This window comes from Carya illinoinensis, chromosome 12 (genome assembly GCF_018687715.1).
Source record: "Carya illinoinensis cultivar Pawnee chromosome 12, C.illinoinensisPawnee_v1, whole genome shotgun sequence".
Taxonomy (NCBI): domain Eukaryota; kingdom Viridiplantae; phylum Streptophyta; class Magnoliopsida; order Fagales; family Juglandaceae; genus Carya; species Carya illinoinensis.
Window position 1 is genome coordinate 14,550,525 of NC_056763.1, and position 72,089 is coordinate 14,622,613.

General features: G+C 38.0%; 3 protein-coding genes and 1 non-coding gene across 4 annotated transcripts; 3 read left to right on the forward strand and 1 right to left on the reverse strand.

Moving 5' to 3' along the window:
• The first annotated feature begins 364 nt into the window (after positions 1-364).
• On the forward strand, positions 365-3,794 carry LOC122289273. Its single transcript, XM_043096256.1, has 2 exons — positions 365-485; positions 3,322-3,794. Exons 1-2 carry the CDS (start codon positions 365-367, stop codon positions 3,792-3,794), a joined length of 594 nt encoding a protein of 197 aa, XP_042952190.1.
• Positions 3,795-8,923: 5,129 nt separating this feature from the next.
• On the forward strand, positions 8,924-10,067 carry LOC122290027 ((+)-cis,trans-nepetalactol synthase NEPS1-like). The gene has a single exon (XM_043097539.1). It carries the CDS (start codon positions 9,049-9,051, stop codon positions 9,853-9,855), a length of 807 nt encoding a protein of 268 aa, XP_042953473.1. The 5' UTR covers positions 8,924-9,048; the 3' UTR covers positions 9,856-10,067.
• A 27,509-nt stretch (positions 10,068-37,576) lies between these two features.
• LOC122290603 lies at positions 37,577-37,683 on the reverse strand. Its single transcript, XR_006236465.1, has one exon. It is a non-coding gene; the product is annotated as a small nucleolar RNA R71 (small nucleolar RNA).
• A 6,125-nt stretch (positions 37,684-43,808) lies between these two features.
• On the forward strand, positions 43,809-44,951 carry LOC122290040 ((+)-cis,trans-nepetalactol synthase NEPS1-like). Its single transcript, XM_043097557.1, has one exon. The coding sequence runs from the start codon at positions 43,933-43,935 to the stop codon at positions 44,737-44,739; it is 807 nt and encodes a 268-aa protein (XP_042953491.1). The 5' UTR covers positions 43,809-43,932; the 3' UTR covers positions 44,740-44,951.
• Positions 44,952-72,089: the final 27,138 nt, after the last annotated feature.

Genomic DNA, 72,089 nt, shown 5'->3' on the forward strand with positions numbered 1-72,089 from the left:
TGTCATATACTGAACAGAAATAGTAATTGGCGTTATTCTTAAGGTTGAGTCTGAGAAATTATAGTTCAACTGTACATGTTTTTCTACTGGAACCTTGGTTGGCTTTATACAGTAATCTCATTTCATCATCACATCATTACATTCATCATTTCAAACATAATTTTCAGTATTTCTGCTGGAACCTTGGCTAGCTTTATAATTGTGTTGGTTATATATATGCCATACATGTTATTTTGGCTGGCTTTCTTGATGGTCTATCGTATTGCCACACTTTGTTTCTAGTCCCTTCCATATATATATATATGTATGTATGCAGTACATGTTTTTCTTTCTAATTTATCTTTTTAGCACAATTGATTGTGATATGGATGCTACACCAAGTGAAGACGATCATCTGCAAGGGGATGCTGTAAATGCCAGAGTTCCTAAACCAATAGGGACTTCCACCCCTAGAGCCACATCTATAGTAGCTACTTCATATGCAAGTAGTTGACCCTCTGTAGATATAGAAGATGAGGATATGTTCAATGAGGAGCGGAGGAAATGCCCATTGAGCATGGTATACCACCAGGGCATCCTAAAAAAGGGTTGATCGTGTAAACCTACAAGCAAGATGCTACCACTGTGTACAACTTTGTGGTTGTCATTCAAAAAAGTATGGCACCAGTGTATTAAAAGCACATCTTAATGGTTGCCAGCAGTATTAGATCACCACTAATGGTATGCATATTAAGAAGCTGTCAATCCCGTAATACAGTAAGAAGATGTAGCATGAATTGCTTGTAGAAATGATCATTTGTGATGAGATGCCTTTTACCACAATTGACAAAAAAGGCTTTCATAAATTTGTTCACACTCTCGAGTCACGATTTTTGATGCCTTCATAGTATAAAGTGATACGAGATTGTTCACAGAGGCATGCGAAGGAGAAGGCAGAAATGAAAGAGATGTTTATTACCATTGGTTAGAGATTGTCAGTTTTTACTGATACATGAATATCCATATAGAATGTCAACTACATGTGTATCACAGCCCACTTTGTAGACAATGAGTGGACACTGCACAAGCATATATTATTGGTTTTAAACAAATTGTTGATCACAAGGGTTCATCAATTAGGACTATGATGGACGATTGTATAAAGGATTGAAAAATTAGAAAAGTCATTTGTATAACAGTTGACAATGCCAGTGCCAATGACACTACAATTGAGTGGTTCAAGTATAATCTAACAGAAAAGAGGATATCATTCATGAGCACGAGTTTATTCATGTTCGATGTTGTGCAAATATCATCAACCTCATAGTTGCTTAGGAGTTTGAGGAGGTTGGTGATTCCATTACCAAAGTCCACAACTTGGTGAGATATGTGAGGGCTTTCAGTCAAAGGCTTGGCAAGTTTAAGGCGATAGTTGAATAACTTCATATCTCATGTTCTAATATGTTGTGCTTGGACATTCTAACTCGATGGAACTTGGATGTGGCACAAAAGTTCTGAAGAGCGGTCAAGCAGATGGAGGCTTTTTAAGGCCCATAAAGTTGTAAGTACCTAGCTCCACGCCACAAAACTTCACGATTGCTAGATCTCTTGCTCGATCTACCTGCAAGATGTTCTTTGGCCTCCATTCATTCTTCCAACACAATCATAGCATATTTGGTATGTGATTATATTATTCTCTAGCTGTAACTTCTTCTACATGTAATTCTTTTCAGAAACAATTTATTTGATCTCAGTAATTTTATCTAAATTCTTTTTCTATTCCTTTTGTGAAGACTATTAGAGTTCTATTTAGAGTGACCCTCTTGCCTATCAAGTTTTGATAAGATTTTATCTATTAAGAATATAAGATTTTATCTGTTAAGTAGTTTAAATTTAAATTTAAACTAGGGGATTAAGCGTTTCATTTTGAATAACTAGTAATAGATAAGCCCTATCCTATTCCTTGATGGGAGCAATAGTTCAAGTCTAACTCTGTTAGAAGGTTCCTAACCTAGCCTATAAATAGAGGGCATGTGTACACCATCAGTACGGCAATCAAAAGGCATAGGCCAGAATATTCTCTTCCTACTCAAATAGTTTTTTTTTTTTTTTGGTATCAGAGTCAGGTTCATTCCTATTGATTTAGATTTTGGACATATATGTATTTTCTCATTTCAGCATGAAAATCTAATATTATTGTGTTTTCTTTGTAAAATCAAATTTGGTTTGATATGAGAAATTTTATGGCATTTTGCTGTGGAACTGTGGATATGTACAATCTAAGGCAGTTCTGTCTAGGAGATTGGGACCTAAGTGGGACCATTGTGACCTTCCAATTTTTCTTGGAAACGTTGAAGTTCTGTCTAGGAAAGAAGAATCTTTTATGGAAATTTACTAAGTAGTACTATTCATTTCTATGGCAAAATTCATCAAGGCATTGATCAGCACTATTTATTAAAAAAAATAAAAAATCTGAACCTCAGCTATGGAATTACTTTTGGTTTGTTTTGGTCTTCTATCAATTTTAGCCTTATTGGGCCTTTAACGACTCATTAGGCCTTTCGGCTTTTTAAACTTTCTTCGCCTTATTAGGCCTTTGGCTTTTAAGAAAGATTTGTCCTTATTAGAAGGTACCCTATAAAGGCCAGCTTTTGGAATTGGCTATATGTTCAGTAAGTATTGATCCATACAAAACAATTTTGACCAGCCCAATTTAAAAGAATAAAATATTATTTTTTAATTAAATATTTTATTATTTTTTTTAAACAAAGGGTTTTATTCCTGGCTTGTTTTTGGGTTGTTTTTTCTTTGTATTAACTTTTGGTGGATCAATAGATATTGTTTTTCCTATGGTAAGATGCTAGAGGTTATGATTATTTGAAATATTTTGGGTGTAGCCAAAGCGTCCTTTTCTATTGAAAAATAATCATATAAGGCCGATTATCGAAGTATTTTGGGAGTAGCCAAAGCATCCTAATTTATAACGATAATCATATAAAGTTTTAACTTCATAAAGATATATTAGCATTTGTGTTGTGATTTAATCATTATTTTAGTAGCCCAGACTCAAATGTAGGTTATTATTGGTGGTAGATTGATGGTTTAATTATAGTAAGATAGATGGTTTTGTATTGGTGGTAGATTTTCCTATGCCCAAAGGTATGGAGAATTTATTCATTAACATTGAATTATTCTAGTCTTATTATTTGGATATTTAGTAAATTTTTATGTGATGCAACGATTATTTATAGTTGGTTAAAATTTACTATTGGCTAAATTGACATTGGTTGATTTAAATAAAGTTAAAATTCATAGCATTAAAGTATTTCTTAATTATTGCAGCTTTAACATTTCCCACTTCACCTTTTGATGATATTATTCGTATTCTGATGCTAAATGGTGATAATTTCTATGACTGGAAAGAAAATATTCTTCTAAAATTGGGGTGCTTAAAGCTTGATATGGTGCTCCGTGTGGACAAACCACTCGCCCTCACAGAATCAAGTATGCCAGCACAGATTTTAAAAAATGAACAGTGGGAGCAATCTAATCGTTTTTGTTTGTTGTTTATGAAATCTCACATCAACAAGAGCATTCAGGGTTCCATCCCTGAAACTGATAAGGTTAAAGCATTCCTGAAGGTTGTTGCGAAACAATTTGTTTGCTCTGATAAGGCTTTAGCTAGCACTCTAATTAAGAAACTATCAAGTAAGACTTTTGATAGTACTAAAGGTGTGCATGAGCACATTATGCAAATGAGGGACATGGCAGCTCAACTTAAGTCCCTAAAGTTGGAGATCTTCGAGTCATCTTGATACATTTCATTCTGAATTCTCTCCCTTTTGAATATAGTCCTTTCAAAATCTCTTACAATACACATAAGGATGAGTGGTCAGTTAATGAATTATTGACCATGTGTGTTCAAGAAGAGAAGAGATTAAAAAATGAGAGGCCTAAAAGTGTTCATATAGCCAATCATACTAATGGAAAGACCAAGAAAGGCAAGGATACCCAACTGCATAAGCACAAGGTGTCATTTTTCTAAATGACTAAGGTCTTGTTTCTCTTGCAGACAGAAAGGGCGTATGAAGAAAGATTGCCAAAAGTTTAAGAGATGGCTCGAAAATAAATATAATCTCCTATTTTCTAGTGTGTCATGAATCATTTTTTGTAGAAGCTCCCCGAAACACATGGTGGATTGATTCTGGTTCTACAATGCATATTGTTAATACCATACAGAGATTTCTCAAAACAAGGAAGCCGCAACCAAGTGAACAATATGTCTATTCAGGAAACAAGATGCGTTCACAAGTGGTGGCTGTTGGGATCTTTAGATAATTTTTAAAAACTATTCTTGTTTTAGACCTTGAAAATGTATTTTTTATTCCTAATTTTTCTAGAAATTTGGTTTTAGTTTCAAAAGTTGACTGAGGTTAACTTTGAGTTTAGATTTGTTAATTCTACTTTTAGCATTTTTAAGAATAATGTTTACCTTGGTGGTGGAATAAAAGTTAATGGTTTATTTAAATTTGAGTTAGATCCCAATTTTGAGAATAATTATTTATCCTTGGATATTGATGTTGGTATTAAATGGAGCATCATAAATGAGGACTCATCCATGTTGTGGCATAGGAGATTGAGACATATCTCCATAAAGAGAATTAAAAGGTTGGTGAATGATGGAGTCTTATAAACTCTTGATTTTAGTGACTTTAGGACTTGTGTGGACTATATGAAAGGAAAGCAGAGCAACAACACAACTAAAAGTTGCAACAAGACCACTTCGAGTATTTTAGAAATCATACACACTGATATCTGTGGACCTTTTCTTACTCCTTGCCTAAATGGTCAGAGATATTTTATCTCATTCATAGATAACCATACAAGGTATATGTATCTCTACCTTCTAAATGAAAAGGCAGAAGCACTAGATGCTTTCAAAATCTATAACGTTGAAGTAGAGAAACAAAAGGAAAATATAATCAAGATTGTAAGATCTGATAGGTAAGTTGAGTATTATCGTAGGTACACAGAAAGTGGACAAATGATAGGTCAATTTGCAAAATTCCTAGAAGAAAATGACATTATTGCACAATACACAATGCCCGGCACATCACAACAAAATGGTGTGTCTGAAAGGAGGAATTGCACGCTTATGGACGTGGTAAGAAGCATAATTAGTAATTCTGAACTGCCAATATTCTTACGGAGTGAAGCCCTGAAAACCATTGTGTATATCTTGAACAGAGTTCCATTAAAGGCTGCCTCTAAGACACCTTTTAAGTTATGGACTGGATGAAAACCAAGTTTTAGTCATTTACACGTATGGGATTGTCCTATTGAAGTGAGGATTTATAATCCTCACATAAAGAAGTTGGACCCAAGAACAATAAGTGATTTTTTCATTGGCTATCCAGTAAACTCCAAAGGTTTCAACTTTTATTGTCCTTCAAATAGTCCTAGAATAGTTAAGAGAAGAAAGGCCAAATTCCTTGAGGATGCTAAACCTAGTGGGAGTGTTTATCCTCGTAAGTTACAATTTGAGAAAGCACAAGAGCAGACTAAAACTCCTTCATATGAAGGACGCATGATTATGCTAAGAGAAGATCAAATTGATTACTCTGAACAACAATCATTTCAAGAACAGTCTACTCATGAAGAACAGGTTCAAGTAGAACCTCCTCCTAGTTTACAAACTACAGAGGAAGTAGTATTAAGGAGATTCTTAAGAGTAGGAAGACCAGCAATTTCTAATGACTATATGATTACCTTTAAGAATCTGACTTTGATGTTGGACCTAAGGAAGATCCAAGCTCGTTTTCAGAGGCCATGAGTGGAGATAATTCCACATCTTGGTATGATGCCATGAAAGATGAGATGGAATCCATGGCTAAAAATCAGTCTGGGATCTCGTTGACTTACCTAATAGAGCAGCAGCCATTGACTAAAATAGGTTTATAAAACCAAAATGGATACTTTTGGTAATGTTGAACAACGTTAAGCCAGACTTGTAGCTAAAGGATTTACTCTAAAAGAAGGCATTGACTACCATGAAACTTTCTCTCCAGTTTCTAAGAAGGATTCATTCAAAATAGTTTTGGCATTAGTAGCTCATTTTGATCTAGAGTTACATTAGATGGATGTTAACACAACATTCTTAAATGGGGATCGTGAAGAGGAGGTATATATGTTATAACCTAAGGGTTTTAAAGAAAACAGTCAGAGAGTTTGCAAATTAAAGAAATCCATATATAGACTTAAACAGGCCTCCCGCCAGTGGTATTTAAAGTTTCACAAGGTTATTAACTCATTTGGATTTATTGAGAACCTTGTTGATCAATGCATATACCTTAAGGTCAGTGGGAGTAAATTCATTTTCCTAGTCCTATATATAGATAATATTTTGCTTGCAAACAGTGATTTAGGCTTGCTTTATGACACAAAGTAGTTTCTTTCTCAAAACTTTGAAATGAAGTATTTAGGTGAAGCCTCTTATGTCATTGGCATAGAGAGACATAGAGACAAAGAACAAAGAATTCTGAGACTGTCTCGAAGGGCCTGCATTAAAAGAGTTTTGGAGAGATTCAACATGAAGAGCTGTAATGCTTCGGTGGCACCTATTGTCAAAAGGGATGAATTTAGTAAAATTGAATACCCTCATTTTGAACAACTAGTAATGGATAGACCTATCCTATTCCTTAATGGGAGAAATGGTTTAAGTTTGACTTTGTTAGAGGGTCCCTAACCTAGTGATGAGTGTGCGAAAGTGCACTCTATATACCCTATTATTGGACTAAAATGCTAAAATGTGATTAGAAATCATAGGAATTAATGTGTATTCTTAAATTGAATTTCTATTTACGTTGCGATAGTCCTAAGCAGTTTTTTTTATGTCTAATTTCAAAGTTTATAAAAGAGCAAGTAAAGCCCAGTAAAATTCAAAGGAGGACATTCATGGGGTTTGAGAGCAATTTGGAAGAAAAGAAAAAGAAAAAAATCACAAAATGAAACCACAAGAAGTCCAAGTCTGAAATTCGCTAGGAGACAGTCTGGACATACTTTAGTCTTTTGATAATATCTTTTTACTCATATATTGGATCGATGCAATTCTTGATGCACTGGAAAGCTATCTTAAAGGGCTATAACTTTGTCTCTAATAAGGATTTCCAAATTCGAACTCCTGAAGGCTGTACGTGGCTGTCAAGATAAGTCCTAAAATTTAGGCGATTTTTTTATGCGGAAATCAAGAGGACATTAGGGTTTCTTTCTTACCCTATATAAGCATATCATTAGCACGAAATGGAGGGAAGGAAGAGGCACAAGAGGCAGATCTAAAGAGAGGAGAAAATCACTTCCATGGCCACCGTTCGCTTCAGTTTTCTCTGGAGATTTTTGTTGTCCATTATATTTATGGGTAACTAAATTCTCAAGTAGGGTTAGGGATGAACTTGCACATTAGATGGTATTTCTAATTTATTGTTAATTCATGTATTTGATTTTCAATTGCTAAAACTCTTTTGTTTTATCATTCTCAATTCATCGTTGATGTTTTCTTCTCCGAATAATCATAAAATTTATTGTATTTATGGATTCAGTCATGTTTTTTCTATTGAATGGATTAGTTTTTTTGATTATGTTTGGATCAATTATTTATCTATATTGATTTAATTTTTTTGCTGCAATATCACTTCCTGAGTATATTGTCATCATTGGATTTTATCAATAGGGATAGTAATTCAAGTTTTTTAAAAGTGGTTAATGTTTTTTCAAAGGGTTACATTTGATTTAAGTCTGGTTTATAAATCTATACCTTCCGATTGGGAATTGCGAGAATTGAGTTCCTAATTGAGTTATCCAATGAATTAAGAATAATTAAAATACCAGATTTGTGCAAGGGATTCCCGACGCTCTACTGTTTATCAAATTTGAGTATTTTTTCTGTTAATCACTTTGCTTCATTTGAATTTACATTTAAAATTAATCTTTATTCTCTATTACTTATTTAATATTTTTTCTTTAGTTTCTTTATTCCTCTTGCTATTCTTTTAATTTGTCTCCCTGTGGAATCGACACCCCAAAGCTGTGCTACAACTACCGCGTTATTCTTTGGGCGTAATCACCTAGCCTATAAATATAGGGCTTGCGTACACCATCAATACGAGAATCAAAAGGAACAGGCCAGAAGATTCACTTCCTACTGAATTTTTTTTTTTTTTTATTTAAGTTGGGTTTTTTTGGCTCTTGCTCGTTCTTGAATCACCATGTTAGGAACTATGCAATTTATTATTTTCGCTGCTGTTTATTCTGAATTTTATTATTCTTAGAAAGACTTCTTTGGTATGAAGCAAACCTAAATACTGTTTTTCATTGCTATTAATATTTGTGTTGTCTAGTCTTATGAACCCACTATGAATTTAGTCTCCCTTTTGTTAAGAGCAAATCAGTGCTATATTTTGAATAACAGTGCCAACCACTCTGGATGTGATCTACTCATAAGTGCACTAGTTTTTGTCGAGTGATGAGTTTGTATGTAGTTAAGGCATTAAAAAATACAGATTCTCCTCTCGATCTGCTCTGGTTGTGCAAATACAGTACTGGTATAGATAAACCCATCTCGGTCATGTTCTCTTTCAATTATGCTGCTGGGAATTAGGTGAAACACGATTTGTACAGTTGTACTGTCGCAAATAACTGTTATATTATAGAGCTGTGCTTCATGTGGTTTGAAAGTTAGCTTTATCAATTCGCCAATTATTGTACGTAGAGTTGTACTGTAGAAAATAATTGTCATATTATAGACTTGTGTTTCACATGGTTTGGAAGTAATTACTATTAGCTTTATCAATACGCCAATTATTGTACGTATAGTTGTACTGTAGCAAATAATTGTCATATTTTAGAGTTGTGTTTCACCTGGTTTGTGCTATTATAAAAAGGATTCTGTGGTCAGAGTGCATTATTTGCTAATTAGAAGGTACACCCACTGAAAGTTCGCGAAATATTGGTCATCATCTTTTAGCAGAGACGCCTGCTGCTACATCAATCGTATAATCTTCTCGATATATTACAATGGCGGAATCCACGTTGTATAAGAAGAAATTAGAAGGCAAAGTGGCCATAGTCACAGGCGGTGCTAGTGGCATCGGGGAGGCGACCGCACATGTTTTTGCCAAGCATGGTGCACGCATGGTGGTGATTGCTGATGTCCAAAAAGAAGTAGGCCAGCAGGTGGCCAAATCCATTGGCTTGAACCATTCGGCATACATCCATTGTGATGTTACTGATGAAGAGCAGGTCAAAGCCATGGTAGAATGGACGGTCAAGAACTATGGGCAGCTTGACATCATGTTTAGTAACGCGGGGATTTTTAGTAGGTCGGATCAGACCGTACTTGACCTGGACTTATCGGCCCTTGACCATCTATTTGCGATCAATGTGCGCGGCACGGCCGCATGTGTAAAGCATTCAGCACGTGCTATGGTTGAAAGGGGTGTGAGGGGGACCATCGTGTGCACCGCAAGTATAGCAGCAAGCCGAGGTGCATTCCAAAAAACCGATTACTTTATGTCAAAGCACGCAGTGCTTGGGCTTGTTCGATCCGCAAGCAGGCAGCTAGGGGAGCATGGCGTTCGGGTGAACTGTGTATCACCCGCTGTAGTTGCAACTCCAATGTCATACAGTGCATTTGGAATGGATGCAGAGAAGTTGCATGAGGCATTTGAGCCGCATTCAAGCTTAAAAGGTGTTGCACTGAAAGCGGAACATGTGGCGGATGCTGTACTCTTTCTTGCGTCTGATGATTCTGGATTTGTCAATGGGCATGACCTATTGGTTGATGGGGGCTGGCTTGACACTAATACTACCGTCTGGAGATGAAAACAAATGCTTTAAAAATACTTGTACGAGAAAAATAATGCTAATTAAAAGGGTGTGTATCTAATATATATCAAACTTGGTTTTCTGCAATAAAAGCTTCTTGTGTTTGTTGAGCAAATAAAGTTACCATGTGATAAGTTGCAAACGAGAATATCATGTATCGATCGTCCAATAAAATATAATGTCTCATGGTTTGATTTCAGACTTGCAAATAGAATCTCACTACAACATATTTGAGTTTTTGTGTAGGTTTAGAATTTGTGAAGGTCACTAAACTTGTTATAACTTATGTACGTGTTTTACCGCCACTGACGTACAATCACCGGCCTGCAATCCAAAAAGGAGATGGCTAGGGAGTTCGTGGGAATGCCTCCGATGCCTAAGTCAATAATCACCGTGAATAAAATTTCAATTAACAGCGTTTATTTATCAACGCAACCAAACGCTGGTAGTGGGTGGTCGGTATTTACATGTTCCGGCATCATTACCGGCTTTTGCCCAAACGCTAGGACTTGAAAAACTCATTATCGAAGTTTTTGTACAAATTAACAGCGTTTATCTAAACGCTACCACTTTGCCTAAATTAACGGCATTTATCTAAATGCCACCACTAGTACGTTACCATCACATTACATAAAATAGCGACATTAAATCAAATTCCGTCACTAGTATGTTCCCGGCGCATTATATAAATTGCTGGCATTTATCTAGACGCCGCCATTAGTACATTGCATATTGTATAAATTAACGGCATTTATGTAAACCCCGTCACTAGTATACGTTGCCACTACATTGCATAAATTAATAGTATTTATCTAAATGCCACCACAAGTATGTTGCCGGTGCATTATATAAATTAATGGCATTTATTTAAATGCCACCACAATACATTGCCGATGTATTGCATAAATTAACGGCATTTATCCAAACGCTGGCACTAGTATGTTGCTGATGCATTATATAAATGCCACTTGCTATATTTTCTTGACGTTTCATAAGTGCCACCAAACAATAGTAATTGACATTTGCAAGCATATTCTGAATTTTAAATAAACCTTGAAATATTTAAGTTATCGGCATTTTTGAAACACAAACGAATTTAGATAGAAACACATAGCAGTTTACTTATGTCTACATTTACCAATAATATGATATCCCACAATAAAAAAAATATATAATACACAAGTTAATAATAAATATAATATAATGAGTTATTGATGTAATAGAGAAAAAAATTACAAATCAAATCACAAGAAAGTGATTTAACAACTACTATATATAATATTAGTACATGTGAAGAGAGACTATTTCTATTGATTTCTAGAATCCCTTGATTTTTCACTGGCAACTTCAATATCTTCAAATCGTAATCTTAAAAAGTGGCTGAACATTGATATAACCTACATACATAAAGTCAAATCATTAAATAGTTAACTCAATGGATTATTCCGGTAGTGAAAGAAGTTTCTTACCTTGAATTTTTCATCTCGAATAAATGACTTTTTTTTTTTTGAAACTGAGGTTGTCATTAGATTAAACCAAAGATTGAATACAAGAGGGGATAACATCCACAGTCATGATGCTATTACTAATGCTTAGAGTATCTTTACATAACATGTGAGCTAAGTTATTACAAGTTCTTCTAGTGTGCTTGGCAGACCAGTTGGTGAAGGAATTCAGAGTGATCTTGGTGTCTCTGATTAGAATTCCTATGTATGAGTCTGTTTTAGATGGGGACATCAGGCCATTAACCACTTGTAGAGAGTCTCCTTCTATTATCACTTCTTGCCACCCAAGTGTTTTGATGAACATGGAAGCTTGATATGCTGCAAAGGCTTCAGCTAGAAGAGGTTATGGGAAAAGACTATGATTCATTCTTAATGTAGCACGCACCTTCCCTTCCCAATCACGTATTACTGCCCCTACTCCCACCTTGTAGTTGAGTTTGTCAATTCCAGCATCCCAATTAAGCTTCATTTTTCCTTGTGGAGAGGCTTCCCATTGCGCCTTAGCATTTGAATGAGTGGAATCTGCCTGAGCTGGCTGTTGAGATTGGTGAAGTTCTGCAATGAGTAACTTGACAGCTTGGATGATAGAGTTGGGATTTGAGAACTAATTATTGAAGACCAAGTCATTCCATCTTTTCCAAATAAGCCATGCAATAAGAGCAAATTCTAGCATCTCTTCTTCTTCAAGGGACTCGAGTAGAGATTCCAATAGGGCTTTGAAAGACTGGAATAAGTTGGTTTTTTGTATCTTTTTCCCACATTGACTCCAAACATCTTGGGTAGTGGGGCATTCCCATAAAGCGTGCTCAATTGTTTCAGGTTGGAGCTTGCATATGGGGCAGACATCTTCCTTAGTGGCCTTCCTTTGGTAGAGTTTGGCTTTGGTAGGGATGGCATTTAAGCATGCTCTCCACAGGAAGGTCTTATTTGTAGGTGGAGTCTTAAGATGCCAAATCTTTGTCCAGGGCGACTATTCACTTGATTCTTTTAAGGATTGTCCCTTCCTTTGGTTCTCAATCTCTATTTTTAGGTGGTATGCTGACTTGACTGTAAAGGAACATGTGGTGGTGCATCTCCAGATCATCCTATCTGGTGTAGGGTAAGGGCTGAGAGGAATTCTTTTACGGATGTCAGCTTCTACCCTGTTGAAAATGGCTTATACTAATGGGAGATTCCATTGGTGGGAGGTCTTGTCGATGAGCATGGCAACCTTTGAGTCAGTTGGGAGGAACCTAATGGTGCTCTGAGGTTGGTAGGATGTCTTATGTGGAAACCATTTATCATTCCATATTTCCACTGACTGTCCATCTCCTACACGCCAGAATAATCCTTCCTTCAGTAAGGGTCTTGCTGAGGTGAAGCTTTGCCATAGAAATGAGGAGTTGTGTCCAGTTTTTGCAGAGAGAAAAGAGTTATGTGTGAAGTACTTCTCTTTTAGAACCTTGGCAGCGAGGGAATTGGGGGTAGTTATGACTCTCCAACCTTGTTTTGCTAGGAGGGCATAATTGAAGTTCTCAAAGTCCCTAAGGCCCAGCCCTCCTAAGGTCTTTGATTTTAACATTTGGCTCCATGGTACCCAGTGTATCTTGTGTTCTTGTGCTTTTTGTCCCCACCAGAAGGACCTTACTAGCTTGTTTAATTCCTTAAGAAGCTATTTGGGCAACTTGAAGATCCCCATGCTGTATGTTGGGATTGCTTGGATGACTGCCTCGATGAGTGTTTCCTTGCCTGCCTGAGAAAGCAACTTTGTTTTCCAGCTAACCAGTTTTGCTTGAACTCTATCCAGTATGCCCTTGAAAGACTGAGATCTGGATCTTCCTACAAGGGCTGGCAAGCCCAAGTATTTCTCATATGAGTCCTGCAATGCTTGTTACTATTTCTCGGGTGTGTTCTCTGGTGTTAAAGCTGAAGAAAATTGAGATCTTGTCCTTGTTCAGTCTCTGTCCTAATGCTTTTTCATAGGAGTCGAGTAGAGAGTAGAGTTGACTCCATTCAATGGAGTTTGCTTTACAAAATAGAAGGGAGTCATCTGCAAAGAAAAGATGGTTAATGTGTAGGTGATGTTTCCTGATGGGTAGACCTGTGATCAGCTTGTTGTGTTCAGCTTGGTTCAGGAGACGACTGAGAGCTTCAGTGCATAAAATGAAAAGGTAGGGGGAGAGGGGGTCCCCTTGCCTTATGCCTCGAAAGGGGTAGAAGAAAGGTTGTGACTCTCCATTGATGATGAGGGAGTAGGACATTGATGATACACATTTCATGATGAGTCCAATCCAAGTTGTAGAAAACCCCATCTTCTCCATGACAGCTTCCATGAAGACCCATTCTATCCTATCATAGGCCTTGCTCATGTCCAGTTTTAAAGTCATGAAGCCCTCCCTACCTTTCAATCTTGCTTTCATGGTGTGTAGAGATTCATAAGCCATAATGATGTTATCCGTGATGAGTCTTCTAGGCACAAAGGCAGTCTGAGTAGGGGAAATGATGCTTGGTAAAACTGTCAAAGTCTTTGCAATTATCTTGTAAAAGACATTGCATAGGCTAATTGGTCTAAAATCTATGACTGTAGATGGGTTCGGCTTCTTTGGGATGAGAGCTATGAAGGTTTCATTGATTTTTTTGTCCCAAACTCCTCCATTTAAGACCTCTAGAGTTGCCTTACAGACACTAGTGCTCACTGTCTCCCAGTATTTTTTGAAAAATAAGGTAGGGAACCCATCAGGCCCAGGGGATCCGAGAGGATTCATGCTAAAGATGGTTTCTTTGATTTCCATTTCAGTGAATTCAGTGGAGAGTTTTAAGTTCATGTCTTCTGTAACTAAGTGCTTCATGTGGGAAATGCAGTTCTCAATGCCTACAGGATGTGAGGTTGAGAAGTGGTTTGTGAAGAAGCTCTGAAGTACATTACATATTTCTTGAGGGTCCTGGGTAATAAGTCCTGATTCTGATTGGATCCTACTGATTGTGTTGGTTTTTTTCCTCTAGCTTGAACACTTGTGGAAGAAATTAGTATTTCGATCACCATCTTTTAACCATGTCTGTTTAGCTCTTTGCTTCCATTTTAGATTTTCTTCATCCATGATAACATTTATCTCTTGTTGAACCTTCTTGATTTCCTCATACAAATGTTTGTTGAACCTTCTTGATTTCCTCATACAAATGATAACATTTAAGCACAACCATGGGATGTTTGCTGCAGGTTTTAACCCCATAAGAAGGTCCCAGCTTCCTTGCCTTTTGGATGTGTTAGGATGGCCATAGAATCCTGTGACTTTTCATTTGAAAGAGTCGGATGGGTGATTTACCAGTGTTGAGATGTGCCAGTTGGTGTAATTAAGCACCTCTACCATTCCACTATCATTCCACAATAAAGCTATACCCCCACTTCTACCTCTATTGTCTACACTGAAGCAACTATCAAAACCCAGACTTATCTTAATTCTGTCCATTTTGCCTCGTGAGCATTTGGTTTCTGTGAGAAAAACCAAATGGGGCTGCTTTGTTTTCACCAAAAGGTGTAGTTCCTGGATTGTACAAGGGTTCCCAAGCCCTTTACAGTTCCAGCTTAGGCAGTTCATTTGGGAAGATGGGGCTGCATTGCAGCCTCCACCAATGTAGCTTGAGTTGAACTCATGTCTAGTTGGAGCTGAGTTTTCTGTTTCTTATGAGCCATGTTTGCACGGGTGTTAACCCTTCCATTAAAAGTCCTCTTTGTTTTGGTGACCAGAGAGGGATCATTGGTTGTGTTTGTAACTTTAGAGAGGGGGGATGAGATGGATCGAGCTTTCCTCTTCCATGATTTGCCTGTGACAGGCTAGCAGGAGGAGTTTTCTTTATTCTCAGGGGTATTCTTGGGAGTGTTGGCCCCTTTGTTTGACTTTTGTAGACCATTTAAAGGAGTAGTCTCAGAGTTAAACATTACTACATCATCAACAGGAGGGGCTATAGGGTGTAAGGGTATGGACTGATCACGAAGTGTGGGTGGATCCTTTGAAATTCTAACCTGAGCTAGAGTATGGGATTCATGTAAGGAGTATATCACGTGATCTCTAAGACCAGGAGGGTTACCTGTTGCTGACATCTTCAGGCCTTCCTTGGTATGGGTCGCACCTTCATGGTCCTAGTTGACTACCTTAATTCCTGCTGCCACTGTCAAGGTAGGTGCCTCAGCTGCTGACTTTGACATAGCCTCACCATGATGGGGCTGCAGTCTCCTTCCTCCTCTGTGCTTCTTCTCCAATATGAGCTACTATGCTCTTGGTCCATTGATCCACCGTACTTCTTAAGGAATGCTCCTTTAGCTGAAAACAGACTGGCTCGAAGCCATTGCCCATATTGCTCCTTTGCTTGATGCTCTGATGGCCTTTCTGTGCAACTCCCTTTTGCATGTAGTAGGCACCCACATTTGAAGTAGAACATGGGAAGCCTTTCATATTTGAAAGAGAGCCAATACTGTTTGCTGACAATCTTCAAGAAACGGCCTCTTGGAAGAGGCTTAGTGATGTTGATTTCAGACTTAATCCTTAAGAAACAACCCCATCCATAACCCTCTGTATCGACTTCCACTTCAAGGACTTTGCCTAGACTAGTCCCCACTATTATGATGACTTCTTTGTTCATACCAACGAAAGGGAGGTTATGAACTTGAACCTAGAAAGGTTCAGAGTGGAACTGTAGTTCAACAAGGGATAGAGTTCCCTCAAATTCTTTCATGCAGACGAGATGTCGGTCAAAAGACCATGGCCTTCCCAGCAGAACCTTTTGCTTGTCTGAGTATAGTTGGAACTCAATGAGGAACTGGTTTGCTCCCAGTTCTTTGAAGGTGATCTATCCCTCAGTGTTCCAAAGCTTGGACATAGTTGTTTTGAAAGATTCTCTATTTGCAATTCTGTCGTTGCAGATCATACCAAGGAGACAAAGTTCTCCCTTAATGTTTGAGGATAAAACTGCTTCTTCTGGAAGAATAATTTCTTCTTGTTCTTCTTATGTAAGCTTTAGAGATTCCCAACGTCTTGTAAGATCTTCTGCCATTGTCCCAAATTCTCTATAGACTCACGCCTTAGAGACTAAAACTAGCACTTCCCAAAACGGAAAGAGTTGAAGCAAACCTCAACCTATCGAGAGGAGAGGACTCAAATTAATGACTTAAGCTCTAGAAAAAAGAGAAAAACATAGGCATATCAAGTTAAAGAAATAAGAAATATGAAAAATATAACAGAAATATATTAGAGATTGATGAGTGCATGAAAGTGCACTCCAAATTCCCTATATTGGACTAAAATGCTAAAAGGTGAATAGAAATTATAGAAATTAATGTGTATTCTTGAATTAAGTTTCTAACTATTTTGGGATACTCCTAACCAGACTTTTATATTTAATTTTAGAGTCTCCAAAAGAGCAAGTCAAAGTCCAGTAAAATTCAAAAGAGGACTTTCATGTGAGTTTGAGAGCAATTTGGATCAAGAAAAAAAAGAAAAAAAATTATAAAAAGAAACTGCAAGAAGTCCAAATCTAAAATTCACTAGGAGAAAGCATGGGCATACTTTAGTATTTTGATCACAACCTTCTACTCATATATCATATTGATGTGATTCTTAATGCGTTCGAAAGCTATCATTAAGGGCTATGACTTTATGTATAATAAAGATTTTTAAATTCGGAATCCTGAAGCATGTACAAGGCTGCCAAGCTGAGTCCTAAAAGTTAAATGCTTTTTCAGTTGAGGATCAGAAAAACATTAGGGATTCTTTTCAATCCTATATAAGCCTAGCATTGACACGAAATTGAGGGGAGGAGATGTACAAGAGGCAGATCTAAATAGAAAAATATTTTATTTTTGTACTTTTTAAGTTCTCCCATGGAGAACTAAATCTTGGGTAAATCATAGGGCAGAAATTGATTGGTGAAAATACTTTTACCAATCTCTATTTGTTTTGGATATTATAAGTTTGAGACAATTATATTAAATCTTTCTATGGTTTAATTTGGTTGAGCTATAGGATTATGAATATATATTTGTGACTTAAACATGTTTTTTATGCCTTCGATGTGATCTTCTGCTGCACTATTGTTTGTGAGCATAGGATGGTCTTTATATATGATATTTCTTTTTATACATGAAAACTATGGTTTGTCAAGGGAGTATAGATTCTAGAATTAAATTTGATAAAGTACATGAACATAGCGTCATATCTTCTGATTAGGAATTTGGTACTATAATTCTTAATTCTGTATTTAATTAGTTTGGATTGAAAAAGTTAGAGTATTGGATCTGATTGATAGAAACCTGAAGCTTTACTTACCTTTTTATCCATGCCTTAATCTCATTTTAATTGCGTGCTTTAGGTAGAATTTTTATATTCTTGTCATAATGTCATTTAATCTTTTCCATCAAGTTTGCATCTTTGTAGCGTTTCTTTCGACTCTCTGTGGATCGACACCTTTAACTATACCATACCGACCGTGTAATAGTTTGGGCATAATCAAATTTTGGTGCCGTTATCGAGGAGAACGATGCAAGAATCTCTATGGTTTAATTTCAGCTGCCGCTCACTCTTATGGATGTAGACACACTATTGAACCACGTTAAATCTCTATATTGTTTTTGATTTCTCTCTTTCTTTGTTTTTCTGTACTATTCATCATAATTGTTGCATGTTTCACAACAAGTCTCCTATGCAGTCTCAGTTATTGCCAATCCGATATTAAATGAACAAGTAGATCACGTTTTTAAATTCGAACTCTATTTTTGAATAACCTCGACCGAGTCCAACTCTAACTCGTTGGCACCTCTCCTAAATCTCTCTATAAATATCTTCATTTCTATGTATTATTTCGAAAAAGTATAAACCTCAGTAAGTGCAATGGCCAAACCCAAGATACCCAGTCCAACACCGTGCGTGTTCAACGTTCACCACACCAATAGCTGTCTACCTCATTCCTATCACAACATCCATCACATTTTCTCTCTCATGTTTCTTTTCTCTCAAGCTATCGATTAATCTATTTCTCTCTCTAGCCAATGCCGAGCCCATGAAAGGAAATCAGTTGTGTCTCGAAAACATCGAATTAATGCTCTAAGGTAATTAATTTGATCATAAATTAGGATTCACATACATGAGCTAGTTATATATATATTATTTTTAAAGCCAATTCTTTAGAAGCTAATATTTATGTATCGCGCATGTCATGATATCTGCAAGTAGGGCTATGCAAACCCTCTGCCAACTCCAACTCCATTCGACCTCAGCTCCAATTCTGACTCTGATGAAGTTGGAGTATTCGGAATTCAGAGTTGGAATTGGAGTCCCTCCGAGAATGAATGTCGGAGTTGGAGTCGAAGTTCAGAGGCATGTAGAGCTCCGAACTCTAACTTTTTTTCAAAAAAAAAAAAATTAGATGTAAAATGACATTGTTTTGCATATGATTTCTTTGTTAAAAAAAGAAAAAAAAAAACTAAACAATGTTGTTCCATTTCATGTAGAATGACGCTTCACACGGGGGTCCAAAATGTAGGACCCCCTTCTTCCCCTCACTCTCTTTCCCTTCTTCTTTGTTCTCTCTCTATTGCCCTCTTCTTGTATGCCACCTAGTGCCATTTGTCATTGTCACGAGCCCAAGCCTATCGTAGAATACTTCCCTTAAGCGGAGTTGAGCTTTTGTGATGCTGTAAGTGTATTTTACCTAGCCTTAATTAATTTTCGCAATTGTTGACCAATTTTATGTTTTCGAATTTTAGGGTTGGGAATTTTGGGGATTTTTTTTGCCATGATTTCATTGTAAAGTTTGGAAGCATTAATATATTTGATGCTTTACATTAAACCACAAAATTTGCAATTCTAGTGGTATATATATTCATATAGCTTGAAAACTTGTTTTGAAAATTCCATGGAAGCATAGAAATGGCTCAACTTATTTTGATTCGCAATTGGTTTCCAAATTTCTTTACTATCTATTTTTTTACTATTTAATCTTCACTGGTTGCATATTGCCTTAGCCTGCTAATATTCCCTCTTAATTCTAAATCATCTCTCTCCGGTTATAGCTTTACCAAATTACCATTCATTATCACTGTACGTAGACTGATGAACTAGTGCCACATTGCCAACAAACAGATTCACTTTGGGACCTTCTAATTTCTGTAACATGCTTAATTAACTCCGTTGTAATATATATCAAATGGAAAGGTATATATGGCATATCTTTCTGATATGGTATATATTACCTTTTTTCTATTAAGTTTAGTTCATCAAATTCAAACACTAGGCTTTATTTATTTATTTTTTCTTTCTGAACTATAAGAACCAGCCACAGTAATATTTTCAAGAAAAACTTGTGGCTTTTTCTTCTCTTCAATGGTTCTATTGGGTGCAAGACAAAACACTTCTCTAAAGTTGTAAACAAATAGACGTGCCTAACATTGTAAAATGTAAATGCACATCCGACATATGTATGTCCATGCATGGGTGATGACTAGAATTTTAGTTGCTATGTAGATTGCCCTAACTATGTTAGACGTTAAATATTTTATCAACTATTTTTTCAAGCCTCCATGACTAGCAATGTAAAATATTATGCTGAGCTCGAGAGGTGAGAAAACTCATTTCACAAAAGAATCATCATGTGAAAATCATTGTTTATTTTATCTCAGAGCCGTGCTACTTCCACGAGACAGGTCCAGCTGACAACAGCAAAAATGTTTTTTTTTTATTTTTCTTCATTTATTTTTTTTATATTGTTTAACATTTTTTTAAAAAATAAATTCACAACATTACTAAAAAATACTTTTTTCATCACTAAGTCAAAAAAAGAAAAAGAAAAAAAAAAATTGTCGGAACCAACTCTCGGTGACAATAGTATTTCTCTTTATCTTAACGTAAATGAAACAATAAATCTATTGAATACGAACGCATATATACATTTTTCCTTCAGTAGAAGATCAGAAGCATTATTTATAACTAGTTGTTTGAGGACCGGTGGTTTTAAGGTTAGAGCTAGCTAGGCAAAAGAAGTAGCGATTAAGAAAGTGGCATGACAGATATAGTATACTTATAGCAAGGATAAGGTTAAAGGTCACTTGGTCAAAGACGGAACAATATTGAAAGGATAGTAATCCATGTGTGAAAGGGTTTTCATTCAATCAAAATACAGGAAAGAGAAAAGCGACAATAAACATTAAAAAAATGTGAAATACATGAAATATCTGAGAAAAAAGCATGAAAATTAAGAATGTCTCCATTTTCATGGGAGAGAGAGAAAGAGGAAGATCAGGTATTTACGCAAAGTAGGATACATTGAACTTGACTGAATGTAAATCTATTAAAAGATAAAAAAATGAAGAGATTTTTCTTCTTTACAATCTTTTTGTCCCATATGTATGATCTGGTTGGGCTGTCATATACTGAACAGAAATAATAATTGGCGTTATTCTTAAGGTTGAGTCAGAGAAATTATAGTTCAATAGTACATGTTTTTCTACTGGAACCTTGGCTGGCTTTATACAGTAATCTCATTACATCGACATTACATTCATCATTTCAAACATAATTTTCAGTATTTCTACTAGAACCTTGGCTAGCTTTATAACTGTGTTGGTTATATATATGCCGTACATGTTATTTTGGCTAGCTTTCTTGATGATATGTGGTATTGCCACACTTTGTTTCCAATCCTTTACATATATATATATATATATATGTATCACTACAACAAAAATAAGTTTTAGTGACAGATGAAACTGTCACAAGAAATGGAAAAAACGTCACGAAATATATTTGGTGACGGTTTCTGACCGTCACCACCACTGTCACGTAATGTGCGTCACGGATTACATTTGGTGACAGTTTACTGTACAAGCGTCACTAAAAATATTTTTAGTGACGGTTGGGCAAGTGCAGTTTGAAATAACGTCCGAACGTATCATTTTCTGTGACGGTTAGAATCTATCACAGAAAATTACGTTCGAACGTAAAATATTACGTTCGAACGTAAAAAAGACGAGCATCCAAACGAGAAAAGGTAACGTTTGTTGATTATAGTTCGGACGTATAATGTAAACATTCGAACGTTTGTACGTGCGAACATAACGTTCGAATCTCGAATCCAATGAAAATGAAATAATGTCCGAACGTTTGTATCATAACGTTCGGACGTTAATTCGAATGTTAAGAGAGTAGAGTTCGAACGTAAAGTGTACGTTCGGATGTTTGGAACGTTATACTTTTTTGACATTCGAACGTATTTTTAACTTGGGTTTAAACGTTCGAACGTTTTGTTACTATTTCGGGTTACGTTCGAACGTATTTTTGAACGTGTAATATTGTTGAACCGTATTTTATTTACATTCGAACGTACATATCAGAAATGCTAAACTCATCCACTTAATAAACAAACCAATTGTTTCATATTACAGTACATATTTCACAACCAACATTGTTTGAAACTGTTTTCAAATTAGATGTTAAAAATGTAATACACAAATAAAATTCATTTCTTTTTCTTTCCTCGCCCAGCACGATTCTGTTGCAATGACATAACACGCTTCATTTGCAGCATCATCTCCCGCTACACTTGCTCTTGGACCTTGTCTCAAATTCTTTCCTCCTGGTCTCTTTGTTGGTCCTGCAAACACGTCTCTAAATGAGACTGTCGCTCTAAGAGGGACTCCAACTCTTGCTGTCTCAAATTTCTTGAAATGGTCGTGACATCGTTCCTTGTGACGTCGGAATAGTGTAGCCATTAACTCATTCATAGTTCTCAAATCCTCGCTACAACCAAAGTCGAGGTCAAATTCATCCTAATTATAAATTAATTACGTTAAAAATATGATAAACTAATGTAGGTGAAAAAAATGATATAATAAGTAAACTCACCAGCACACGACTTCGAATGTGTTCCTTAATCTCATTCGGCACATCTCTCCAGGAGCGCACATAAAATGGAGCGTAAGCTCGAACTACTGTGCCAATATAGGAGGAAAGCGCTGCTGCACTATCATTCACTCCTCCAGTGGAATTATCAGGAATTGTGATTTTCAGTTTACCATGCCTTCGATTTTTCTCAAGTGAGATGCCGCGTGTATAGCCACGACCGCGACGAGCAGATGCATCAACTAATAGATGATAGTATAATTTTGAAGGTTATATATATTATTTATTGAAACAAACCTCTTGATTATATATAGTATTAATGTAAACATTCCTTACCGATAGAGGTCGACTGTGCATCGTTTTCTGTAATGTTAACTTCATCTTCGGGAATGGACTCCTCAGGTGGGGAGTCCTCAATGGGTTCAGGACTTGGACTCGATGGAGGAGACACATTTCTCCTTTGTCTTTTTGGCGGCATACTTGGAAATGATTATATATAACAAAAAAATATTATTAGAATAAATTTATATTTATAATAAAATTCTATAATGGCTGTATATGAATAAACTTTTTAGTACTTTTAGTCTTCATCTTCAGATGTATTTTCCATGTTTGTTTCAGAATCTCTCTGTATAACATCTTCGTCATCATCATCAAGCTCTTCTTCGTCATCCTTATCCACTTCCCCCTCGGATTCTTGTTCGTCTTCTTCTTCTGACTCTTCTTCTGTACTTTTCTCACTTTCTTCAATTGAATGATAATTTAATGAAGACGGGTCGAGATGGATGAGTGAGACGTCATCTCTACATAAGGGGAGCAACTCGAGTGCACCGAGGTCAACAAATAAGTTAATACCCCCTCCTCCATCTTCCTGGTAGGCCTCTACATTTGGAGTGTCATCTTCATCTCCACTATTATCGTAATCTGCACTCGTTCCTACTTCATATATATTTCGAGGGACAAATTTTTGTACAACTCGCCAAGTTTTCTCTCCACTATCTTCATCAGCACTTTTCATTGGATCAATCAAGTAATAGATTTGAGTAGCTTGACAAGCCAGTACGAATGGATCATCTTCGTACCATTTAGATGCAGTATTGACACTCGTAAAATGATTATCCCTATATATCGAATCCCGACCACCGCCTAGATCCCACCAATCACATTTAAAGACATATGTTATAGACCCACCCAGATATTTCAATCCATCTGGTACTCATGTTTCCAAACGGATTAAATCCATCTGTTGCCAACCCAAGTCGCATATTACGCGGTTCTTCAGCAAACCATGGGTGTTCCTTATCAAATTCCTTCCACACTTGGGAGTCAGCAGGATGTGATAAAATATCATTGTTCCTAACTCTAGCTGATGAGTGCCATATCATGTCTACAGCTGTTGCACATGACAAATATAATCGTTGTAATCTAGGTTTCAATGGAAAGTTGCGTACTACCTTTTGTGGCACATTTTGTTTGTCAGTTGTCCATCTTGATTCGTGGCATATGGGACATTGGTTCAACTGCTCATTCTCTTGCCAAAATAATATGCAGTCATTCTTACATGCATGTATTATGTTATAATCAAATCCAAGTCCTCGTTTCAATTTATTTGCTTCATAGAAGTTACGTGGTAAAGTATTATCTGATGGCAGTGCCTCCTTAAACAGCTCGAGTAATATATTCACAGCCTGAATTGATAATCAACACATTGATTTTATGTGAAGCAGCCTTACGATAAATGACAAATTATTGTGTCTTCTGCATCCTGGATATAGCTCACGTTGTGAATCATTCCACAATCGTGCAAAAGTGTTATGACCCCCATCATTTGAACTTGATGTGTCCGTTCCACCTTCATTCATAAACATTCCCGCACTGATGTCACCTAACATTTCCTTCATATCCTCATCATATTCATCTCCAACAACATCTAGTTGTACATCTTCATAGATCTCTTCTTCTTCATGTAGAACCTCGAATGAAGTTGGATATGGTTCGCTGTGTAAGACCCAATCAGTATAAACCTTGTTAATACCTTTCACAAACAGATGCTCTCTCACCAAGCCTATCTTATGAGAGCGCAAATTCATGCATTCTTTACATGGGCATCTAATACGCCCATCACTATCACATGTACCCAATGCAAACTCTAAGAACTTTTTAACACCTTCAGCATATACGTTGTAATTCTGACCCAATCGATCGCTAACTCACATCCAACTCTTATCTGTGACGCCCCCAAATCCCCTTGCACGGACACGGGAAAATCGAGACGTCCGGATGATGACATCACGGGTCACCACCCTAACGACGTGCCGAGTGTGTGTAAAAGCAACGAATGTGCACGAGAAACACGCAGCGGATAAGCAAAGTCAAATAACTAAGTACCAGAATTTTTTTCTTGTTTAATACAAAACTGTTTAAAACATATAGAATAGAATATTACAAACATAAATATAATTTTAAATCAAATACAAAACATAAACTTCAGCACCTCGGCGAAGCCGCATCCTCGGGCTCAGCCTTCTCCTCCTCTTCCTCGATCTCTGCACAAAAATCTACGGTACCAAAAATGGTGCCGCAGGTAAATAAAATCCAAATACCACCAGATAAAAACATATAAAACTCACACAATATGCATGAAATGATGCCAATGCACAAAACCCATAAAATCATATTTTTTCCACACATGCCAAAAATACCATTTGGCCCAAATACATAACCTTACCAAAGATCACGCCAAAAGTCACATTTGGTCCATATCAAACTCAAACCATTAACCCATTAATCTGTATGCACCATGACCTCCCCTAGGGGTCATCCGTACACCCTAGCTCCAGTGCCACACCGCAGGTAACGACCACGCATGTGACACCTAAATGAGCGATGCCCAGTTCTGCGCCCCGCGCATTCGTAGCCAAGCATCCTCTAGCCCTCGCCAGCAAAAGGCCACGGAGTCGGTGCGTAGAGCGATGCTCGGTTCCGCGCCCGGCGCATTTGTAGCCAAGCCTCCTCTAGCCCCTGCTCCCGTTGTCGCCCCGCGACAACCCAGGGGACGTCACTCAGTATATTATGCTCCCAAGTGACCAGAGGAGCTCCACCGAGATAATAACCCATCCCGACTTGGGCTCGTGAGACACATGCACCCGAAAATCCACTTACGCCAATAAAACATGATTTTCTCAATTTAAATAAAGCGCACGCGCATGCACCATGTAAATGCGATTTCAATGCACAAAACAATCAACCAACCATAAATCAATAAAATAAGCAACTCCGTCCTCCATCCATCCGACCCCCAATCTCCTCGGACTCAGTTTGGAATCAGCCAACCAAAAACAAATAATTATTGAATGAGCAAAATATATTTAAATCTAAAAGTAGGGTTTGGAAAATACTTACAGTGCTATATGGTATTTTTAGAAAGCTCGCGGCGTTGCAAACGACGGAAGGAAAGCAACGTAACAATGAAATTTCACTGGGGTCGTGGGTTGTAAAATACCCACTTTTGAACGGGGACAAACCAAGGCTCAGGATTGATAGGGAATAGCCTAAGGATGTTTATGAAGCTAGTGGAAGTGGAGTTTGGCCGTGGGTGGCGGTGGAAACGGCGGAGGAAGGGCCGGAATGCCCAAAACGGAAACTAGCTCATGGGAGCTGTTCCGGTGACTGTTAGAGGCCGGAAATGGGTGGGTTAGGATGGCAAGGAGTCGGTGATGAGGTGGTGAAGAGGTGGTGGCCAGAGGTGGAGCGACGGCGGTAGATCGGAGCAAAAACTGTGTAGCTTGATGGGTTTTTTCTGGATAAACGGTAGCTCTGTTGGTGGTGGAATTTTGTGGGGTGATTCACCAGAGGGAGGGGAAGATTTTGGTGGGGGTGGTGTGCCGCACGGTGGCCGGCGGCGGCGGGTCTGGGCAAATGAAGCTTTCAGCGTGAAGGAGAGGAAGGAGAGAGAGAGAGAGAGAGAGAGAGAGAGAGAGAGAGAGAGAGAGAGAGACGGACGGGGGAGGGGGGGTCGCGCGGGAGGGGAGGGAAAAGGAAGAAAAAAAAAGAAAAAGAAAAAAAAGAAAAAAGAAAAAAGAAAGAAAAGGGAAAAAAGAGAAAATGAAAAAGGGAAAAGAAAAAATGGAGGGAAGAAATGAGGTCCAATCCTCATTCCGGAAAACAAAACAGATCCGCCGAAAACGAGATTAAAAATTGTAAAACGACTAAATAAGTTAAACACCGCATCAAATAAATAAAAACCAATTTAAAATGCAATAATTTAAAATAAATAAATAAATATATTAATTAAATTAAAAACAACCCTGCAGTGAAAATACACGTAAAAGCGGGTCGTCACATCCTCCCCCCCTTAAAAACAAATTTCGTCCTCGAAATTTGCAAGATCAACCACCAACTTAAAACAAGCCACAAAAACTCACATAAACCATCTGTGACCAAGATTAAGAAACGTACCGTCTTTACTCAAACAAGTATGGGTATTGTTCCCTCATGTCCGCTACTCGCTCCCAAGAGAAGTCTTGAGCTAACGGATCTCCCCATGCCACCTTAACCAAAGGTATCGTCTTGGACCTCAACTGTTGCTCCTTCCAATCCATGATCTGCGACGGAACAACCTCATAAGTGAAATTTAGTTGCAACTAAATACTCTTTGGGTTGACAAAGCGTGGCTCTTGTTGTCCAAAGCTCTTCTTTAAGGACGATACGTGGAAGACATCATGAATATCCCCAAAATACTCTGGCAAAGCAACTCTATAGGCGACGGACCCTACCTTCTCTAGAATCTGAAAAGGGCCGACATACCTTGGATCCAGTTTCCTCTTCTTACCAAAATGCTTAACTCCTCTCACGGGAGAGACTTTGAGATAAACCCAATCACCTTTTTCAAAAGATAACTCTCTCCTCCTGGTATCAGCGTAGCTTTTCTGGTGACTCTGAGCTGTCGCCATTTTATCGTTGATGATCTGAACTTGGCTTTGCATCTCTTGAATTATTTCGGGTCCAATTATCCTACTCTCCCCGACTTCATCCCAACACAAGGGCGATCTGCACTTCCTCCCATAAAGAGCTTCATAGGAAGCCATCTGAATGGTCACATGGAAGCTGTTATTATATGCAAACTCTATGAGCGGCAAATGGTTTTCCCAACTCCTTTGAAATTCCATGACACATGCTCGCAACATGTCTTCAAGGGTCTAAATGGTGCGCTCTGATTGGCCGTCTGACTGTGGGTGGTAAGCAGTACTGAACTTCAACTTAGTACCCAAAGCTACCTGCAAACTCTTCCAGAACTGCGACGTGAGCCTTGGGTCTCGATCCGACACTATACTCTTTGGTATGCCGTGCAGCCGCACTATCTCTTTCACGTACAAGCGTGTCAACTTACCCAAGGAATCGGTGTTATTAACAGGTAAGAAATGAGCAGTCTACCCAAACAGATCTAACTTTTTTTGATTTCATTCCAAAATCTAACTTTTTGGGATGATTTTCATTTCGTCCCAAAATCTCTTTTTTGTTGTAGTAGATTTTCATGGGCGATGAATAGAATTTTAGTTGGACGATGAATAGAATTTTAGTTGGTATGTAGATTGTCCTAACTACGTTAGACGTTTAATATTTTATCAATTATTTTTTTCAAGCCTCCATGACTAGCAATGTATAAATTATGCTGAGCTGAGAGGTGGGAAAACTCATTTCACAAAAGAATCATGTGAAAATCATTGTTTATTTTATCTTAGAGACGTGCTACATCCACGAGACAGGTCCAGCTGACAACAGCAAAAATGTTTTTCTATTCTTCTTCATTCATTTTTTTTTACATTGTTAAATATTTTTTTTAAAATTTTTTTTACAATATTACTAAAAAAACACTTCCTTAATCATTAAGTCAAAAAAAGAAAAAGGAAAAAAAATTGTTGGGACCCAACCGGGACCCAACTCTCAGTGACAATAGTATTTCTCTTTTATCTTAACCTAAATGAAACAATAAATCTATTGAATACAAATGCATACATTTTTCCTTCAGTAGAAGATCAGAAGCATATTTATAGCTAGTTGTTTGAGGATCGGTGGTTTTAAGGTTAGAGCTAGCTAGGCAAAGGTAGTAGTGATTAAGAAAATGCTGACAAATATAGTATAATTATAGCAAGGATATAGTTAAAGGTCACTTGGTCAAAGACAGAACAATATTGGAAGGATAGTAATCCATGTGTGAAAGGGTTTTCATTCAATCAAAATAAAGGAAAGAGAAAAGTGACAATAAACATTAAAAAAATGTGAAATACATGAAAAATCTGAGAAAGAAGCATGAAAATTAAGAATGTCTCCATTTCCATGGGAGAGGGAGAAAGAGGAAGATCAGATATTTACGCAAAGTAGGATACACTGAATGTAAGTCTATAAAAAGAAAAAAAAAAATGAAGAGTTATAGTTCCATATGTATGATCTGGTTGGGCTGTCATATACTGAACATAAATAGTAATTGGCGTTATTCTTAAGGTTGAGTCAGAGAAATTATAGTTCAACAGTACATGTTTTTCTACTGGAACCTTGGCTGGCTTTATACAGTAATCTCATTTCATCATCACATCATTACATTCATCATTTCAAACATAATTTTCAGTATTTCTACTGGAACCTTGGCTAGCTTTATAATTGTGTTGGTTATATATATGCCGCACATGTTATTTTGGCTGGCTTTCTTGGTGGTCTATCGTATTGCCACACTTTGTTTCTAGTCCCTTCCATATATATATATATATGTATGTATGCAGTACATGTTTTTCTTTCTAATTTATCTTTTTAGCACAATTGATTGTGATATGGATGCTACACCAAGTGAAGACGATCATCTGCAAAGGGATGCGGTAAATGCCAGAGTTCCTAAACCAATAGGGACTTCCACCCCTAGAGCCACATCTATAGCAGCTACTTCATATGCAAGTAGTTGACCCTCTGTAGATATAGAAGATGAGGATATGTTTAATGAGGAGAGGAAGAAATGCCCATTGAGCACGGTATACCACCAGGGCATCCTAAAAAAGGGTTGATCGTGTAAACCTGCAAGCAAGATCCTACCACTGTGTACAACTTTGTGGTTGTCATTCAAAAAAGTATGGCACCAGTGTATTAAAAGCACATCTTAATGGTTGCCAGCAGTATTAGATCACCACTGATGGTATGCATATTAAGAAGCTGTCAATCCCCTTGACAAAAAAGGCTTGTCATTTTTTACTGATGGTATGCATATTAATACAGTAAGAAGATGTAGCATGAATTGCTTGTCGAAATGATCATTTGTGATGAGATGCCTTTTACCACAATTGACAAAAAAGGCTTTCATAAATTTGTTCACACTCTCGAGTCACGATTTTTGATGCCTTCATAGTATAAAGTGATACGAGATTGTTCGCAGAGGCATGCGAAAGAGAAGGTAGAAATGAAAGAGATGTTTATTACCATTGGTTAGAGATTGTCATTTTTTACTGATACATGAATATTCATATAGAATGTCAACTACATGTGTATCACAGCCCACTTTGTAGACAATGAGTGGACACTGCACAAGCATATATTATTGGTTTTAAACAAATTGTTGATCACAAGGGTTCATCAATTAGGACTACGATGGACGATTGTATAAAGGATTGAAAAATTAGAAAAGTCATTTGTATAACAGTTGACAATGCCAGTGCCAATGACACTACAATTGAGTGGTTCAAGCAGAATCTAACAGAAAAGAGGATATCATTCATGAGCACGAGTTTATTCATGTTCGATGTTGTGCAAATATCATCAACCTCATAGTTGCTTAGGAGTTTGAGGAGGTTGGTGATTCCATTACCAAAGTCCACAACTTGGTGAGATATGTGAGGGCTTTCAGTCAAAGGCTTGGCAAGTTTAAGGCGATAGTCGAATAACTTCATATCTCATGTTCTAATATGTTGCGCTTGGACATTCTAACTCGATGGAACTTGGATGTGGCACAAAAGTACTGAAGAGCGGTCAAGCGGATGGAGGCTTTTTAAGGCCCATAAAGTTGTAAGTACCTAGCTCCACGCCACAAAACTTCACGATTGCTAGATCTCTTGCTCGATCTACCTGCAAGATGTTCTTCGGCCTCCATTAATTCTTCCAACACAATCATAGCATATTTGGTATGTGATTATATTATTCTCTAGCTGTAACTTCTTCTACATGTAATTCTTTTCAGAAACAATTTATTTGATCTCAGTAATTTGATCTAAATTCTTTTTCTATTCCTTTTGTGAAGACTATTAGAGTTCTATTTAGAGTGACCCTCTTGCCTATCAAGTTTTGATAAGATTTTATCTGTTAAGTAGTTTAAATTTAAATTTAAACTAGGGGATTAAGCGTTTCATTTTGAATAACTAGTAATAGATAAGCCCTATCCTATTCCTTGATGCGAGCAATAGTTCAAGTCTAACTCTGTTAGAAGGTTCCTAACCTAGCCTATAAATAGAGGGCATGTGTACACCATCAGTACGGCAATCAAAAGGCATAGGCCAGAATATTCTCTTCCTACTCAAATAGTTTTTTTTTTTTTTTTTCTCTTCAAGTGGGTTTTCTTTAGGCTCTTGCTCATTCTTGAATCACCATGGCAGCAGGTATGCAATTTATTATTTTCGCTGCTGTCTATTTTGTATTTTATTATTCTTACATGTGGTATCAGAGTTAGGTTCATTCCTATTGATTTAGATTTTGGACATATATGTATTTTCTCATTTCAGCATGAAAATCTAATATTATTGTGTTTTCTTTGTAAAATCAAATTTGGTTTGATATGAGAAATTTTATGGCATTTTGCTGTGGAACTGTGGATATGTACAATCTAAGGCAGTTCTGTCTAGGAGATTGGGACTTAAGTGGGACCATTGTGACCTTCCAATTTTTTTTGGAAACGTTGAAGTTCTGTCTAGGAAAGAAGAATCTTTTCTGGAAATTTACTAAGTAGTACTATTCATTTCTATGGCAAAATTCATCAAGGCATTGATCAGCACTGTTTATTAAAAAAAATAAAAAATCTGAACCTCAACTATGGATTTACTTTTGGTTTGTTTTGGTCTTCTATAAATTTTAGCCTTATTGGGCCTTTAACGACTCATTAGGCCTTTCGGCTTTTTAAACTTTCTTGGCCTTATTAGGCCTTTGGCTTTTAAGAAAGATTTGTCCTTATTAAAAGGTACCCTATAAAGGCCAGCTTTTGGAATTGGCTATATGTTCAATAAGTATTGATCCATACAAAACAATTTTGACCAGCCCAATTTAAAAGAATAAAATATTATTTTTTAATTAAATATTTTATTATTTTTTTTCAACAAAGGGTTTTATTCCTGGCTTGTTTTTGGGTTGTTTTTTCTTTGTATTAACTTTTGGTGGATCAATAGATATTGTTTTTCCTATGGTAAGATGCTAGAGGTTATGATTATTTGAAATATTTTGGGTGTAGCCAAAGCGTCCTTTTCTATTGAAAAATAATCATATAAGGCCGATTATCGAAGTATTTTGGGAGTAGCCAAAGCATCCTAATTTATAACGATAATCATATAAAGTTTTAACTTCATAAAGATATATTAGCATTTATGTTGTGATTTAATCATTATTTTAGTAGCCTGGACTCAAATGTAGGTTATTATTGGTGGTAGATTGATGGTTTAATTATAGTAAGATAGATGGTTTTGTATTGGTGGTAGATTTTCCTATGCCCAAAGGTATGGAGAATTTATTCATTAACATTGAATTATTCTAGTCTTATTATTTAGATATTTAGTAAATTTTTATGTGATGCAACGACTATTTATAGTTGGTTAAAATTTACTATTGGTTAAATTGACATTGGTTGATTTAAATAAAGTTAAAATTCATAGCATTAAAGTATTTCTTAATTATTAGCTTTAACATTTCCCACTTCACCTTTTGATGATATTATTCGTATTCTGATACTAAATGGTGATAATTTCTATGACTGGAAAGAAAATATTCTTCTAAAATTGGGGTGCTTAGAGCTTGATATGGTGCTCCGTGTGGACAAACCACTCGCCCTCACAGAATCAAGTATGCCAGCACAGATTTTAAAAAATGAATAGTGGGAGCAATCTAATTGTTTTTGTTTGTTGTTTATGAAATCTCACATCAACAAGAGCATTCAGGGTTCTATCCCTGAAACTGATAAGGTTAAAGCATTCCTGAAGGTTGTTGCGAAACAATTTGTTTGCTCTAATACGGCTTTAGCTAGCACTCTAATTAAGAAACTATCAAGTAAGACTTTTGATAGTACTAAAGGTGTGCGTGAGCACATTATGCAAATGAGGGACATGGCAGCTCAACTTAAGTCCCTAAAGTTGGAGATCTTTGAGCCATTCTTGATACATTTCATTCTGAATTCTCTCCCTTCTGAATATAGTCCTTTCAAAATCTCTTACAATATACATAAGGATGAGTGGTCAGTTAATGAATTATTGACCATGTGTGTTCAAGAAGAGAAGAGATTAAAAAATGAGAGGCCTAAAAGTGTTCATATAGCCAATCATACTAATGGAAAGACCAAGAAAGGCAAGGATGCCCAACTGCATAAGCACAAGGTGTCATTTAAGAAAAATGACTAAGGTCTTGTTTCTCTTGCAGACAGAAAGGGCGTATGAAGAAAGATTGCCAAAAGTTTAAGAGATGGCTCGAAAAGAAATATAATCTCCTATTTCTAGTGTGTCATGAATCATTTTTTGTAGAAGCTCCCCGAAACACATGGTGGATTGATTCTGGTTCTACAATGCATATTGTTAATACCATACAGAGATTTCTCAAAACAAGGAAGCCGCAACCAAGTGAACAATATGTCTATTCAGGAAACAAGATGCGTTCACAAGTGGTGGCTCTTGGGATCTTTACATAATTTTTAAAAACTATTCTTGTTTTAGACCTTGAAAATGTATTTTTTATTCCTAATTTTTCTAGAAATTTAGTTTTAGTTTCAAAGTTGACTGAGGTTAACTTTGAGTTTAGATTTGTTAATTCTACTTTTAGCATTTTTAAGAATAATGTTTACCTTGGTGGTGGAATAAAAGTTAATGGTTTATTTAAATTTGAGTTAGATCCCAATTTTGAGAATAATTATTTATCCTTGGATATTGATGTTGGTATTAAATGGAGCATCATAAATGAGGACTCATCCATGTTGTGGCATAGGAGATTGGGACATATCTCCATAGAGAGAATTAAAAGGTTGGTGAATGATGGAGTCTTATAAACTCTTGATTTTAGTGACTTTAGGACTTGTGTGGACTATATAAAAGGAAAGCAGAGCAACAAGACAACTAAAAGTTGCAACAAGACCACTTTGAATATTTTAGAAATCATACACACTGATATCTGTGGACCTTTTCTTACTCCTTGCCTAAATGGTCAGAGATATTTTATCTCATTCATAGATAACCATACAAGGTATATGTATCTCTACCTTCTAAATGAAAAGGCAGAAGCACTAGATGCTTTCAAAATCTATAACGTTGAAGTAGAGAAACAAAAGGAAAATATAATCAAGATTGTAAGATCTGATAGGGAAGTTGAGTATTATGGTAGGTACACAGAAAGTGGACAAATGATAGGTCAATTTACAAAATTCCTCGAAGAAAATGACATTATTGCACAATACACAATGCCCGGCACATCACAACAAAATGGTGTATCTGAAAGGAGGAATTGCACGCTTATGGACGTGGTAAGAAGCATAATTAGTAATTCTGAACTGCCATTATTCTTACGGAGTGAAGCCCTGAAAACCACTGTGTATATCTTGAACAGAGTTCCATTGAAGGCTGCCTCTAAGACACCTTTTAAGTTATGGACTGGATGAAAACCAAGTTTGAGTAATTTACACGTATGGGATTGTCCTATTGAAGTGAGGATTTATAATCCTCACATAAAGAAGTTGGACCCAAGAACAATAAGTGATTTTTTCATTGGCTATCCAGTAAACTCCAAAGGTTTCAAGTTTTATTGTCCTTCAAATAGTCCTAGAATAGTTAAGAGAAGAAAGGCCAAATTCCTTGAGGATGCTAAACCTAGTGGGAGTGTTTATCCTCGTAAGTTACAATTTGAGAAAGCACAAGAGCAGACTAAAACTCCTTCATATGAAGGACGTATGATTATGCTAAGAGAAGATCAAATTGATTACTCTGAACAACAATCATTTCAAGAACAGTCTACTCATGAAGAACAGGTTCAAGCAGAACCTCCTCCTAGTTTACTAACTACAGAGGAAGTAGTATTAAGGAGATTCTTAAGAGTAGGAAGACCAGCAATTTCTAATGACTATATGATTACCTTCAAGAATCCGACTTTGATGTTGGACCTAAGGAAGATCCAAGCTCGTTTTCAGAGGCCATGAGTGGAGATAATTCCACATCTTGGTATGATGCCATGAAAGATGAGATGGAATCCATGGCTAAAAATCAGTCTGGGATCTCGTTGACTTACCTAATAAAGCAGCAGCCATTGACTGAAATAGGTTTATAAAACCAAAATGGATACTTTTGGTAATGTTGAATAACGTTAAGCCAGACTTGTAGCTTAAGGATTTACTCTAAAAGAAGGCATTGACTACCATGAAACTTTCTCTCCAGTTTCTAAGAAGGATTCATTCAAAATAGTTTTGGCATTAGTAGCTCATTTTGATCTAGAGTTACATTAGATGGATGTTAACACAACATTCTTAAATGGGGATCGTGAAGAGGAGGTATATATGTTATAACCTAAGGGTTTTAAAGAAAACAGCCAGAGAGTTTGCAAATTAAAGAAATCCATATATAGACTTAAACAGGCCTCCCGCCAGTGGTATTTAAAGTTTCACAAGGTTATTAACTCATTTGGATTTATTAAGAACCTTGTTGATCAATGCATATACCTTAAGGTCAGTGGGAGTAAATTCATTTTCTTAGTCCTATATATAGATAATATTTTGCTTGCAAACAGTGATTTAGGCTTGCTTTACGACACAAAGTAGTTTCTTTCTCAAAACTTTGAAATGAAGTATTTAGGTGAAGCCTCTTATGTCATTGGCATAGAGAGACATAGAGACAAAGAACAAAGAATTCTGAGACTGTCTCGAAGGGCCTGCATTAAAAGAGTTTTGGAGAGATTCAACATGAAGAGCTGTAAGGCTTCGGTGGCACCTATTGTCAAAAGGGATGAATTTAGTAAAATTGAATACCCTCATTTTGAACAACTAGTAATGGATATACCTATCCTATTCCTTAATGGGAGAAATAGTTTAAGTCTGACTTTGCTAGAGGGTCCCTAGCCTAGTGATGAGTGTGCGAAAGTGCACTCTATATACCCTATTATTGGACTAAAATGCTAAAATGTGATTAGAAATCATAGGAATTAATGTGTATTCTTAAATTGAATTTCTATTTACGTTGGGATACTCCTAAGCAGTTTTTTTTATGTCTAATTTCAGAGTTTATAAAAGAGCAAGTCAAGCCCAGTCAAATTCAAAGGAGGACATTCATGGGGTTTGAGAGCAATTTGGAAGAAAAGAAAAAGAAAAAAATCACAAAATGAAACCACAAGAAGTCCAAGTCCGAAATTCGCTAGAGACAGTCTGGACATACTTTAATCTTTTCACTGTATCTTTTTACTCATATATCGGATTGATGTGATTATTGATGCATTGGAAAGCTATCTTAAAGGGCTATAACTTTGTCTCTAATAAGGATTTCCAAATTCGAAATCCTGAAGGCTGTACGTGGCTGCCAAGATAAGTCCTAAAATTTAGGCGATTTTTTTATGCAGAAATCAAGAGGACATTAGGGTTTCTTTCTTACCCTATATAAGCATATCATTAGCACGAAATGGAGGGAAGGAAGAGGCACAAGAGGCAGATCTGAAGAGAGGAGAAAATCACTTCTATGGCCACCGTTCGCTTCAGTTTTCTCTGGAGATTTTTGTTGTCCATTATATTTATGGATAACTAAATTCTCAAGTAGGGCTAGAGATGAACTTGCACATTAGATGGTATTTCTAATTTATTGTTAATTCATGTATTTGATTTTCAATTGTTAAAACTCTTTTGTTTTATCATTCTCAATTCATCGTTGATGTTTTCTTCTCCGAATAATCATAGAATTTATTGTGTTTATGGATTCAGTCATGCTTTTTCTATTGAATGGATTAGTTCTTTGATTATGTTTGGATCAATTATTTATCTATATTGATTTAGTTTTTTTGCTGCAATATCGCTTCCTGAGTATATTGTCGTCATTGGATTTTATCAATAGGGGTAGTAATTCAAGTTTTTTAAAAGTGGTGAGTGTTTTTTCAAAGGGTTACATTTGATTTAAGTCTGGTTTATAAATCTATACCTTCCGATTGGGAATTGCGGGAATTGAGTTCCTAATTGAGTTATCCAATGAATTAAGAATAATTAAAATATCAGATTTGTGCAAGGGATTCCCGACGCTCTACTGTTTGTCAAATTTGAGTACTTTTTCTGTTAATCACTTTGCTTCACTTGAATTTATATTTAAAATTAATCTTTGTTCTCTATTACTTATTTAATATTTTTTCTTTAGTTTCTTTGTTCCTCTTGTTATTCTTTTAATTTGTCTCCCTGTGGAATCGACACCCCAAAGCTGTGCTACAACTACCGTGTTATTCTTTGGGTGTAATCAAATTTTGGCGCCGTTGCCGGGGAGACGGTAGAAGAATTGTGAAATAGTTTTTCTTTTCAACAGTTTGTAAAGGTGGTAACTTCGTTCCCTCTTTTAGCTTGCTGCATCTTTTTTTTATTTTCTTTTTCTTTTTATAGTTTCTTTTAGTGTTGGGTTTTTCTCTACCTTGCATGCATAGGTATAGAGATGCCTTGGGTCGGTTTGCTTGTAGACCTGTGTTAAAGTCAGAGTTTAATTTTTCTGATCATTTGTTTGATAATTCTTCTAATTCTGAGAAAATGAGTGAACACGAAGATCAACCCACTAGGACCCTTCAGGATTACCTCCACCCTACACGCACAGCCACACCATCATGCATCATGTTTCTAGCTAATATTCGCCAATTGGATTTTAAAACAGGGATGATACAGTTACTCCCTACTTTTCATGGCTTGGAAAATGAAAATCCATATGTGCACATTAGGGAGTTTGAGGAAGTAGTTGCGACTTTTCATAGTCAAAATGCAACTGATGACATTGTGAGACTTAAGTTCTTTCCTTTCTCTTTGAAGGATAGAGCTAAGAGTTGGCTATATTCATTGAGATCACGATCTATTGGGTCATGGAATGAGATGACTTAGGTCTTCTTTAATGAATACTTTCCCCAACATAAGACCAATGTTTTAAAAGGCAAATCTCCACCTTTGTACAAAAGGACAGTGAGACTTTGTATCAGTCTTGGGAGAGATTTAAGGAGCTATTGAGTATGTGTCCTCACCATGGGTATGAGAATTGGCGCTTAGTGAGCTATTTTTATGAGGGACTTACACCTAGAGAGCGTCAATTTGTGGAGATGATGTGTAATGATGAGTTCTTGAAGAAAGATCCTAATGAGGCCATAGAATACCTCAATGAGCTTGCTGAAAAAGCTCACACTTGGACTGGACCTAGTGCTACTGAGCGCACAAATAGATCACGACCTACAGGAAACCTAAATGGTGGTGGAATTTACCATCTCAGGGAAGAAGATAACCTAAAGGCTAAGGTTGAGATACTCACTAGGGAGCTAGAGGTGTTGAAGAATAAAGACCTAAAGCCAACACACGTGGCTAATCATGCAGAGTCTTTTGGACGATGTTTTGTGTGTGGTGGGATAGATCACCTTACCCAAGAGTGTCCCACATTTGCTGAGATGAGAGAGATGTATGAGGAACAATGTAATGCCTTAGGTATGTACATGAAGCCTGTTGCACCTTTCTCTGATACCTACAATCTTGGGTGGCTTAATCACCCCAATTTTAGCTGGAAGTCTGAAAACCAGCCACCTGCACAACCCCCTAGATCATATCCTGCACCATATCATGCACCTTCATCTTCTAGGAGTCCTTTAGAAGACACTTTGCATGCTTTTATTAAGGCACAGAGTAAAACTAATCAAAAGTTTGAATCCTTGATTATGCAGGTTGTTGAAGAAAACAAAGAGATAAAGAGTCATATATCCAAGATAATGAGCTCCTTGAGTGTGAATGAGCGTGGCAAGTTTCCTTCTCAAGCTCAATCTGCACCCCAAGGTCAACATATGGCACAAAAAAATTTAAAAGAAATCAATGCCATTATGACAAGAAGTGGTAAGTCCTTACACATTCCAACAACTAATAAGCAAGAGGATGTTGAAGAGGAACAAAGCAATGATAGCACCGAGTTCCCCAAGGATGCCGAGGTAATTAAGAGTCCAGTTAAGGTACCATTTCCACAAGCTTTAAAATCTGGTATGAGAACTTTGGATCCTAGTAATGAAATCTTGGAGAACCTCAAGCAGGTAAAGATTAACCTTCCTCTTTTGCATGTTATTAAACAAGTTCCCACTTATGCAAAAGTTCTTAAAGATTTATGTACAGTTAAGAGGAAGCACCATGTTAAGAAGACAGCATTTCTGACAGAGCAAGTTAATGCTCTAATTGAGCAGGGAATTCCTCCTAAGTACAAGGATCCTGGTTGTCCAACCATTGCATGTAATATTGGAAATCATGAGTTTGGGCAAGCCTTGCTAGATCTAGGAGCTAGTGTTAATTTGATGCCTTATTCCATTTATTTGCAGCTTGGTTTGGGTGAAATTAAGCCTACTTCTGTCGTACTTCAGTTGGCTGATCGTTCAGTTAAGAAACCGAGAGGGATAGTTGAGGATGTTTTGATCCAAATTGATAAGTTTTATTATCCTGTTGATTTCTTAATTTTGGACACTCAATCAGTTGTTGAGTCTAACTCTAAAGTTCCTCTCATATTAGGTAGACCTTTCCTTGCTACGGTTAATGCACTTATAAATTGCAGGAATGGGTTGATGAAGTTATCTTTTGTAAACATGACCATGGAGGTCAACATTTTCCATATTGAGAAGCAGCCAACAAATGACGAGTGCCACCAAACGTATATGATTGATGCACTCATAGACAAGGGAGTTCACACAACTCATGATTTTGATCCCCTTGAATATTCCCTTGTGAATTCTGAGTTTAATACATCTGTTAGTGATTCATCTGATGTTATTGATATTTGTGCTATTTTTTATGAAACTTAGGATTATGGCACACAGGTTTGGCAACAGAAATTTGAGGAGTTGCCTAAGAAATGTGGAAAACAGATTCTTGTAAGTATGAAAGCACCAAGAGTTAAATTGAAATCTTTGCCTAAGTCTAAAGTCTATAAGGTTAAAATGAAAACGTTTCATGATAAAAATATTCTTAGGAAGAGGTTTAAACCTAATGACCGAATATACTTATATGATTTTGGATCTCACAAGCACAAAGGAAAACTTCGGTTTAGGTGGACTGACCCATTTTTAGTGAAAAATGTTTTTGTAAATGGGGTGGTAGAAATAGAGGATCCTAAGAATGGTCGGATCTTTAAAGTAAATGGTCAACGCCTTAAAATATTAATTGATAGGCAAGTTCCGGAAGTGGAAGACATTCCACTTATGGATCCAGTCTTTCAACCTTGATCACACTACCAAGGTATGTGTTTCTTTATTTATTTTGTTTTGCTTTGTTTTGTTTTTGTTTCTTCCTATTTTGTTTCTTTTCCTTTTTGTTTGCTGTTGTTTTCTTTGTTTTTGATTGCAGGATAGTTTCATTTTATCATTTCAGATTACCATCTTTGGTGTTTAGGGAGCTACCCACGTCACTCATCAGGTGTATTCTACCATTTTCAGTTACTCCCCATTCAATTTTGATTCTTAAACATTGAGGACAATGTTTCATTTAAGTTGGGGGGTGGTGGTGCAAATTCAGTATTTAAAATGCTTGTTGGAACACTGTGGCATATTTTCATGTGTCAATTTTTTTTAATTTGCATCACACGTGCATTATTTTCACATGTGTACTCATTCTCATTCATAGTCATCTTCGTGAATTCACCAAACCCACCAAATCATTTTTTACTGAAACATTCACAGAATTCTTAATGCACTTATCCAAGTTTTGTGGTAAGATGGTGGTTTGACACATGTAGCTAGAGAACTCTTTTGCTTAAGTATTCATGTGAGTTTGGAGAGGATTGAGAGCATACAAATGCAGTAAATTGTGATAAGCGTTCATTGATCTGTTGAATTGGGCACTTCTTTTGAGAATATCATTACATGGTTTGCGGTACAATGGTGGATATACTTGGGATATGACGAAGGTCAACTTAGGATTAACGTTTGAGCCTTTCAAGCTATCATTTCCATCATAGACCCCTAGTAGCCAACTTTGAGCCAATAAAACACTTGTAGCTTTTTCTTTTCATATGCCTATATCATCCATGCCTCTCCACATTGGAGTATAACCTATACACAGATTTTTTTACCCTTTTTACTTCCAAGTGTATACCAGGTGTGGAATTTGTATTTTCTTTCTTTAATTTTATCATTTTCAATTAAAAAAAAAGAGAAGAATAAGACGACGAAAAAAAAGAGAAGAGTACAAGTTGCAAAGTGTTCAATTGAGTGAGCTCCAAAAAAAAAAAAAAAGAAGTTGGTATAGATGGAAAGAATACAAAAGTGGCATGTGTTTGTCCATCAAATTGTTGAAAAAAAAAAGGAAGAAGAAGGAAAAGCATTATTATTTGATGATCTGAAAAGTTGAAGAGTATATTAAATGAGAAGTGTGGTCTATTGAGATATTTAATAAAATTTCATTTGTATGTACTTGGAAGTTTTTGAATCCCTTTCATCCTTTTTTTTCATATAACCCCAAAACCAAGCCACATTACAACCTTTTGTGTTGACCATTCTGATCCTAAATAAGCTGTTGGAAAGATTGATGGAAGTCTCATTTGTTAGTGTTCCTATCATAAGATCAATGTTTGCTTGTTGCTTGTACATAATTGCCTAATTTTCCATGAGAGTGTATATACACCCATTGTCAACTCCATAGAGAGAGCCCTTACATGAAACACTATTATACCCGTGAGTTATGGAGTTGAACCTTTTGCTTAAGATGTTCTTGATGTTGCATGTGTCAAAGTTAGTGGTACGATGGTTATGGCTTGGAGAACACACACACACTCTGTGGATTGCTATAGGTGGATTGATCTTGATGGGTTATTGGATTCCTTAGATTGTTTTGATATGTGAATCTGGAAAGTGTGACTTAATGGCCTTTATGTGTCATTTTCTTTGGTCTCTTTCGTTGTTTTGACATGAAAATTGCTAGGGACTAGCAAGGAGTAAGTTGGGGGGTGTGATGAGTGTGCGAAAGTGCACTCTATATACCCTATTATTGGACTAAAATGCTAAAATGTGAATAGAAATCATAGGAATTAATGTGTATTCTTAAATTGAATTTCTATTTACGTTGGGATACTCCTAAGCAGCTTTTTTTATGTCTAATTTCAGAGTTTATAAAAGAGCAAGTCAAGCCCAGTCAAATTCAAAGGAGGAAATTCATGGAGTTTGAGATCAATTTGGAAGAAAAGAAAAAGAAAAAAAATCATAAAATGAAACCACAAGAAGTCCAAGTCTGAAATTCGCTAGGAGACAGTCTGGACATACTTTAGTCTTTTGACTATATCCTTTTACTCATATATTGGATTGATGCGATTCTTGATGCATTGGAAGCTATCTTAAAGGGCTATAACTTTGTCTCTAATAAGGATTTCCAAATTCGAACTCCTGAAGGCTGTACGTGGCTGCCAAGATAAGTCCTAAAATTTAGGCGATTTTTTTATGCGGAAATCAAGAGGACATTAGGGTTTCTTTCTTACCCTATATAAGGATATCATTAGCACGAAATGGAGGGTAGGAAGAGGCACAAGGGGCAGATCTGAAGAGAGGAGAAAATCACTTCCATGGCCACCGTTCGCTTCAGTTTTCTCTGGAGATTTTTGTTGTCCATTATATTTATGGGTAACTAAATTCTCAAGTAAGGTTAGGGATGAACTTGCACATTAGATGGTATTTCTAATTTATTGTTAATTCATGTATTTGATTTTCAATTGCTAAAACTCTTTTGTTTTATCATTCTCAATTCATCGTTGATGTTTTCTTCTCCGAATAATCATAGAATTTATTGTGTTTATGGATTCAGTCATGCTTTTTCTATTGAATGGATTAGTTCTTTGATTATGTTTGGATCAATTATTTATCTATATTGATTTAGTTTTTTTGCTGCAATATCGCTTCTTGAGTATATTGTCGTCATTGGATTTTATCAATAGGGGTAGTAATTCAAGTTTTTTAAAAGTGGTGAATGTTTTTTCAAAGGGTTACATTTGATTTAAGTCTGGTTTATAAATCTATACCTTCCTATTGAGAATTGCGGGAATTGAGTTCCTAATTGAGTTATCCAATGAATTAAGAATAATTAAAATACCAGATTTGTGCAAGGGACTCCCGACGCTCTACTGTTTGTCAAATTTGAGTATTTTTTCTGTTAATTACTTTGCTTCACTTGAATTTACATTTAAAATTAATCTTTGTTCTCTATTACTTATTTAATATTTTTTCTTTAGTTTCTTTGTTCCTCTTGTTATTCTTTTAATTTGTCTCCCTGTGGAATCGACACCCCAAAGCTGTGCTACAACTACCGCGTTATACTTTGGGCGTAATCACGTAGCCTATAAATATAGGACTTGCGTACACCATCAATACGAGAATCAAAAGGAACAGGCCAGGAGATTCTCTTCGTACTGAAATTTTTTTTTGCTTTAAGTTGGTTTTTTTTTTGGCTCTTGCTCGTTCTTGAATCACCATATTAGGAACTATGCAATTTATTATTTTCGCTACTGTTTATTCTGAATTTTATTATTCTTAGAAAGACTTCTTTGGTATGAAGCAAACCTAAATACTGTTTTTCATTGCTATTAATATTTGTGTTGTCTAGTCTTATGAACCCACTATGAATTTAGTCTCCCTTTTGTTAAGAGCAAATCAGTGCTATATTTTGAATAACAGTGCCAACCACTCTGGATGTGATCTACTCATAAGTGCACTAGTTTTTGTCGAGTGATGAGTTTGTATGTAGTTAAGGCATTAAAAAATACAGATTCTCCTCTCGATCTGCTCTGGTTGTGCAAATACAGTACTGGTATAGATAAACCCATCTGGGTCATGTTCTCTTTCAATTATGCTGCTGGGAATTAGGTGCAACACGATTTGTACAGTTGTACTGTCGCAAATAACTGTTATATTATAGAGCTGTGCTTCATGTGGTTTGAAAGTTAGCTTTATCAATACGCCAATTATTGTACGTAGAGTTGTACTGTAGAAAATAATTGTCATATTATAGACTTGTGTTTCACATGGTTTGGAAGTAATTACTATTAGCTTTATCAATACGCCAATTATTGTACGTATAGTTGTACTGTAGCAATTAATAATTGTCATGTTTTAGAGTTGTGTTTCACCTGGTTTGTGCTATTATAAAAAGGATTCTGTGGTCAGAGTGCATTATTTGCTAATTAGAAGGTACACCCACTGAAAGTTCGCGAAATATTGGTCATCATCTTTTAGCAGAGACGCCTGCTGCTACATCAATCGTATAATCTTCTCGATATATTACAATGGCGGAATCCACGTTGTATAAGAAGAAATTAGAAGGCAAAGTGGCCATAGTCACAGGCGGTGCTAGTGGCATCGGGGAGGCGACCGCACAAGTTTTTGCCAAGCATGGTGCACGTATGGTGGTGATTGCTGATGTCCAAAAAGAAGTAGGCCAGCAGGTGGCCAAATCCATTGGCTTGAACCATTCGGCATACATCCATTGTGATGTTACTGATGAAGAGCAGGTCAAAGCCATGGTAGAATGGACGGTCAAGAACTATGGGCAGCTTGACATCATGTTTAGTAATGCGGGGATTTTTAGTAGGTCGGATCAGACCGTACTTGACCTGGACTTATCGGCCCTTGACCATCTATTTGCGATCAATGTGCGCGGCACGGCCGCATGTGTAAAGCATTCAGCACGTGCTATGGTTGAAAGGGGTGTGAGGGGGACCATCGTGTGCACCGCAAGTATAGCAGCAAGCCGAGGTGCATTCCAAAAAACCGATTACTTTATGTCAAAGCACGCAGTGCTTGGGCTTGTTCGATCCGCAAGCAGGCAGCTAGGGGAGCATGGCGTTCGGGTGAACTGTGTATCACCCGCTGTAGTTGCAACTCCAATGTCATACAGTGCATTTGGAATGGATGCAGAGAAGTTGCATGAGGCATTTGAGCCGCATTCAAGCTTAAAAGGTGTTGCACTGAAAGCGGAACATGTGGCGGATGCTGTACTCTTTCTTGCGTCTGATGATTCTGGATTTGTCAATGGGCATGACCTATTGGTTGATGGGGGCTGGCTTGACACTAATACTACCGTCTGGAGATGAAAACAAATGCTTTAAAAATACTTGTACGAGAAAAATAATGCTAATTAAAAGGGTGTGTATCTAATATATATCGAACTTGGTTTTCTGCAATAAAAGCTTCTTGTGTTTGTTGAGCAAATAAAGTTACCATGTGATAAGTTGCAAACGAGAATGTCATGTATCGATCGTCCAATAAAATATAATGTCTCATGGTTTGATTTCAGACTTGCAAATAGAATCTCACTACAACATATTTGAGTTTTTGTGTAGGTTTAGAATTTGTGAAGGTCACTAAACTTGTTATAACTTATGTACGTGTTTTACCGCCACTGACGTACAATCACCGGCCTGCAATCCAAAAAGGAGATGGCTAGGGAGTTCGTGGAATGCCTCCGAAGCCTAAGTCAATAATCACCGTGAATAAAATTTCAATTAACAGCATTTATTTATCGACGAAACCAAACGCCGGTAGTGGGTGGTCGGTATTTACGTGTTCCGCATCATTACCGGCTTTTGCCCAAACGCTAGGACTTGAAAAACTCATTATCGAAGTCTTTGTACAAATTAACAGCGTTCATCTAAATGCTGCCACTTTGCCTAAATTAACGGCATTTATCTAAATGCCACCACTAGTACGTTACCATCACATTACATAAAATAGCGACATTAAATCAAATTCCGTCACTAGTATGTTCCCGGTGCATTATATAAATTGCTGGCATTTATCTAGACGCCGCCATTAGTACATTGCATATTGTATAAATTAACGGCATTTATGTAAACCCCGTCACTAGTATACGTTGCCACTACATTGCATAAATTAATAGTGTTTATCTAAATGCCACCACAAGTATGTTGCCGGTGCATTATATAAATTAATGGCATTTATTTAAATGCCACCGCAATACATTGTCGATGCATTGCATAAATTAACGGCATTTATCCAAACGCTGGCACTAGTATGTTGCTGATGCATTATATAAATGCCACTAGCTATATTTTCTTGACGTTTCATAAGTGCCACCAAACAATAGTAATTGACATTTGCAAGCGTATTCTGAATTTTAAATAAACCTTGAAGTATTTAAGTTATCGGCATTTTTGAAACACAAACGAATTTAGATAGAAACACATAGCAGTTTACTTATGTCTACATTTACCAATAATATGATATCCCACAATAAAAAATATATATAATACACAAGTTAATAATAAATATAATATAATGAGTCATTGATGTAATAGAGAAAAAAATTACAAATCAAATCACAAGAAAGTGAATTAACAACTACTATATATAATATTAGTACATGTGAAGAGAGACTATTTCTATTGATTTCTAGAATCCCTTGATTTTTCACTGGCAACTTCAATATCTTCAAATCGTAATCTTAAAAAGTGGCTGAACATTGATATAACCTACATACATAAAGTCAAATCATTAAATAGTTAACTCAATGGATTATTCCGGTAGTGAAAGAAGTTTCTTACCTTGAATTTTTCATCTTGAATAAATGACTTTTTTTTTTTTTTTTGAAACTGAGGTTGTCATTAGATTAAACCAGAGATTGAATACAAGAGGGGATAGCATCCACAGTCATGATGCTATTACTAATGCTTAGAGTATCTTTACATAACATGTGAGCTAAGTTATTACAAGTTCTTCTAGTGTGCCTGGCAGACCAGTTGGTGAAGGAATTCAGAGTGATCTTGGTGTCTCTGATTAGAATTCCTATGTATGAGTCTGTTTTAGATGGGGACATCAGGCCATTAACCACTTGTAGAGAGTCTCCTTCTATTATCACTTCTTGCCACCCCGAGTGTTTTGATGAACATGGAAGCTTGATATGCTGCAAAGGCTTTAGCTAGAAGAGGTTATGGGAAAAGACTATGATTCATTCTTAATGTAGCATGCACCTTCCCTTCCCAATCACGTATTACTGCCCCTACTCTCACCTTGCAGTTGAGTTTGTCAATTCCAGCATCCCAATTAAGCTTCATTTTTCCTTGTGGAGAGGCTTCCCATTGCGCCTTAGCATTTGAATGAGTGGAATCTGCCTGAGCTGGCTGTTGAGATTGGTGAAGTTCTGCAATGAGTAACTTGACAGCTTGGATGATAGAGTTGGGATTTGAGAACTGATTATTGAAGACCAAGTCATTCCTTCTTTTCCAAATAAGCCATGCAATAAGAGCAAATTCTAGCATCTCTTCTTCTTCAAAGGACTCGAGTAGAGATTCCAATAGGGCTTTGAAAGACTGGAAAAAGTTGGTTTTTTGTATCTTTTTCCCACATTGACTCCAAACATCTTGCGTAGTGGGGCATTCCCATAAAGCGTGCTCAATTGTTTCAGGTTGGAGCTTGCATATGGGGCAGACATCTTCTTTAGTGGCCTTCCTTTGGTAGAGTTTGGCTTTGGTAGGGATGGCATTTAAGCATGCTCTCCACAGGAAGGTCTTATTTGTAGGTGGAGTCTTAAGATGCCAAATCTTTGTCCAGGGCAGCTATTCACTTGATTCTTTTGAGGATTGTCCCTTCCTTTGGTTCTCAATCTCTATTTTTAGGTGGTATGCTGACTTGACTGTAAAGGGAACATGTGGTGGTGCATCTCCAGATCATCCTATCTGGTGTAGGGTAAGGGCTGAGAGGAATTCTTTTAAGGATGCCAGCTTCTACCCTGTTGAAAATGGCTTATACTAATGGGAGATTCCATTGGTGGGAGGTCTTGTCGATGAGCATGGCAACCTTTGAGTCAGTTGGGAGGAACCTAATGGTGCTCTGAGGTTGGTAGGATGTCTTATGTGGAAACCATTTATCATTCCATATTTCCACTGACTGTCCATCTCCCACACGCCAGAATAATCCTTCCTTCAGTAAGGGTCTTGCTGAGGTGAAGCTTTGCCATAAAAATGAGGAGTTGTTTCCAGTTTTTGCAGAGAGAAAGGAGTTATGTTTGAAGTACTTCTCTTTTAGAACCTTGGCAGCGAGGGAATTGGGGGGTAGTTATGACTCTCCAACCTTGTTTTGCTAGGAGGGCATAATTGAAGTTCTCAATGTCCCTAAGGCCCAGCCCTCCTAAGGTCTTTGATTTTGACATTTGGCTCCATGGTACCCAGAGTATCTTGTGTTCTTGTGCTTTTTGTCCCCACCAGAAGGACCTTACTAGCTTGTTTAGTTCCTTAAGAAGCTATTTGGGCAACTTGAAGATCCCCATGCTGTATGTTGGATTGCTTGGATGACTGCCTTGATGAGTGTTTCCTTGCCTGCCTAAGAAAGCAACTTTGTTTTCCAGCTACTCAGTTTTGCTTGAACTCTATCCAGTATGCCCTTGAAAGACTGAGATCTGGATCTTCCTACAAGGGCTGGCAAGCCCAAGTATTTCTCATATGAGTCCTGCAATGCTTGTTACTATTTCTCGGGTGTGTTCTCTAATGTTAAAGCTGAAGAAAATTGAGATCTTGTCCTTGTTCAGTCTCTGTCCTGATGCTTTTTCATAGGAGTCCAGTAGAAGAGTAGAGTTTACTCCATTCAATGGAGTTTGCTTTACAAAATAGAAGGGAGTCATCTGCAAAGAAAAGATGGTTAATGTGTAGGTGATGTTTCCTGATGGGTAGACCTGTGATCAGCTTGTTGTGTTCAGCTTGGTTCAGGAGACGACTGAGAGCTTCAGTGCATAAAATGAAAAGGTAGGGGGAGAGGGGGTCCCCTTGCCTTATGCCTCGAAAGGGGCAGAAGAAAGGTTGTCTCTCCATTGATGATGAGGGAGTAGGACACTGATGATACACATTTCATGATGAGTCCAATCCAAGTTGTAGAAAACCCCATCTTCTCCATGACAGCTTCCATGAAGACCCATTATATCCTATCATAGGCCTTGCTCATGTCCAGTTTTAAAGTCATGAAGCCCTCTCTACCTTTCAATCTTGCTTTCATGGTGTGTAGAGATTCATAAGCCATAATGATGTTATCCATGATGAGTCTTCTAGGCACAAAGGCAGTCTGAGTAGGGGAAATGATGCTTGGTAAAACTGTCAAAGTCTTTGCAATTATCTTGTAAAAGACATTGCATAGGCTAATTGGTCTAAAATCTATGACTGTAGATGGGTTCAGCTCCTTTGGGATGAGAGCTATGAAGGTTTCATTGATTTTTTTGTCCCAAACTCCTCCATTTAAGACCTCTAGAGTTGCCTTACAGACACTAGTGCTCACTGTCTCCCAGTATTTTTTGAAAAATAAGGCAGGGAACCCATCAGACCCAGGGGATCCAAGAGGATCATGCTAAAGATGGTCTCTTTGATTTCCATTTCAGTGAATTCAGTGGAGAGTTTTAAGTTCATGTCTTCTATAACTGAGTGCTTCATGTGGGAAATACAGTTCTCAATGCCTACAGGATGTGAGGTTGAGAAGTGGTTTGTGAAGAAGCTCTGAAGTACATTACATATTTCTTGAGGGTCCTGGGTAATAAGTCCTGATTCTGATTGGATCCTACTGATTGTGTTGGTTTTTTTCCTCTGGCTTGAACACTTGTGGAAGAAATTAGTATTTCGATCACCATCTTTTAACCATGCCTGTTTAGCTCTTTGCTTCCATTTTAGATTTTCTTCATCCATGATAACATTTATCTCTTGTTGAACCTTCTTGATTTCCTCATACAAATTGCTCTGGTTTGACTCTTGCAGGTGTTTTAGGAGTTCTGATTTCTCTATTAACCTTTTCCCTTGGTCTCTTTTTCTGGTTTTACTGCATGACTTTAGTCTATCCTTGCAGAGGTTGAGTCCTTGTAAGGTCCTGTGTAATCTGTTTGGATGGTTTGTAGGGGAGTCCCATGCTTTTTTGATGAGGCTAGTGTATGTCATCATGTATTGTCCAGGCTGCTTCAAATCTAAAAATTCTCTTCTTTTCCTCTGTGTGATTGGCCTTTGGTCTGGACAAGGATAGGCTTGTGGTCTGATTGGGTGCAATCTAGGTGGTTCACTGAGTTATTGGCAAAATGATTGATCCAGAGGGTATTCCCACATGTCCTATCAAGTCTTTCCTTAGTGAATGAATTGCCCTCTCTATTATTAGACCATGTGAATCTGTCTCCACTGAAGCCCAGGTCATACAGGTTGTAATGGGAGAGTGCATTTCTGAATTGCACCATTTGTCTATAAGGTCTGAAAGAGGCACCGAATTTCTTTCTTTGGTGTGTGATTTCATTGAAGTCACCTAAGCACAACCATGGGATGTTTGCTGCAGGTTTTAACCCCATAAGAAGGTCCCAGCTTCCTTGCCTTTTGGCTGTGTTAGGATGGCCATAGAATCCTGTGACTTTTCATTTGAAAGAGTCGGAATGGGTGATTTACTAGTGTTGAGATGTGCCAGTTGGTGTAATTAAGCACCTCTACCATTCCATTATCATTCCACAATAAAGCTATACCCCCACTTCTACCTCTATTGTCTACACTAAGCAACTATCAAAACCAGACTTATCTTAATTCTGTCCATTTTGCCTCGTGAGCATTTGGTTTCTGTGAGAAAAACCAAATGGGGCTGCTTTGTTTTCACCAAAAAGGTGTAGTTCCTGGATTGTACAAGGGTTCCCAAGCCCTTTACAGTTCCAGCTCAGGCAGTTCATTTGGGAAGATAGGGCTGCAATACAATGTAGTTTGAGTTGAACTCATGTCTAGTTGGAGCTGAGTTTTCTGTTTCTTATGAGCCATGTTTGCACGGGTGTTAACCCTTCCATTAAAAGTCCTCTTTGTTTTGGTGACCAGAGAGGGATCATTGGTTGTGTTTGTAACTTCAGAGAGGGGGGATGAGATGGATCGAGCTTTCCTCTTCCATGATTTGCCTATGATAGGCTGGCGGGAGGAGTTTTCTTTATTCTCAGGGGTATTCTTGGGAGTGTTGGCCCCTTTGTTTGACTTTTGTAGACCATTTAAAGGAGTAGTCTCAAAGTTAAACATTACTACATCATCAACAGGAGGGGCTATAGGGTGTAAGGGTATGGACTGATCATGAAGTGTGGGTGGATCCTTTGAAATTCTAACCTGAGCTAGAGTATGGGATTCATGTAAGGAGTATATCACGTGATCTCTAAGACCAGGAGGGTTACCTGTTGCTGACATCTTCAGGCCTTCCTTGGTATGGGTCGCACCTTCATGGTCCTGGTTGACTACCTTAATTCCTGCTGCCACTGTCAAGGTAGTTGCCTCAGCTGCTGACTTTGACATAGCCTCACCATGATGGGGCTACAGTCTCCTTCCTCCTCTGTGCTTCTTCTCCAATATGAGCTACTATGCTCTTGGTCCATTGATCCACCGTATTTCGTAAGGAATGCTCCTTTAGCTAAAAACAGACTGGCTCGAAGTCATTGCCCATATTGCTCCTTTGCTTGATGCTTTGATGGCCTTTCTGTGCAACTCCCTTTTGCATGTAGTAGGCACCCACATTTGAAGCAGAACATGGGAAGCCTTTCATATTTGAAAGAGAGCCAATACTGTTTGCTGACAATCTTCAAGAAACGGCCTCTTGGAAGAGGCTTAGTGATGTTGATTTCAGACTTAATCCTTAAGAAACAACCCCATCCATAACCCTCTGTATCGACTTCCACTTCAAGGACTTTGCCTAAACTAGTCCCCACTATTATGCTGACTTCTTTGTTCATACCAACGAAAGGGAGGTTATGAACTTGAACCCAGAAAGGTTCAGAGTGGAACTGTAGTTCAACAAGGGATAGAGTTCCCTCAAATTCTTTCATGTAGACGAGATGTCGGTCAAAAGACCATGGCCTTCCCAGTATAACCTTTTGATTGTCTGAGTATAGTTGGAGCTCAATGAGGAACTGGTTTAATCCCAGTTCTTTGAAGGTGATCTATCCCTCAGTGTTCCAAAGCTTGGACATAGTTGTTTTGAAAGCTTCTCTGTTTGCAATTCTGTCATTGCAGATCATACCAAGGAGACAAAGTTCTCCCTTAATGTTTGAGGATAAAACTGCTTCTTCTGGAAGAATAATTTCTTCTTGTTCTTCTTATGTAAGCTTTAGAGATTCCCAACGTCTTGTAAGATCTTCTGCCATTGTCCCAAATTCTCTATAGACTCACGCCTTAGAGACTAAAACCAGCACTTCCCAAAACGGAAAGAGTTGAAGCAAACCTCAACCTATCGAGAGGAGAGGACTCGAATAAATGACTTAAGCTCTAGACAAAAGAGAAAAACATAGGCATATCAAGTTAAAGAAATAAGAAATATGCAAAATATAACAGAAATATATTAGAGATTGATGAGTGCATGAAAGTGCACTCCAAATTCCCTATATTGGACTAAAATGCTAAAAGGTGAATAGAAATTATAGAAATTAATATGTATTCTTGAATTAAGTTTCTAACTATTTTGGGATACTCCTAATCAAACTTTTATATTTAATTTTAGAGTCTCTAAAAGAGCAAGTCAAAGTCCAGTAAAATTCAAAAGAGGACTTTCATGTGAGTTTGAGAGCAATTTGGATCAAGAAAAAAAAGAAAAAAAATTATAAAAAGAAACTGCAAGAAGTCCAAATCTAAAATTCACTAGGAGAAAGCGTGGGCATACTTTAGTATTTTGATCACAACCTTCTACTCATATATCATATTGATGTGATTCTTAATGCGTTCGAAAGCTATCATTAAGGGCTATGACTTTATGTATAATAAAGATTTTTAAATTCGGAATCTTGAAGCATGTACAAGGCTGCCAAGCTGAGTCCTAAAAGTTAAACGCTTTTTCAGTCGAGGATCAGAAAAACATTAGGGATTCTTTTCAATCCTATATAAGCCTAGCATTGACACGAAATTGAGGGGAGGAGATGAACAAGATGCAGATCTAAATAGAAAAATATTTTATTTTTGTACTTTTTAAGTTCTCCCATGGAGAACTAAATCTTGGGTAAATCATAGGGCGGAAATTGATTGGTGAAAATACTTTTACCAATCTCTATTTGTTTTGGATATTATAAGTTTGAGACAATTATATTAAATCTTTCTATGGTTTAATTTGGTTGAGCTATAGGATTATGAATATATATTTGTGACTTAAACATGTTTTTTATGCCTTCGATGTGATCTTCTGCTGCACTATTGTTTGTGAGCATAGGATGGTCTTTATATGTGATATTTCTTTTTATACATGAAAACTATGGTTTGTCAAGGGAGTATAGATTCTAGAATTAAATTTGATAAAGTACATGAACATAGCGTCATATCTTCTGATTAGGAATTTGGTACTATAATTCTTAATTGTGTATTTAATTAGTTTGGATTGAAAAAGTCAGAGTATTGGATCTGATTGATAGAAACCTGAAGCTTTACTTACCTTTTTATCCATGCCTTAATCTCATTTTAATTGTGTGCTTTAGGTCAAATTTTTATATTGTTGTCATAATGTCATTTAATCTTTTCCATCAAGTTTGCATCTTTGTAGCATTTCTTTCGACTCTCTGTGGATCGACACCTTGAACTATACCATACCGACCGTGTAATAGTTTGGGCATAATCAAATTTTGGTACCGTTACCGAGCAGAACGGTGCAAGAATCTCTATGGTTTAATTTCAGCTGCCGCTCACTATTATGGATGTAGACACACTATTGAACCACGTTAAATCTCTATATTGTTTTTTATTTCTCTCTTTCTTTGCTTTTCTATGCTATTCGGCAAAATTGTTGCATGTTTCACAACAAGTCTCCTATGCAGTCTCAGTTATTGCCAATCCGATATTAAATGAACAAGTAGATCACGTTTTTAAATTCGAACTCTATTTTTGAATAACCTCGACCGAGTCCAACTCTAACTCGTTGGCACCTCTCCTAAATCTCTCTATAAATATCTTCATTTCTGTGTATTATTTCGAAAAAGTATAAACCTCAGTAAGTGCAATGGCCAAACCCAAGATACCCAGTCTGACACCGTGCGTGTTCAACGTTCACCACACCAATAGCTGTCTACCTCATTCCTATCACAACATCCATCGCATTTTCTCTCTCATGTTTCTTTTCTCTCAAGCTATCGATTAATCTATTTCTCTCTGTAGCCAATGCCGAGCCCATGAAAGGAAATCAGTTGTGTCTCGAAAACATCGAATTAATGCTCTAAGGTAATTAATTTGATCATAAATTAGGATTCGCATACATGAGCTAATTATATATATTATTTTTAAAGCCAATTCTTTAGAAGCTAATATTTATGTATCACACATGTCATGATATCTGCAAGTAGGGCTGTGCAAACCCTCTGCCAACTCCAACTCCATTCGACCTCAGCTCCAATTCTGACTCTGATGAAGTTGGAGTATTCGGAATTCAAAGTTGGAATTGGAGTCCCTCCGAGAATGAATGTCGGAGTTGGAGTCGAAGTTCGGAGGCATGTAGAGCTCCGAACTCTGACCTTTTTTCAAAAAAAAAAAAAAAAAAAAATTAGATGTAAAATGACATTGTTTTGCATATGATTTCTTTGTTAAAAAAAAAAAAAAAAACTAAACAATGTTGTTCCATTTCATGTAGAATGACGCTTCACACGGGGGTCCAAAACGTAGGACCCCCCCTTCTTCCCCTCACTCTCTTTCCTTTCTTCTTTGTTCTCTCTCTATTGCCCTCTTCTTGTATGCCACCCAGTGCCATTTGTCATTGTCACGAGCCCAAGCCTATCGTAGAATATTTCCCTTAAGCGGAGTTGAGCTTTTGTGATGCTGTAAGTGTATTTTACCTAGCCTTAATTAATTTTCGCAATTGTTGACCAATTTTATGTTTTTGAATTTTAGGGTTGGGAATTTTGGGGATTTTTTTTGCCATGATTTCATTGTAAAGTTTGGAAGCATTAATATATTTGATGCTTTACATTAAACCACAAAATTTGCAATTCTAGTGGTATATATATTCATATAGCTTGAAAACTTGTTTTGAAAATTCCATGGAAGCATAGAAATGGCTCGACTTATTTTGATTCGCAATTGGTTTTCAAATTTCTTTACTATCTATTTTTTTACTATTTAATCTTCACTGGTTGCATATTGCCTTAGCCTGCTAATATTCCCTCTTAATTCTAAATCATCTCTCTCCGGTTATAGCTTTACCAAATTACCATTCATTATCACTGTACGTAGACTGATGAACTAGTGCCACATTGCCAACAAACAGATTCACTTTGGGACCTTCTAATTTCTGTAACATGCTTAATTAACTCCATTGTAATATATATCAAATGGAAAGGTATATATGGCATATATTTCTGATATGGTATATATTACCTTTTTTCTATTAAGTTTAGTTCATCAAATTCAAACACTAGGCTTTATTTATTTATTTTTTCTTTCTGAACTATAAGAACCAGCCACAGTAATATTTTCAAGAAAAACTTGTGGCTTTTTCTTCTCTTCAATGGTTCTATTAGGTGTAAGACAAAACACTTCTCTAAAGTTGTAAACAAATAGACGTGCCTAACATTGTAAAATGTAAATGCACATCCGACATATGTATGTCCATGCATGGGTGATGACTAGAATTTTAGTTGCTATGTAGATTGCCCTAACTATGTTAGACGTTAAATATTTTATTAACTATTTTTTCAAGCCTCCATGACTAGCAATGTAAAATATTATGCTGAGCTCGAGAGGTGAGAAAACTCATTTCACAAAAGAATCATCATGTGAAAATCATTGTTTATTTTATCTCAGAGCCGTGCTACTTCCACGAGACAGGTCCAGCTGACAACAGCAAAAATGTTTTTTTTATTTTTCTTCATTTATTTTTTTTATATTGTTTAACATTTTTTTTAAAAATAAATTCACAACATTACTAAAAAATACTTTTTTCATCTCTAAGTCAAAAAAAGAAAAAGGAAAAAAAAAAAAAATTGTCGGAACCCAACTCTCGGTGACAATAGTATTTCTCTTTATCTTAACGTAAATGAAACAATAAATCTATTGAATACGAACGCATATATACATTTTTCCTTCAGTAGAAGATCAGAAGCATTATTTATAACTAGTTGTTTGAGGACCGGTGGTTTTAAGGTTAGAGCTAGCTAGGCAAAAGAAGTAGCGATTAAGAAAGTGGCATGACAGATATAGTATACTTATAGCAAGGATAAGGTTAAAGGTCACTTGGTCAAAGACGGAACAATATTGAAAGGATAGTAATCCATGTGTGAAAGGGTTTTCATTCAATCAAAATACAGGAAAGAGAAAAGCGACAATAAACATTAAAAAAATGTGAAATACATGAAATATCTGAGAAAAAAGCATGAAAATTAAGAATGCCTCCATTTTCATGGGAGAGAGAGAAAGAGGAAGATCAGGTATTTACGCAAAGTAGGATACATTGAACTTGACTGAATGTAAATCTATTAAAAGATAAAAAAATGAAGAGATTTTTCTTCTTTACAATCTTTTTGTCCCATATGTATGATCTGGTTGGGCTGTCATATACTGAACAGAAATAATAATTGGCGTTATTCTTAAGGTTGAGTCAGAGAAATTATAGTTCAATAGTACATGTTTTTCTACTGGAACCTTGGCTGGCTTTATACAGTAATCTCATTACATCGACATTACATTCATCATTTCAAACATAATTTTCAGTATTTCTACTAGAACCTTGGCTAGCTTTATAATTGTGTTGGTTATATATATGCCGTACATGTTATTTTGGCTGGCTTTCTTGATGATATGTGGTATTGCCACACTTTGTTTCCAGTCCTTTACATATATATATATATATGTATCACTACAACAAAAATAGGTTTTAGTGACAGATAAAACTGTCACAAGAAATGGAAAAAACGTCACGAAATATATTTGGTGACGGTTTCTGACCGTCACCACCACTGTCACGTAATGTGCGTCCCGGATTACATTTGGTGACAGTTTACTGTACAAGCGTCACTAAAAATATTTTTAGTGACGGTTGGGGAAGTGCAGTTTGAAATAACGTTCGAACGTATCATTTTCTGTGACGGTTAGAATCTGTCACAGAAAATTACGTTCGAACGTAAAATATTACGTTCGAATGTAAAAAAGACGAGCTGACATCCGAACGAGAAAAGGTAACGTTTGTTGATTATAGTTCGGACGTATAATGTAAACATTCGAACGTTTGTACGTGCGAATGTAACGTTCGAATCTCGAATCCAATGAAAACGAAATAATGTCCGAACGTTTGTATCATAACGTTCGGACGTTAATTCGAATGTTAAGAGAGTAGAGTTCGAACGTAAAGTGTACGTTCGGATGTTTCGAACGTTATACTTTTTTGACATTCGAACGTATTTTTAACTTGGGTTTAAACGTTCGAACGTTTTGTTACTATTTCGGGTTACGTTCGAACGTATTTTTGAACGTGTAATACTGTTGAACCGTATTTTATTTACATTCGAACGTACATATCAAAAATGCTAAACTCATCCACTTAATAAACAAACCAATTGTTTCATATTACAGTACATATTTCACAACCAACATTGCTTGAAACTGTTTTCAAATTAGATGTTAAAAACGTAATACACAAATAAAATTCATTTCTTTTTCTTTCCTCGCCCAGCACGATTCTGTTGCAATGACATAACATGCTCCATTTGCAGCATCATCTCCCGCTACACTTGCTCTTGGACCTCACTACAAATTCTTTCCTCCTGGTCTCTTTGTTGGTCCTGCAAACACGTCTCTAAATTAGACTGCGCTCTAAGAGGGACTCCAACTCTTGCTGTCTAGACCTCATATACTTATTCTCGCGTCGTGCAGCTTCTAAATCTTTGGTAAGATTATTAATTTGTGATGTCGATGAGGTTGAGGAAGATGAACTGGAATGCTTGAAAGATCGTCCCAAACCTCTTGCCATACTAGAGTTAGGCCCAAGCACCTGTGAAAAAATGTCCAAGTCACTAGGAGATGATTCCCCAGAAGCTGACTGCATCTCCATCATTTTTCCCTGCAATTTGAAAGATCAAAACACACAATAAGTAACATATTAAAAGAAATACAAATAAAAAATAATTTAATCACATGTTACATAATTTATTTAATAAAAGGAACACCGCTTACATAATTAATTGCAGCTGTAGGATCCATTCACTCACTATGCTCATTAGTGTGAGCATCAGCATAGACATGAATGAGGGAAAAGTTTTCAGGATCATCACGTTTCTAAGAAAACGACATTAGCAATTTGAAAAAGACAGTGTTAGTACTTATATAAAAGAATAATAAGAAAAAATATGAATTATTGCGTTTATTAATTACCATTTTTTCAGTAAGACGATGGAATGATCTTGAACCAGCACGATGGTGAATAGTCAGAACAGATCTATTATTTGCATTTCTAGAACTTAAGTGCTACAAAAATAATTCTCATCGTTAATTGTAATATATGTACATACATATAATATAAACAACAACTATAAACGTAAATAATTATAGAAAATAAATCTAGAATATCTGATATTCTAGAGAGGCAAAAAGATCACAACACTTTATCCAGTTGTCTAATTTTATCTGCTGGAAAGGGCACTGTGCAGCCTCTTCAAGCGTCTCAAATTTCTTGAAATGGTCGTGACATCGTTCCTTGTGACGTCGGAATAGTGTAGCCATTAACTCATTCACAGTTCTCAAATCCTCGCTACGACCAAAGTCGAGGTCAAATTCATCCTAATTATAAATTAATTACGTTAAAAATATGATAAACTAATGTAGGTGAAAAAAATGATATAATAAGTAAACTCACCAGCACACGACTCCGAATGTGTTCCTTAATCTCATTCGGCACATCTCTCCAAGAGCGCATATAAAATGGAGCGTAAGCTCGAACTACTGTGCCAATATAGGAGGAAAGCGCTGCTACACTATCATTCACTCCTCCAGTGGAATTATCAGGAATTGTGATTTTCAGTTTACCATGCCTTCGATTTTTCTCAAGTGAGATGCCGCGTGTATAGCCACAACCACGACGAGCAGATGCATCAACTAATAGATGATAGTATAATTTTGAAGGTTATATATATTATTTATTGAAACAAACCTCTTGATTATATATAGTATTAATGTAAACATTCCTTACCAGTAGAGGTCGACTATGCATCGTTCTCTGTAATGTTAACTTCATCTTCGGGAATGGACTCCTCAGGTGGGGAGTCCTCAATGGGTTCAGGACTTGGACTCGATGGAGGAGGCACATTTCTCCTTTGTCTTTTTGGCGGCATACTTGGAAATGATTATATATAACAAAAAAATATTATTAGAATAAATTTATATTTATTATAAAATTCTATAATGGCTGTATATGAATAAACTTTTTAGTACTTTTAGTCTTCATCTTCAGATGTATTTTCCATGTTTGTTTCAGAATCTCTCTGTATAACATCTTCGTCATCATCATCAAGCTCTTCTTCGTCATCCTTATCTACTTCCCCCTCGGATTCTTGTTCATCTTCTTCTTCTGACTCTTCTTCTGTACTTTTCTCACTTTCTTCAATTGAATGATAATTTAATGAAGATGGGTCGAGATGGATGAGTGGGACGTCATCTCTACATAAGGGGAGCAACTCGAGTGCACCGAGGTCAACAAATAAGTTAATACCCCCTCCTCCATCTTCCTGGTAGGCCTCTACATTTGGAGTGTCATCTTCATCTCCACTATTATCGTAATCTGCACTCGTTCCTACTTCATATATATTTCGAGGGACAAATTTTTGTACAACTCGCCAAGTTTCTCTCCATTATCTTCATCAGCACTTTTCATTGGATCAATTAAGTAATAGATTTGAGTAGCTTGACAAGCCAGTACGAATGGATCATCTTCGTACCATTTAGATGCAGTATTGACACTCGTAAAATGATTATCCCTATATATCGAATCCCAACCACCGCCTAGATCCCACCAATCACATTTAAAGACATATGTTATAGACCCACCCAGATATTTCAATCCGATAATATCACGAATGACACCATAATAATCAATATCATCTGTTCCATGACTTCCCTCGACCAAGACACCACAGTTTTGAGTTTTTCAATTACGTTCATGGTCCAGAGTATGGAATCTATAACCTCGAACTGTGCATGCAGTGTATCGAAGTGCTCTGTTTGATGGAGCACGGGCCAATGCATACAATTCAAAAGAGACTGATCTGGGATCACGAGCACGTTGTTCCAATATCTAACAATTTAAATAATGTCATTTATTAAATATTAGCTAGAGTTAAAACTTTCATCATGCAACATATATTATAGAGTTTAGTTCATACACGTTGTTCAAACCATCCAGAAAATTCTGACTCGTGTCTTGCCACTATATCCTCGACGCCTTCCATCTTAAGTTTGTCCATGTGCTCACTGTATAGTATAATTTATCATATTATTTTACATAACAATAGTTAAAGAAATTCCTCATTATCTTTAGAATTATTTAAATCTTGTACAACGACATACCTGAGATAGTGATCAATCTCCTGACAATTATTTAGCACGTACCACCGAACTTTACCCAACTCTGTATCAAGTAAATCGTAACCCGTTTGTACACCCAAAGGTCGTACATTCTGAGAAAAACACTGATAGCTCACAAGGAGGCGGAGCAGCAAGATCAGCATTTCGTTCTTGACGAATAAATCGTGTCTCAACACCACGAAGATATAAAGAGCAAAATGTTAACCATTCATCGTGTATATAGGCCTATGCTATTGAACCCTCAGCTCTGGCTTTATTCCCAACAGTGCGCTTCAATCGACCTAAATATCTTTCAACTGGATACATCCAACGGAACTATACCGGTCCACCCAACATGATCTCCCCGGGTAAATGTATTGCTAAATGGACCATGACATCAAAAAATGACGGTGGAAACATTTGCTCAAATTTACATAGTATAGTAGCAATGTCTTCTTCTAGTTTCTGCAACATATCTCGATTCACTATCCGAGCACACAAATCCTTAAAAAACATACACAGTTCAGTTATGGCAACACGTACAGTAGATGTTAGCTTCCCACGAATTCCCACCAGTAATAACTTCTGCAAAAATACGTGACAGTCATGACTTTTCAATTCACCAATTTTCTAGTCATCATGGCTTACGCATCTACTAATACTTGAAGCATAACCATCTAGCAACTTCACACCTTGCAACCATTTGCAGAAGTCCATCCTCTCCTCCCTTGTCATTGTAAAACATGCATGTGGCATGACCACCCTCTCACCTTCCACTCGTAAATGCAAATTATGTTTAATTCTCATTCTCTCAAGATCTTTCCTTGTCTTAATCGTATCTTTCATCTTTTTATTGATGCTCATCAATGTACCGAGTATATTATCACAAATATTCTTCTCAATATACATTAAATCCAAACTATGTCGCAACATGCAAGACGACCAATATGGCAACTCAAAAAAAAAATACTACGCTTTGTCCAATTCAATTCTGCTACACCTCGTTTTCTCTTGTTCTTTCCCCGACCTTTGCCAAAATTGTTCGCTGCCACATGTACCAATTGTTCCAGGATCTCTTCCCCAGACAATTCATTTGGCGCAATTCTATCTTCTACTCGTCCATGAAACTTAGCGGATTCTGTTCTCCATGCATGATTTGTTAGTAGATAACGTCGATGACCCATGAAACACAACTTTTGAGTATATTTTAACCACTCACTAGTAGTTTCTTTATTACACGTCGGACACGCTAACTTTCCTTTAGTACTCCAGCCGAAAAGATTCCCATATGCTGGAAAGTCATTTATCGTCCACATTACCGCAGCATGCATCTGAAAAGTTGTTGATGTGGATGCATCATAAGTTCTGACGCCTGCTTCCCATAACTCTTTCAACTATTCAATCAACGGCTACAAATATAGGTCAATGTCATTCCCAGGTGATCTCTGGCCGGGGATAAGCAAAGTTAACAAAAAGTTGGGCGCCTTCATGCACCTCCATGGTGGAAGATTGTACGGAATCAACACTACAGGCCAAGTGCTATAACTTGTACTCATATTTCCAAAAGGGTTGAATCCATCAGTTGTGAGTCCGAGGCGCACGTTCCTTGCTTCTATCCCAAACACTGGATACTGATTATCAAAATATTGCCACGCAAGTGAGTCAGCAGGGTGCCTTATAAATCCATCATTTTGAACTCTTTTCTCTTTATGCCAGTTCATATCGTGAGCTATTTTCTTACACATGTATAATCTTTGCAACCGGGGTTTCAATGGGAAATATCGCAATACTTTAACCGGCACGCTTTTCTTATCCTTCCACCTCAACTCTCCGCATACAGGACATGCTTGTTTCTCCTCGTTCACATTCCAAAATAAAACACAATCATTCTTGCACGCATGTATGGACTTATACTCAAACCCTAATCCCTTTCTCAACTGTTTCGCTTCATAAAAGCTCTTCGGTAATGCAGATCCTTTAGGAAGCACTTCGTTAAATAAGTCTAATACCATGTTAATTGTGACGCCCCCAAATCCCCACGCACGAACACGGGGAAATCTAGACGTCCGGATGATGACATCACGGGTCATCATCCTATCGACGTGTGCCAAGTGTGTGTAGAAGCAACGAATGTGCACGAGAATTACGCAGCAAAAGCAAGTCAATAACTAAGTACCAGAATTTTTCTTGTTTAATACAAAGCTGTTCAACACATACTTAAAAAAATATTACAAAACACAAACATAAATTTAAACCAAATACAAAGCATAAACTTCAGCATCCTGGTGGAGCCGCATCCTCGGGCTCAGCCTCCTCCTCCTCATCCTCGATCTCTGCACCAAAATCTATGGTACCAAAAATAGTACCGCGGGTAAGTAAACTCCAAACACCACTAGATAAAAACATATAAAACTCAACAATATGCATGAAAGACAAACCAATGCACATGCGCCATAAAACCATAATTTTTTCCACGCACGCCAAAAACCCATTTGGCCCACAAAAACATATCCGTAAAACCAAGCCTCGCCATTATCCCAGATAATGGCCCACACCACCATTTTCTTAGAAAATGGATCAAAAGCCTCGAAAACCAAACATCGCCATTTTCCCAGAAAATGGCCCACATCCGAAAACCATAAAAACAATCCGGTTATGCAAGCACCATGATCTCCCCTAGGGATCATCCCCACACCCTGGCTCTATGCCACACCGCAGGTAACGACTATGCATGTGACACCTAAACGAGCGATGCCCATACTCGCGCCCCGCGCGTACCTGGCCAGGCCATCCTCTAGTCCCCGCCACTCTAGGGACCACGGAGTCGTCACGACAGCGTTACCGTATCGTGCGATCCGGTCGTCACCCTGCGACAACCCAGGGGATGTCACTCAGTATTATCCACTCCCGAGTGACCAGAGGAGCTCCACCGAGATATTAACCCATCCCAGCTTGGGCTCGTGAGACACACGCACCCAAGACCATTTACGCCAATAAAACAGGATTTTCTCGATTAAAACAATATGCACATAAACACAATATGCAACTCACGCCTCATGGCTCAAATAATCAAGCAAACACAAACAAGCAAAACTAAGCACTCCGTCCTCAATCCATTCGACCCCCGAACTCCTCGGACTCAGTCCGGAATCAGCCAACCAACAACAATTAATTATTGAAAGAGTAAAATATATTTAAATCTAAAAGTAGGGTTTGGAAAATACTTACAGCGCTATATGGTATGTTTAGAAAACATGCGGCGTTGCAAATGGCGGAAGGAAAGCAACGTAACAGTGCCAATTCACTGTGGCCGTGGGTTGTGAAATACTCACTTTTGAATGGGGACAAACCAAGGCTCGGGATTGATAGGGAAGGGTCTAAGAATGTATATGAAACTAGTGGAAGTGGAGTTTGGCTGTGGATGGCGGCGAAAACGGCAGAGGAAGGCCGGATTTCCCAAAACGGAAACTAGCTCGTGGGAGCTGTTCCGGTGGCTGTTAGAGGCCGTAAATGGGTGGGTTAGGACGGCAAGGAGTCGGTGATGAAGTTGTGAAGAGGTGGTGGCCGGAGGTGGAGCGACGGCGGCTGATCGGAGCAAAATTAGTGAGGCTTGCTGGGCTTTTTCCAGCCAAACAGCGGCTCCGTTGGCAGTGAAAATTGGTGGGGTGGTTCACCGGAGGGAGTGGAAGATTTTGGTAGGGGTGGTGTGCCGCACGGTGGGCACGGTGGCCGGCGGCGGTGGGTCTGGGCTGAAGAAGTTTTCGGTCGTGAGAAAGAGGAGAGAGAGAGAGAGAGAGAGAGAGAGAGAGAGAGAGAGAGAGAGAGAGAGAGAGAGACGAACGGGGGGGTTACGTGCGGGAGAGAGGAGGAAAAAGGAAGAAGAAAAAGAAAAAGAAAAAAAGAAAAAGGAAAGAAAAGAGAAAAAGAGAAAAAGGAAAAAGGAAAAAAAAAGATGTAAGAAAGAAATGAGGTCTAATCCTCACTCCGGAAAATAAAACAAATCCGCCGATAACGAGATTAAAAAATGTAAAACGACTAAATAAATAAAACACATCATCAAATAAATAAAAACCAATATTAAAACGCACTCATTTAAAATAAAAAACCAATATATTAATTAAATTAAAAACAACCCTTCAGTGAAAATATACGTAAAAGCGGGTCATCACATCCTCCCCCCCTTAAAAACAAATTTCGTCCTCGAAATTTGCAAGATCAACCACCAACTTAAAACAAGCCACATGAAATCACATAAACCAACTGTGACCAAGATTAAGAAACGCACCGTCTTTATTCAAACAAGTATGGGTATTGTTCCCTCATGTCCGCTACTCGCTCCCAAGAGAAGTCTTGAGCTAACAGATCTCCCCATGCCACCTTAACCAAATGTATCGTCTTGGACCTCAACTGTTGTTCCTTCCAATCCATGATCTGCGACGGAACAACCTCATAAGTAAGATCTGGTTGCAACTGAATACTCTCTAGGTCGACAAAGCGTGGCTGTTGTAGTCCAAAGCTCTTCTTCAAGGACGTTACGTGGAAGACAGCATGAATATCCCCAAAATACTCTGGCAAAGCAACTCTATAGGCGACGGGCCCTACCTTCTCCAGAATCTGAAAAGGGCCGACATACCTCGGATCCAGTTTCCTCTTCTTACCAAAATGCTTAACACCTCTCATGGGAGAGACTTTGAGGTAAACCCAATCACCTTCTTCAAAAGATAACTCTCTCCTCCTAGTATCAGCGTAGCTTTTTTGGCGACTTTGAGCTGCCGCCATTTTATCTCTGATGATCCGAACTTGGCTTTGCATCTCTTGAATTATTTCGGGTCCAATTATCCTACTCTCCCCGACTTCATCCCAACACAAGGGCGATCTGCACTTCCTCCCGTAAAGAGCTTCATAGGGAGCCATCTGAATGGTTGCATGGAAGCTGTTATTATATGCAAACTCTATGAATGGTGCGCTCTGATTGGCCGTCTATCTGTGGGTGATATGCAGTACTGAACTTTAACTTAGTACCCAAAGCTGCCTGTACACTCTTCCAGAACTGCGACGTGAACCTTGGGTCTCGATCTGACACTATACTCTTTGGTATGCCGTGCAGCCGCACTATTTCTTTCACGTACAAGCGTGTCAACTTACCCAAGGAATCGGTGTTATTAACAGGCAAGAAACGAGCACTCTTCGTTAACCGGTCAACAATCACCCAAACAGAATTTTTCCCGCTAAGCTTTCGCAGCAAACCCACTACAAAGTCCATCGTGATGTCATCCCATTTCCACTCAGGAATAGGGAGGTCTTGGAGCATACCTGCGGGTCTTTGATGCTCGGCCTTCACTTGACGGCATGTGTGGCATTTCTCAACATACAAGGCAATATCCCTCTTCATTCCAACCCACCAATAATTTTTCTTCAAGCCCCGGTACACCTTCGTACTGCCGGGATGAACTGAATAAGGGGCCGCATGAGCTTCTACCATGATCCGCTCCTTGAATTCTGAATCTTTGGGGACCACTCTGCGATCTCGGAACCGAAGTATTCCATCTTTATCCATATTATAGTGTGCAACGGCCCTCGAGATTTTCTGACTCTTTCTGATATTCAGCAGCTTCGGATCCTTCCTTTGAAGAGTCTTCAATTCCTCAAAATCAGTTACCCGAACATCAAGAACTGAAGATAGAATCTCTTCTTGCTGTGAACTTTCAATAAGGAGCCTTCTCATCCCACAAAGCAAAGAATCCAATTCCGACGGCTCGGCTTCATCTTCCAAGTGCGATTTTCGGCTCAAAGCATCAGCAACTATATTAGCCTTCCCCGGATGATACTCGATCTCACACTAGTAGTCACTGATTAGCTCTAGTCATCGCCTCTACCTCATATTCAGATTTTTCTGGGAAAACAAGTGCTTCAGGCTCTTGTGATCGGTGTATACTTCACAAGCTTCCCCGTACAAAAAGTGCCGCCAGATCTTGAGAGCAAAAACAATCGCAGCCAATTCCAAATCGTGCGTTGGATAATTCTTCTCATGGTCCTTTAGCTGACGAGATGCATAGGCAACAACCCATCCTTCCTGCATAAGGACACAACCCAAACCGAACTTAGACGCATCACTGAAGACTACGAATGGCTTATGCGGTTCTGGAAGCGCTAATATTGGTGCCGTCGTCAACCTGTTCTTCAATTCTTGGAAGCTTCTCTCACACTTATCTAACCAAACAAATTATGCATTCTTCCGAGTCAAAGCTGTGAGAGGTCCGGATAGGCGAGCAAATCCCTCCACAAATCTTCGGTAATATCCGGCAAGTCCCAAGAAACTCCGGATCTCGCGCACTGTAGTCGGACAAGGCCATGACAAAATGGCTTCCACCTTACTAGGATCAACAGCCACTCCGTCTTGGGAAATCACATGCCCAAGAAATTTGACTTCCTCCAGCCAGAATTCACACTTGCTGAGCTTGGCATATAACTGGTGTTCTCTCAATTTCCCAAGTACCAGACAAAGATGATACACATGCTCTTCAACATCTCGGGAATAAATCAGAATATCATCAATGAATACCACCACAAAGGAATCTAGATAAGGTCGAAATACTCGATTCATTAAATCCATAATAGTAGCAGGGGCGTTAGCTAACCCAAACGGCATCACCTTAAACTCATAATGCCCATATCTCGACCTGAAAGCAGTTTTGGGCACATCCCTGTCTCTGATCCTCAGCTGGTAGTATCCTGACCTCAAATCAATCTTCGAGAACATGGCTGCTCCTTGAAGCTGATCAAATAAATCATCTATCCGTGGGAGAGGATATTTATTTTTGATGGTCACCTTATTTAATTCCCGATAATTGATGCACATACGGAGGGTTCCATCTTTCTTTTTAACGAACAACACTGGCGTACCCCACGGCGAAGTACTAGGCTAAATAAATCCCTTATCTACCAGCTCTTGCAACTGAGTCTTCAACTCTTTTAATTTAGCCGGTGCCATGCGATAAGGAGCTTTATGTACATGAGCCGTTCCAGGTTCTAAGTCTATAACAAACTCCATTTCTCGAATAGGGGGTAGTCCAGGCAAGTCATCCACAAACACATCGGGAAATTCTTCCACAACTGGAATGTCTGCCAAAGACTTCTTCTCAGATGGCGTAGACAGCATTTGAACTAAGAATGTATCCGCTCCCTATGCAATCTCTCTTCTTGCTTGAATTGCCGATATAATTACCGGCTTTTTTTTTAACTTACTCCCCGCAAATTCTAGACAATCACCATCTGGAAGCTGAAAGGTAATTACCCGACTTTTGCAATTAATACTTGCAGAATATCGGTATAGCCAATCCATCCCGAGGATGATATCAGAACCCAACAGCTTAAACACCACCAAATCAGCATCCAAGAACCTTCCATCAAAATTTAACGGGCATCCCAATGCAACCTTGGAGCACCACACCATTTCACCATCAGGTAAAGCCACTACCAATGACTTTGACAAAGGTTCCGTGACCAAATTACACATCCGAGCAAACGTGGAAAATACAAATGACTGTGAAGCACCGAAATCAAACAAAGTGCAAGCCTAAAACTCATACAAACGGACTCTCCCTGAACCAAACACATAACCCATGAAATCCAAAAAAAACAAAGGAGAAACCAAATACACCAAAAATTAAATCCAACATAAAATTAAATTAAATTAATCCATACCTGTAATTACTCCAGCATCATGGGTCGCTGGTGCCTCATCATCCACATCTCCGGGTGTGACAGCATAAACCCGGGCTTGCACTGCTTGCCTTGGATTTGTTCTTCCACCGCGTCTACCTCCACGGCTTCCTTGAACTGGTCTTGGACACTCTGGGGCAAAGTGACCCTGCTGGCCATAATTATAACATCGAGCCCCACCAGAAGGGCACTCACCCACATGGGCTCTATTACAAACTCCGCAAATAGGCACACGTCCTCCCATGCGAACACCTGAGGATGCTTGCAGTCGAGTTCCGGTCCGCTGAACAAATTTCTGAGGCGAACCCGAGCTGCTTCCTTCACCAAAAAAACTTTGCCTCTTATGACTCGGAGGGGAGCCCATACTCAGATTATTCTCTCACTCCACAAGGGTGGCCACATCCACTAAGTCCTGAAAAGTGGATATCCGGTGGCTGACCACCATACGGCGTATATCAGGGCATAGTCCCTCCTGAAAACGCTCAGCTCGCATCTCCTCTGTGGCGATGAGGTGGGGAGCAAACCGCCCAAGTTCTATAAATCTTCGGGCGTACTGTTCCACTGTCGTGCTCCCTTGAACCAAATTTGAGAACTCTCTTGCCTTTTGTTTCCTTACAGATGCGAGAAAGAAGTGGTCGTTAAATTCTTTCTTGAAGCGCTGCCAGGTCACAGTGGCGAAAGATCCCAATTCTGATTCCAGCATCACTCTCTTGGTATCCCACCAATCAGAAGTGGTGCCTTGCAACAGATAGCTGGCGTAGAGTACTTGTTGCGCCTCGGTGCAACCACACATCTCAAAAGTTCTTTCCAAGTCCTTGATCCACTTTCCAGCTTGAAGCGGATCCTCTTCTCCAGTGAAGTGTGGAGTCCTATGCGCCAGAAAGCGCTCATAGGTGCATCCGGCTTGCACCATACTACTAGATCCTCCCGGGTAAAGCCAAGGCCCTCCTGATTGCGGCCAAAGTCCTCCTTGTTGCTGACAAGGCCCTCCTTGTGGCGGCCAGGGACCCCCTTGTTGTGGTCAAGGTCCTCCTGGTTATGGCCAAGGCCCTGTTTGCTGTGGCCTAAAATTCTGCTGCATAAACTCCGTCATCTGCCGCATTGCTTAAGCTATGGAGTCATCTCTTGATACATTGTCCCGTGGCTCCAGAGTGGATTTCCTTGGTCTCACCATTTTCCTGCCACCACAACTTTTGACCCCCTTTAAGAAAACAAAAACAAAACCAACGACCAACACCACATAACAAGAAACAAAAAGAAACCAGCTTGCAAAAACATAACTAAATAAATAAAAACAAGCAAAAAAACTTAAACAGATAAAACAAATAAAACAAATCAAATAACAACTTTACTTAACATAATTTTTTTTTTTAAAACACAACCTTAAAAACATTCTGGTACTACCTACGGGACTTGTGGTTTCACCAGAGCCAAATCGCTCTGATACCACCTGTGACGCCCCCAAATCCCCACGCACGAACACGGGGAAATCGAGATGTCCGGATGATGACATCACGGGTCATCATCCTATCGACGTGTGCCAAGTGTGTGTAGAAGCGACGAATGTGCACGAGAATTATGCAGCGAAAAGCAAGTCAATAACTAAGTACCAGAATTTTTCTTGTTTAATACAAAGCTGTTCAACACATACTTAAATAAATATTACAAAACACATATATAAGTTTAAACCAAATACAAAGCATAAACTTCAGCATCCCGGCAGAGCCGCATCCTCGAGCTCAGCCTCCTCCTCCTCATCCTCGATCTCTGCACCAAAATCTACGGTACCAAAAATGGTGCCACAGGTAAGTAAACTCCAAACACCACTAGATAAAAACATATAAAACTCAACAATATGCATGAAAGACAAACCAATGCACATGCGCCATAAAACCATAATTTTTCCCACACACGCCAAAAACCCATTTGGCCCACAAAAACATATCCGTAAAACCAAGCCTCGCCATTATCCCAGATAATGACCCACACCACCATTTTCTCATAAAATAGATCAAAAGCCTCAAAAACCAAACATCGCCATTTTCCCATAAAATGGGCCACATCCGAAAACCATAAAAACAATCCGGTTATGCATGCACCATGATCTCCCCTAGGGATCACCCGCACACCCTGGTTCTGTGCCACACCGTAGGTAACGACTACGCATGTGACACCTAAACGAGCGATGCCCATACTCGCGCCCCACGTGTACCTGGCCAAGCCATCCTCTAGTCCCCGCCACTCTAGGGACCACGGAGTCGTCACGACAGCGTTACCGTATCGTGCGAACCGGTCGTCGCCCTGCGACAACCCAGGGGATGTCACTCAGTAGTATCCACTCCCGAGTGACCAGATGAGCTCCACCGAGATATTAACCCATCCCGGCTTGGGCTCGTGAGACACACGCACCCAAGACCATTTATGCCAATAAAACGGGATTTTCTCGATTAAAACAATATGCACATAAACACAATATGCAACTCACGCCTCATGGCTCAAATAATCAAGCAAACACAAACAAGCAAAATCAAGCACTCCTTCCTCAATCCATCCGACCCCCGAACTCCTCGGACTCAGTCCGGAATCAGCCAACCAACAACAATTAATTATTGAAAGAGTAAAATATATTTAAATCTAAAAGTAGAGTTTGGAAAATACTTACAGCGCTATATGGTATTTTTAGAAAACATGCGGCGTTGCAAACGGCGGAAGGAAAGCAATGTAACAGTGCAAATTCACTGTGGCCGTGGGTTGTAAAATACCCACTTTTGAACGGGGATAAACCAAGGCTCGGGATTGATAGGGAAGGGTCTAAGGATGTATATAAAGCTAGTGGAAGTGGAGTTTGGCCGTGGGTGGCGGCGAAAACGGCGGAGGAAGGCTGGATTTCCCAAAACGGAAACTAGCTTGTGGGAGCTGTTCCGGTGGCTGTTAGAGGCCGGAAATGGGTGGGTTAGGACGGCAAGGAGTCGGTGATGAAGTGGTGAAGAGGTGGTGGCCGGAGGTGGAGCGAAGGCAGTGGATTGGAGCAAAATCCTTGAGGCTTGCTGGGCTTTTTCCGGCCAAACGGCGGCTCCGTTGGCGGTGAAAATTGGTGGGGTGGTTCACCGGAGGGAGGGGAAGATTTTGGTAGGGGTGGTGTGCCACACGGTGGCCGGCGGCGGTGGGTCTGGGCTGAAGAAGTTTCCAGCCGTGAGAAAGAGGAGAGAGATAGAGAGAGACGAACGGGGGGGTTACGCGCGGGTGAGGGGAGGAAAAAGGAAGAAGAAAAAGAAAAAGAAAAAAAGAAAAAGGAAAGCAAAGAGGAAAAGAGAAAAAGGAAAAAGGGAAAAGAAAAGATGTAGGAAAGAAATGAGGTCCAATTCTCACTCCGGAAAACAAAACAAATCTGCCGAAAACGGGATTAAAAACCGTAAAACGACTAAATAAATAAAACACATCTTCAAATATATAAAAACCAATATTAAAACGCACTAATTTAAAATAAGTAAACCAATATATTAATTAAATTAAAAACAACCCTTCAGTGAAAATACACGTAAAAGGGGGTCATCACATTAATTGCTTTGGTTGACATTCCACACAATGACTTTATGTGAAGCAACTGCACAATAAACGACATTTTATAATGTTTTGTACACCCTGGATAAAGCTCGTGCTTTGCATCTTCCCACATTTCTGAAAAATTATCTGAATCATTCCGTCGCCCACTTGAGCCATTGTCGTCAACCTCATCCATAAACATCCCAGCTCCAATGTCACTCATCATCTCCTCCATCTCATCTCGCTTATAATCATCATCCACGTGCCGTAAATTTTCCCGCTGTTGAATAAGTCATCCGCTGATTCTACATACGGCTCACCATGTAGTACCCATCGAGTATACTCCAAATCTATACCGTTCACAAATATATGACTTTCAGCTTCATCCAATCCTATCGCACACAAATTTTTACAACCTCGACATGGACACTTAATGTAACCACGACTATCGGCAGAGGCCTTTGCAAAATCAATGAAGGCCCTTACTCTACGCGCATAGGGTATGTAATCTTTTTCAAGTCTATCGCGTAGACGCATCCAACTTTTATCTATTTCTAAAAACATATAATTTTTTAGTAACACGTATAAGAGTTAAATACACATGCATGTCATGATAAATCATGTTCAAAGTACTCTTTCTCAAAGTAGTTGGTCCTATCCCATTCGAGATTATATTC

What these genes read in the sequence shown, in the direction of transcription:
- LOC122289273 (XM_043096256.1), top strand. Translation starts at nt 365, where the DNA reads ATGGATGCTACACCAAGTGAAGACGATCATCTGCAAGGGGATGCTGTA. An exon ending in AGTAGCTACTTCATATGCAA is followed by an intron (nt 486 to 3,321) that starts GTAGTTGACCCT and finishes TAATTATTGCAG; the next exon opens with CTTTAACATTTCCCACTTCA.
- LOC122290027 (XM_043097539.1), top strand. Translation starts at nt 9,049, where the DNA reads ATGGCGGAATCCACGTTGTATAAGAAGAAATTAGAAGGCAAAGTGGCC.
- LOC122290040 (XM_043097557.1), top strand. Translation starts at nt 43,933, where the DNA reads ATGGCGGAATCCACGTTGTATAAGAAGAAATTAGAAGGCAAAGTGGCC.